Source organism: Manacus candei, unplaced genomic scaffold (genome assembly GCF_025592945.1).
Source record: "Manacus candei isolate 608988 ecotype Guabito, Panama unplaced genomic scaffold, ASM2559294v1 h1tg000047l, whole genome shotgun sequence".
Lineage (NCBI taxonomy): Eukaryota > Metazoa > Chordata > Aves > Passeriformes > Pipridae > Manacus > Manacus candei.
The window spans coordinates 2,203,723-2,274,014 of record NW_026138095.1 but is presented as its reverse complement, the minus strand read 5'-3'; the positions used below and the strand labels follow the sequence as shown (position 1 = coordinate 2,274,014).

Genomic DNA, 70,292 nt, shown 5'->3' with positions numbered 1-70,292 from the left:
TTTTATTTTTTTTCCCGGTATTTCTCAAGTACCTCCCTAAAGTGATGTTTAGCCTGTGCCTGCTGTGCAGAGCACACTCGCTTGCCTGTTTTTCACTTCCTTTTCACATCATTCTTAATGGGCCTTTAAGGACATCTCCGTATTCCCGGGGTGTTATTTATGGCTCTGACATCATCCCTCAAGGTGAACAGCACTTTGCCGTGGAGTATTTACTCTTTCATAGTAAATCTGCCTGCTGCTTTCTATAAAAACAGGAAAACAGCTGCAGCTTTTATAGGTGAGAAGGAAGGTTTCTCCCTCTTCCGAGCGCCCCATCCCGTCACGGGGAAGTTAAAAGGGATCTTGGGGGGGAGGAACACAATGAGTGTGGTCTTTCAGGGCTGGGTCTGGTCTGTAATCCTTCAGCAGAAGGCCCCAGCAGATGTTTTTATTATCATTCATTACTTACAGGAATGTAATACGGGCAAGCACAGCCCAGGAGAGGGGAGGAAAAGGTGCCCTTGGCACATGGGACCGGATTTTTCTTTACAAATATGTTTTTAAATAGTTAAGTGTGTGCACAATGTCTTTGGATTAATTAATGTGGAGTGAGACATTAAGAAATAAAGTCAAATGAAGAAACAGCCAAGTGGCTGCCATGATCTGGAGAGCAGGGAGACCTGCCCTCATTAATATTGACACTAATTGCCCGAGGAGCTTTAAATCCCATTCAGCTTGGCCAAAATACAGGGACCAGTATTTCAACTGCAAACCAGCTGACACATTTGGGAAGGACAAGTTCATCTTTGAGGCATCTTGAATATTGGAGGGAAAGGATGAGAGACCTTGACTTCTGCTCAAACACTTTGGGTAATTTGGGGAAGAATCTCTTAATTAACCCACTGAGATCAGCCTTTGCAGGCACCACTGACACTTTGAGAGCTCCAGCAGGCATGAGAGAGACTAAAGCATTTTGTACCAAGTCCCACCGTGCTGAAGCAGCAGGAAATTCATGTTCTCTACAGGCAGATGCTGAGAGGCTGGAACAGAAAGGGTATGGAAGGGAAAAAATCCAAACTTGGATATCTGGGGAGCTGAACTGGAAGTCTGAGAGAAAAAAACCTTCATTAAAAGATATCAACAAATCACAGGCATTGGGAGTACATTTACATTCACTTCAGAGGCAGAGGAGGGGCAGGAGGTTTATTAGTTTTCTACTTGCCACTCCAAGAACCTGTTTGGTGGAGAGAGTTTGCAAACACCATGTAAAAAGTAGCTCTGGAGTGGTTTCTAACACGTGCATATAATGAGAAACAAAATTAAATTTAATTACTCTTAGGTGGCTCCTTTTCCCCCCTCTTTTGTAACTGCAATTTTAAAAGAAGTTGCTTCTATTCTTTGCACTTGCATCTGGCCTGAACAAAGTGGTATCATGTAGGACATAACACATCCCTCCCTCCAACTGCCTCCAGCCCTTTCTGCACTTAACCCAACAAAGCTCTGGAGCAGCTGGGAAGGTCTGAATGGCTGGGTGGGTCAGATGGAAAATTCTGAATATCATCACCTCTAGGATATGTCTTTGTATTGGCAATTAATGAAAATGAGATAAACCCTTTTGCTCAGCCGTGGGATGCTGATCCATCCAGACCTTTACACCCTCAGAGCAACGGGGAGTAAACCCGGGGGGAAAACAAGAACCAACAGTATCCTGATGGAAAACATCCATCAGATAAAAACTTAAAGCTTGAGTGTTCCTAAATTAAGAACTGGCACCTAATTACCTACAGATGATGAATTGTGCAGGTGCTTCTGTCTCCTTTTCAGTTGATGCCAAACCTCCCAGTTTTACCCCAAATTGTGGATGTGGAGTTTGCCACATCACATGCAGCTCTAACATTATCTTGCAGGACTCCTCAGACTTTTAGGCCCCTGAGTCTTTCTGCCTCGATTTCTCCTCAAAACACAGATAACACAGAATCTCAGGTGTGCCAGAAACATTATTTCTGGAACTTCAAGCAGCTTTCCTTCTGAGCTCTCCACCAGCTCAGGGGGATGTGTGACTGAAAATCCGTTCAAATAAAGACAACTCGTGGAAAAGTTTCCCAAGGCAAATGCTGCCTGTCCTGAGGAGTGGATCTTGCTGATGTGTGCACACTGGATGCTGCCACCACAGCTTCCTCAGAACTTTAGAATTTGCTCTCTCCTCTTTTATTTTTTTTTTCCCCCACTGTCAGCTGGCCAAACATTTAGAATATTTTCCTTTCACAAATGTGTCCTTGTGGGGAAAAGTCCATTAATAACAGAGTAGTTGCATCTTGTCAGGACCAGACTTTAATGGTTGTTTGAATTTTAACTACTATTTGCTAACTATTTCTGTTCAAGCCAACTAAGACCATAATAAAAGCCATTAAATCCCAAGTAACTGGCCTCAGTGTAGCTGCAGGGTATAACACTGAGTATGATTTGAATTTATCCACTGCAAGAAAAGACTTTGACCCTCACAGACTTTTTAGAGATGGAAACTACTCTTTTTTTTTTTTTTTCCAGAAAAGATTGCCTAGAAGAATAAAAGTGCTCTTCTTTGCCCCCAGGGAAGGCCAAGCAGAGTCTGAAGGTAACATGACACACTGTAATCCATTTTCCTTTTTACAGGATGAATGAAGACACTGTAAAATATCTGGCACTGAATTGACAAAATATATGGGACAATGGAACCCAGTGTTTGAATGGGTGGAAAAGTACATTGTGCAGAGGGGCAGAAAATACTGAATGTGGGGAATGGCCAGTGCTGGGTGAGCAGGGCAGGGGGCACAGACTGAACTTGGTGTTTTTTCATCCTTTTCCTCCAGTTATTGCTCTCTGAGTGGCTCAGGGCACATCCAGCATCATCCTGGGAATCCCTGCCCAGTCCCACAGCAGAGGAGCAGCTGGAAGGGAGAGGAGTGGAGGTGGTTGTTCACAGGCAGGTGAAGCCCTGGGTGTGCCACGTCAGAGAACACACCTGAAAAAGGCCAGAACATCTTCCAGAACATCTTCCACGGGTCTAAGGACATGGATTCTGCTCTTTTACCCCCTCAGCAAGGAGAGCACAGACCCTCCTCCAGCACAGCCTTGTCCTGCCCTAACCCGAGGCAGGAGGCTGAGATAAGAGTGGGAACACGTTGTCCATCTCCTGAGCCAGGGGAATAAATAAAATAAATAAAACACAATCCCTTGACAGATTTATCCTCTACATTCTTATCAGGTTTTCTGCAAAGATATGGGGACAAAAATTAGCATTTTCACTTTGTCAGCATTTTCACTTACACAACAAGTCTGATCCTAACCCGCTGAAGGTGATGAGAACTAATAAGTCAAAAATCTGTAAAAGCTAAAGGCAGAAAAGTTAAAGGCATGAATCTGAAGCTGAAGAATTTTTTATCTTTAAACATAGGTGTGAAGTAACAAAGGCAGTCAAATAGTCAGTGGAGGAAAGGAGAAAGGTAGAGCAAAGGTTAAAATAATTAAAATTTCCTGGTTATTTACTTATGGCCCAATCAACATCTACTGAAGAAAAGAGAAAGCCTCAGTGGGCTTTGGAATAGGCTGCTAAGACATTTGCACATCTTAAATGATCACTGGATGTAACCAGTGCACTGGGCCTGGAGTACAGAATGGAGAATTAAAAACAAACAACACATTAGCTCGAATGGGAGCATAACAGAGAGCTCACAAAGCAATTTTCCATGCAAGGCCCTTAACTCACAAAAACAGCCCCAAAAAAAGACCAGTCTAGAACAGAACCCAGCCCTCGCAAGTGATGTTCGAAACAATGCCTGGCGAGAGAGAAGAGCTTTGCACAACGTCCCAAACTCCACAGCTGGAGACACTAATCCCCAAATGTTCCCTGTGCAGGGGATCCCTGCAGGGATGGGGAAGGAATGTATTTCCCTGAAGAACAATAACACGCTGGAAAGGTGTTGCACAGGAATTCTTCACCTCTATGAGCCGGTGGGTGTTGCTGGAGCTGGATGACAGCCCTGACAGCCCGTGAGCTGTCATGTGTCGGGGCAGCATTGGTGCAATAGTGAAGGTGGCCCAGGAAAAAATGTTATTGAGGTAAAAGGGCTCAAAACATCATCCAGAGTAAATAGTTCTCTTGTGTAACCCAAAAGTGAGATTCTTGCTTGCAACGTTCTAAGTCAATCACAGCACAGGCTTTGTTAAATCATGGAATCCCAGAATGGTTTGGGTTGGGAGGGACCTTAAAGATCCAGTCCCACCCCCTGCCATGGGCAGGGACACCTTCCACTATCCCAGGTTGCTCCAAGCCCTGTCCAACCTGGCCTTGGACACTTCCAGGGATGGTGCAGCCACAGCTTCTCTGGGCAACCTGTGCCAGGGCCTCACTACTCTCACTGGGAAGAATTTCTTCCTAATATCCCATGTAACAATGCCCTCTGGCAGTGGGAAGCCATTCCCCTTATCCCATCACTCCAGGCCCTTGTAAACAGCCTCTCTCCATGTTTCGTGTCAACTCCTTCAGGTCCTGGAAGGCCACCATTAGGTCATCCCAAAGCCTTCTCTTCTCCAGGCTGAACAACCCCAATTCTCTCATCCTTTCCTCACAGCAGAGCTGCTCCATCCCTCTGATCATCTTGGTGGCCTCCTCTGGAGTCAATCCAACAGCTCCATGTCCTTGCTGTGCTGGGAACCCTCTGCAGCACCTGGGGGAGCAAGGCAGAGTTGCCTTCCCTTCCCTGGATCATTTGTGTTCAGAGTTGCCCCTCTCTCACCAAAAAGCACAATCTGTGTCATTCCCCAGGGCTGAAAAGCCCACACACCAACACACGTAAAGGCTTCAACTGCTTGTAGGGAGCTCAGATGATCCCTGTGGTTGTTGTCACTCAGGCCCAGGAATGCCTTCAGAGCAGCTAATCACACCAGCAGTGGTTTCACAGAATGATATTGCAGTGCCTGACTTACAAGGCTCATTTGCTTCTCAATATGTTCCTTTTTTTTTTTTTTTATTAGAATCAGCTCAAGGGTTTGCATGGTTTCAGTGCTGCTTAATGGGGATTAGTTTGAAGTGAAAATGTGTTTTCCATTTGTCTGAGAAAGACACAACAGGGAGCAGAGCCCTGGAGATTATGGAGAGCTTTTGGGTGGTTCTAGGAGGCCAAAGGCCAAGCGACTTCAGATTTCAGTGGAGTGTAATAACACCCTGGAAATGCACAGCCTGCTGTGCCTTACTGTGCAATTATGGGATGGAAATTGTAGTGTGTGTCTGACCTGTGGATTATTTGCTGTGTATCATTAATGCAGGTACAACATGATCATTAAGCACCAGGTGCCTCTGGAGCCACCAGCAGAACGCTCTCCATCCCCATTCCCTCTGCTCCCGGAGGATGCAGAGCCCCTCCCTCAGTTTAACAAGAGTTTAACCACAGACTAGTAAATAATGGAGGTGGTAAAGCTGATTCCCCGATTCCTGGATAACGAGTGAGTCATTTCACCCACCTGAGGGTATTTATTCAGTTAATTAGTGGCACAAAGGATTCCTGCTGCAGGGCTCAACGAGGCTACGCTGTGCATTGTTTCTCTATTCAGCGATGCCTGTGACATATGGTAGATTTAAATCTTTGTGCTCGTTAATTGACTTGTCAACAGAGGAACACACCGGCTTGTTTCGTCCTATTTTATTTATTCCCTTAGAGGTGGTTGCTAAAACAAACGTTTTCCTGGCCTGCAGGGCATTGATCTCTGCGTGTTGCTGGAGGCACAGGAAGGATGCTGAGCAGCCCAGGCTCTCTGCCTGCGAGCACCTCTAACGCCGCAGAGACATTCTGCAGAACAGAGAGGAACGTTTTGCTGGAGAACCTTCCCACCTCGTCATCCTGACAGAAAGGTTTTGTATCCCCTGGGGGAGTGCAGCATCCCTGTGATCCTCAAGCATCCCTTGGATGTTTGCACTTGGAGAGCCAGGCTGTTTTACCCGCGGGGTGAGGGACACAACTATTTTCTTCCGCTGCTTCTCTCCTCCCTCCCAGCTCTTAGTGAGCTGTGTTTCTTGGGGTAGGTTTGAGTGCTGTTGGTGACCTTGTGAAAACACCGTCTTCATTATTAAAACCAGGCCAGAAACACCCCTGGGCACAGTGAAATGCCTCACCTGCAATTCTTCAAATAGTTTCCACTGCCATTAATTCTTCGAGGCGCACGAGGCCTCGCACGTGTCTGTTCACTAAATAGATATCATCTGGAGGTGGCTGAATGGATCATTTTGGCACCAAATAGCCTGGATATAGAACACCTAGAAGTGTTATGGGTGGATTTATCAGTGCACCCAGTGGTTTCCTGGGATAGCTCATCCAGCTTCAAACAGGAAAGGGAATGCTCCCAAAAGTTCATTGGTGCTGGAGGTCAAGCTTCAGCTCAGCTCGTTACAGAGACAGATGTTAAATTCACATTAGGAGTTTTATTTTGAGAAAGTTTAAGAGGTTTTGGGATCTGTGGTTTTGGCCTAACCCAGTCTTTAATCAAAAATGACATCCCTGGGCAGGAGCCTTGAGCTCTCTCGTGCCTCTCCCAAATCCGCACTTGAGATGTCCAGGAGCTCTTTCACTCCCCATGAGGAAGCTCAGGTCACATTTATTCCCACAGTACAGGTGAATAATCTCCTCCAGTTCCCAAGAAAACCGTTTTCCCCACCCACATTCCATTTTTTTCCCCCCCTGACTTTTACAGCCCCATAGGTGTGTTTAGTTTCGATAAGAAAAGCACTTTGATTATGGTTGTCCAGACGAACGTTAAGTTCCAATGAAAAATCAAAATGAGGACTTTTCTGGTTTGTCAGCTGTGCCTTCTACTAAGGCAGCAGTTACTATAAATTATTTTATAAATGTGCTCTGGCAGACAACGTTTTTGTTGGTTTTAATTACCTTTATTAGAAATACAGTGACTGAAGTGATGTTTTATTTAGAAAACAGCTTCAAGAAATTCTTGTACACTCATTCCACGGCACATCAGGGGGTTTGTGTCCTCCACCTGAAGGTCTGAAAAAGTACTAATATATTGTTTATGCAAAACATGTGGATATCAAAATAGATAGAAATCTGGCCTGTAGAAATACTGTGCCAGGTATCCCTGACCAACGTGGCTCTGTGCTCTCACCTACTGAAATTTCCTGGAAAAGTTCCTCAGTTCCTTGCACGGAGAAATTCCCTACAGAGAATGGCACCAAAAGGGGACTGTGAATAAAAAAAAGCTTGTGAAGAGGTGGCCTCAGTGCTGTGCTGTCCACCAGCCACCTCCTGCCAGAGGAAAGTTACTGGGCTGTGCTGTTTCCTCGTTTTATAAAAGTCAAACCTGCAGATAACAGCCAATTTAACAAGCTCTCGTTCCAGTCACAACTGAAAATCTGACTATCGTGGTGTGTTGTGCAAACAGCATTTATGAATGCCTGCAGAAATGAATTTGGCTACTAAATGTTACCTTTTCAAAGCAGGTAAACACAATTTGCATTTTTATATGCAGGGGAGCAGCACAGTTGGCCAAGTCATGTGAAACCTGGGGCTGACCCCAGGCTTCAGGCCCTGCTTTTTTGGTTGAACATTGCTCTGCACAGGAGAGGAATTTACTGATATATATAACATTTTCCATCCACTAGATATGCCAAATAATTAGAAAAACAAGTTCAAAGAAGGCAGGTGAAAGAAAAAGGAAACATTTCAATGACTGTTTGTAAAGACATGAGAGTATTTAGTGTTTAGCAGGGAAATATTTCTGCAGCTGCTGTTTCTTAGGCCTCAAGAGTCTGCAAAGAGAAATAACAGAGGCCACACCTCTCAGAACATTTGAAATGAGCTTCACCAAAGGACCAGAAATGCAGAGAGTGGTCCTGGCTTGGCAGGGGAGCTGATGGATCAGCAAGGAGGACGTTCCTGGGGCTGCCAAGAGGCTCTTGTGGGGGTTTCGAGCTATTTTTGCCTTTTAAACAACCATTTGATGAACAATTCCACTATTTCACAGTTGTCAGTGGACAAGAAGAAAGAGCTTCCTGCGGAGTGAAATGTTTCCTCCAAGGTGAAGAATCAATTTGAGACAAATACCAGTGTCACATTCCAGGGCTTCAGCCCTTATTGTGCTTGGCTTCCTCCCCCCAGCCCTGCCATTGGCCCACACCAGGACACGACCAGCCTGCTCCCTCTAATAAAATTTTATTGTGCTGCTTTTCGAAATAACAATTCCCATCCTGGCACTTGGAAAGCCAGGAAGGCACACAGGGAAGAAAACACACATGCCTGCAGCTCAGAGAGGCTACTGGAATAGCTGCAGAAAAGGATCTGATAGTGCAGCACAGTTTGTCATTCCACTTCCATTCCATTAATTGTTTGTTGTTTGTTTGTTTGTTTTTAATGAAGAACTATTACCCCAAAATAAACTGTTTCCATAAGAAAGCACAAAGATTAAATTGGAAATAAAGTATCATTAAGTCTTGTTATCTGTACAGTCAAGCCAACTTTTTTTTTTGTTTGGTTTGGTTTGGGTTTTTGTTTTGTTTTTTTTTGTTTGTTTGGTTGGTTGGTTGGTTGGGGTTTTTTTGTTTGTTTGTTTTTGGTGTGTTTTTTTTTTATTTTCAACGACCTTCTCAAATTCTTTTTTCTGTCAGTTGTGCCCTTTTAAACCCCAGAAACACGGGAGGGTATGTGCAAGCTCCCAGGAAATACCAGGAGCTGCAGGCCAGTGGTGCTGTGCATCAGAAGGGTCTGCCTTTTCACCCTGGAAATGCTGCGAAGCCAAGAAAGTGAGGGATCATGTTTTCACTTCACTTAAAAACAACAAAAAGCTGCTACATCTTCTTTCTGATCTCCTCTCCCTTTCTCTCACATCCTTAGGAGCCCAGTGAGACATCAGTTGAGAATGGGAGAAAACCTTTTGAAGGGGATGGTGAACAAACTCTTTAATATTAAACAAAAATTTAAAAAAGTGAAAAAAGCATCTCCACGTGATTCCCTCTGTTTGCAGCGAGGTGAGCTCCTCCTGCTTTTGTTACACCCTGAGCAGTGGCACTTGAGGTCTGTAATTTTGTGATTTCTTCTCCTGGATAATGGGAAGGAACCCAAGGTGTCCTTGGCTGTTGGAGGAGTTGAGGAGGCACAGATCCCACGTGCAGAGCAGCTCCAGCCTCCACAGGCCCCTTTGGCACATGGAAAAAGGTGGGTCCCTGCCAGGCACAGCCCATCCCACACACCCCAAAGTTCGGGCCACAGAAACTCTCCCGGCATCCGAAGGTGGGCGTGGGGACAAACCAACCCCATGGGGGCTGGCACTGCCCTTGTGCTGCTCCCCCTGGACTCTGCCTGCCTGGAGCCCTCTGCCAAGGCTGGCAAGAGCTCTGGCTGAAAAGGGAAAGATGGAAAAGCAAAGCACAGCCTGGTGCCACGGAGCCCCGAGGGGGCTGTGCAGTCCCTGCCTCGTTCCCCAGCTGTTTGCTCCGGGCCCTGGGGAGTTATAAATCCTGGGAGCAGGAGAGCAGAACAGAGGGACAGACATTCTGTAAATGGAGCCCTGAGCAATGTCCTCATTTCAGCCCCAGTGAAGGCAATAATGGCCCAGAATCCACCTCCATCATGTGCAGGTTATTACAGCAGAATAATGAAAGCATGCCTGGATTTTCACAAGTTAGAGCCATAAAGAGGAGGGAAATTATACATCTGCTCTGCCTTCCAGTCAGTTCTTCTGGCTTTTATTGTAACTTTGCTCAGAGAAGAGAAGGAAGGAGAAATATTGGCCATCCCTGGGTAAAGAAATAAAATGAGAGGGGGAAAAAGACTTGAGTCTAACTTCAGTCAGTAATAATAATCATGTAAACAAGGCATGATCTGTTCCAGTGGCTTGCAGTCATAGACTGGAATAAAGGAATAAAGGAATTAACAATAGAAACACTGTTGACTATCAAGCATTATTTGCCAGTGCAAGCAATATTTCTTCATTATTACTGAGGATTTCATTACTACTGAGGACTTCATTACTACTGTTAGTAATTGTTATTATTATTACTGATAGTAATTATTATGTATTAAATTATCAGGTATTACAGATATTATTACATAAATAATGGACTATAATTATGTATTAAATTATTATGTCCTAAATTATTACTGTTAGTCATTCTAACAGAAAGTTTGGAGCATGCAAGTAGTTAATAGCAAATGGGAGGTGTCATAAAGTCATGGAATATCCTGAATTGGAACAGACCCACGAGGATCATCAAAGTCCAGCTCCTGGCCCTGCACAGGACACCCCAACAATCCCACCAAGTGCCTGAGAGGTGTATTATGGTCTAGAAAGAAAAAAAAATGATGTAAATATATATAAATATTTGCACTGTCACAGGGGCATTTAATGGTTCTGAATGTGGATTTGATCCATCTACAGGCAGAGGGGATGTTGTATTATCTGCAGAATGTTGTATTATCTGCTCCAAGATGGTCTTGTTTTCACTTTTACCTCATGGGTGTTGTCACCTCCTGCTTTGCAGAGCTCCAGCCTTGTCTTTGCTACAAACACGAGGCTTCACTAAGGTAATTAAGCTCTTGGAGAGTCATGCATATTTTAATTATTACCTGTTTTCCTGTTTTCTTGTCAAAGGCTTGCCCTGAACTCCACGTGGGCCCCGGAGTAAGGGTCAACACATCCCTTCAGAACCCCAAATAGGAGGACAACATGGATTTATTTTGAGCTTTACACCTTTTAGATGGGCACAAATCAAGGTGTATAATGGTGAAAAAATTCCCTCCACGTGTTGGGAAATCGAACTAAGATATTAAGTGACAAAAAGTCACTTTTCTCACAAGAGAAAATGATGCAAGGATTTGTTTAGCCCCTGTGCAAGGCACAAATGCCCCTTGCCTGTGCAAAAGCAGAGGAATGATTGGTTTTCCACCAGCCAGGGCTGTGAATTTTAGCTCTGTTCCCTCGTGGATTCTGACGTTCTCAGGTTCCAGCTTACACAACAGCAGAGTCTAAATGCAGACCAGTTTTTCATCCATGAAATGGGAGTTGAATAACACTTGACCAAAGTAGACAAAACAAGAAGATACCTAGACTAAGTGGAAACATCAAGATTCGAAAATTACCTGATAGGAAAAGGGAGGGGAGGGGGATCAAAGACGTCCCAGGGAATGAAAAATTCCTTTGCAGTGCTTCCTGTTCTCTCTGTTATGCTAACCAAGGTAGGATTAGGTTTCAGCTGCCAAAAGAAATAACATTTGTAGATTTTTTTTTTTTTTTTTTTTGGTCTGGGGAAGTGGGATAGAAAGATTTAAGACAGCTTTTTCCAAACTATTTGCTTCTTGTCAAGCAGTCAAGTCTAGTTATTGTTATTAATTTGAATTACAGAAGTACCAGAGTGTGACTGGAATTCCATTGCATGAGGGGTGTACAAATCTCCAGGAGGAGCCTGGTCTCACCTCAAAGGGTGAACAGATAAAGGGCATTTTGAACTGTGTTGTGCAGCTGTGGGAGTTGTCCTCCTCTCTGCTGAGTCCCTGAGCTGCTGGAGGGCAATTCTGGAGAGCAGAGATGACATTAAAAGAGGTGAACCTGCCTTCTTGTGTCTAAATACCAGGTAGGGTCTGATGGATTCAGAAAAATCAAGATTAATGTGATTTAGCATAACTGACTCCCGTGGATAGCAGGCTCTGTGAGCTGGAGGAACCTCACACCACCTTGCACCAGCTCATTCCTCTGTTTACTCCTCACTGTTTGCTCTTGGTTTGCTTTTCTCTTACAGGTCATTTCCTATTTAAGGTTCAGAAATCCTCCGTGCAGGGAGCACGTCCTGCCCTGCTCCTGAGCCATACCTAGAAATTCAAATGGCTTTAATTCACCTCTAAGTGCCCACATTAGTCTTCAAGTGCCTGAATAAACAGCCTGAGCACAAAGTGAAGAGTGAAAAGGAGGAGCTAATGCACTTTCTGAAAGGTCACCACACTTCTGTGGGGGGATGAAGGCTGAACTTCACCCTCCCCTTTTTCCAGGTATCTGCCTGTAATTCTGCCTGCCCTGTGACTTCCATGGAAAAGGAAATGGCTCTGGAAGTCTTTACCTTAAGGTCACGCTAATCTAGAAACAAAAGGCTTTCTGTAGGGGGAAAAGAAAAAAAGTCTGAATAAATAAAACAATATAAGTATAAACTTGAACCTGTTTATTCTAAAGTTGTCTATCTGTGGGTAATTCCAAATCCGGGGCCGCGTGTAAATATTTGAAGTACCATTTGAATGATGAAGGGCTTTTATTACCTGGGAGAATTTCCTGCTTCTCGTGTTTTCAGTCCTAACCTGGATGTGCACAGGGGACTCCAGGTTTGTGCTGAGGGGAGACAGGGAAAGGGCTGGGGAGCATTCCACTCATCTCCCTGTTTCTCGAGATTCCAGCAGTTTGCTGAGCAGCCCCTCGGAGTTTGCTCACAAGAACAAACTGGAGTAAATGTTTAACTTGAGCCTTTGGAGTTTACAGCTTGTTCCTTTCTTGATTATTAACCCAGCCCCTGTTTTTCTTTACAGTTGCACAGCTGCTGGACACGGGAGACAAAGGACCCTTGAGAGAACTTCCCTGTGGCGGCACAGGAGAGGTAAAGTACCTTTTGTGTCCTTTCCATACCCGTGCAGGGGAGAGCAGGGGCTCATTCCTGTGCTCTGTCAGGGCACGACAACCTGCCCACAGCAATCCACCTTTGATTGTGTTTTTCTAAATTAAATCACTAGGTACATCCAGCTGATTTCATCCTCATTGGACTCAAACTGAAGGAGTGTTTTTATCCCCAGTGCCAGAGTGTGCACAGGGAGTTTATTTGGTCATTCACATACCAGAACACACACTCTGCTTTCCACCACCTTTTTCTCCACAGCAATAGCCTTGTCTTTGCACCTATTTTCCCCTTCCTAATAGTTTTTCTGTACTGCTCAAGTCTGCAAAGGTCTGTGTCATCTTCACAAGTCCTTTCTCTGAGCTTGCACAAACCAACTGTACCATTTTGTTTTTCATTCTTCCTGCACCCTTGGGTTTTTTTAACCTGCTCTTGGGTAAAGTGAATTCTAGAAGAAAACTCCTTGGTGAGGCAGGTGCCTCCAGCAGAGTACAGAAGGGACAGGGGCATTTATCTGAGTTGTTCTGGTTACTGTGTCAATACTGTGTGAATATTTGTTTTAAAATACTGTTGTATATGTGTGTGCTATGTGGTGGCTTTATTTACAGAGAGAAGGATTCACTTGCTCAAACCTTTTTTTTTTCATTTGCTGTGATATAAATTTACATGGAAAATAATGTAGTTGAATTTTAGGCAAAGTAGTTCACCAAAGGAAATTTGAGTGAAGATCAAGAGTGGAGGTTAAAACAAGGCCTTAAAGATTTCCAAAAAGTAGCTGTTCACTGTAACTACAAATTAACTAAATGTTGCATATTTTTGGGAACAGTAACATTTTAATAGAAATGAGTTTTACAAACTTTGGTAAAAGAAGAACCAAATTGTTCCTGTTTCCAGCTGCTCAGAAATCCATTTTACTCCAGGAGTAAATATGTTAGGACAGGTCTGATCTCCACCTAAGCAAAAAACATCTCAGCCCTGATGCATTTTTTAAGAGCATCCTCCTCTCTGTACTTCTGCCTCTGTGGTGCCTTGGGAGAGAGACTCTGATATTCAAATATTGGTGGAATAAATTAGGGTGTATTGGAGGAATGTCAACACAGACCCAAGTCACCACGAAAATCTAAATCATAACACAGAAAAAATAACTGAGGAGCTGCAGGATTTCAAGAGATGGAAATCTTGGTAAGGAAATAGGTGGGAAGTCAGTTGGGAAGCTCTGAACCTGTTTCTACAATGGCCAAAGGCAGATGTTGCAATTTACTCAAAGATTAAGAGATAAACAAGCAAAGAAAACAGATCAAAACACAAACCTGTTCTCTAAAAGAATGGGAGAATTGGCAAGTGGATAAAGAAACTTGTACCTGCCCAAAGGTGACCTGGGTCAGCACAGGAGGAATTTGCCTTCTTTTTTTATCAAGAGTTTAATGTTTGTTTCCTGAGCACTTTTTTTTCCCCAATCTGGCAGTTCTGCAAAGCATATATTGGACTTTAAACACATTTGCCTGCCTTGTTCTGGGTGCTACGAAGTGCAAGTGCAGAGGAAAGGGGAAGGAGGGCTTTGAAGGGGTTTTTTCTAGTGCAATTCTAGGAGCCATTTCCAAAACCACTCTGGTGATAATAAAGGATAGGATACATTGGATTTCACCTTTCTGTGCTTCAGAGATGTACAAACAGAGAGCAGCCCCATTTTCCAGCCCCGTGGCCTCATCCAGGCTCGGTGCCATTGTCATGACAGTAAACAGATTAGACTTTCTTGGGGGGAAAAAAAGTGCTAATCAGTAACTGCTTTTTATGCCTCACTCCAACTTCTCATCTCCTGTAAAACTCCAGAGCAAAAGACTCTGTTGGCTCCCAGCAATGTGTGGTACCAAGTGTCAAAATGCCCTGGTGATCACAGAAATAACAATTGCACTGTCCCATGATATGATCAGGCTTTCTTTTTCAGAATCTAATGATGTTAAAATAAATGGAATTATGTTGCTTTTCCTTTTTTTAAGTCAGTAAATTCCAAAAGAGGATTTGCCCCATTTTTACAATGTGCTTAAGGACTTAGAGAGCACGATCCAATGCAGATTTACCAGGGGCATGAGGGGCTGGCACAAGGCAGCCTCTGCTTAAAGCTGCTCACTGCCTCTTCCTTCTGCTGCAGGAGAGGTTTTTCCATCTTAATCATGATTCTTGAGGGTTCTTTTATTGCCCAGAAAAAAGTGATAAACTCTTGACTATAAACAGCAAAGAAAACTGTCATTATGGACAGGACCTAGAAAACATGAATTGGAGAAAATATCTCACCAACATCTCTAGTGGAAGGTTTTCCCTTCTTTTTGTTGGCATGGTCAGTGAGAATATTTCCAGTGAGTTCAGGGGATGTTCCATGGAATCCCAGTGTCTCTCTGACTCTCCCCCTCTGCTGGTAATTCTGTCCCTGCTGTGCTGTAAGAGCTGCTCAGGATCCCTGAGCTCTGCAAAAAAAACTGTTTGGGAATCATGTAGCAAGTGCCATCCCTTGAGTCCAAGGATGAAAACTCTGGGGTGGTGGAAAGCAGGAAAATTAATGGCTGTTAGGGAAGGGCAGGGAGATCAGGCTGCTGGGTTTTCTTTGACATAATCCTATGAACAGAAGCAGTTTTTTGAGAAGAGGAGAAAGAAAAACTAATATTTTACTGAAAATACTTTTTAGATAATCTTTTCTGTTACCTCAAAGAAAAGAAAAGCACCTTTTCTCTCTGTATTCTTTCAGTGCTGATGAAAGGGCTCAGTAAGAGCATTCAGAGGAGGATTTGCTAGTTGGGGCCTTGGGCACATTTTCAAAATTCAGACACTTTCACCTTGTCTTTTATTCCCAGCTCCAGTTCCGAAAATCCTCTTAGGTTAATTTGTTTTCCAGCACGAAACCATATGAAACTTAAACCGCCAGAAAGGCTTTTTTCCCCTCTTTTCTCCCTGCCCCTGGCGACAGGCTGAGCTCACCCGCTCGGTGCGGGGGATGTCGGTGGTTTCCCTTCCAGCGCCGCCGGAGCCTCCGTGGTGCTGAAGGGACAGCGCCGGGTGTTCCCACTCGTTTTACACAAAGGGAGGAGATGCCCAAGCGCTTCCACAGCGTTTTCTGGAAGAAAACTTGTCCAAAGCAGTGTTCCTGCCCCAAGGCTTGTTTTACTATAGATTCAAAGCGTCGCTGAGGTTGGGAAAGACCTTCAAGGTCGTCGATTCCAGCATGACTCCAGCATCTCCAAGGCCACCCCACGTGTTCCCAGGTGCCACACCCAAACTGCTTTTTAATCTCTCCAGGGATGGGGACTCCGCTGGGCAGCCTGTGCCAGGGCTGGGTAATGTGTTTTTTTGGGGGAAAATTCCTCCTAATATCCAGTCTAAACCTCCTCTGGATGACTCGAGGCTGTTTCCTTCTGTCCTATCAGTTGTTACTTGGGAGAAGAGGTGGATCCCCACCTCTCTCCACCCTCCTGTCAGGGAGTTGTAGAGAGTCAGAAGGTCCCCCCAGAGCCTCCTTTTCTCCAGGATGAGCCCCCTGAGCTCCTCAGCCCCATCTCATAGCACTTGTGCTCCAGACCCTTCCCCATCTCTGCTGCTCTTCTTTGGAGTCCAGCACCTCAGTGTCTATGGAAAATGCCCACAGTGCTCCACAGAACTGAGGTTCTCCTTCCTTGCAGAAAATACTGAGATTTGAAGTCTCCCAGCAGTGCCCAGTGCCCCCAGCAATGGGCTGTTGAGCTGCTTTACCAACACAGAGCACAGACTTGGTGTCCAGCCTGAATTGCCCGGAGCTTAATGAGGTGGGACACACGTTCCTCCCGGTGCTGAACTGCTGCAGGGGGGTGTTGGGTGTTGTTGAACAGCTGCTGGATTCTGCCCTGCAGGGAAACCTCTTTCAGGGTTGTATTTTGGGTTGTAAAGTTCACAGCTCTGCCCAGGGAACAGCAAAGCCACAGGGCTGGGCTGAATTATTCCGAATGTTCAGTCACACAGGACAATAACCATAAAACAAGGGGTCATGGGCTGGCTGGGCCCGGGGGGTGTGCAGGGACAGAAAGCACAGGTCACCCTGAGGGCAGGAGCAGCAATACCTGAGTGCTCAGAGCCCATTAACAGTTACCCTCTGGCCCGTGGGACTGGCTGGATCCAGGCAGCTCAAAAATAATGCAACACTAGTGGAGAGACTGTACTCATGCAATGGGAGGTTCTGGGAGAGGTTTCCTGACTCACTAAGGAATCTGGTACAAATGTGAGTGAAAATTCAGATTTTTTTCTTCTTCCAATACTTCGGAAAAAAAAAACTTTCTGACTCTCAGTGACACCTTTAGGGTCAAGGGGCCAGCTCTGTGGTTAGCAAGGGCTGGGCTATTTCTATTTATCAAGGATCCCATTTGAATTCCCCTGCCAAGGACTGAATATTTAGGATTTCCATGGCAACACATTTCTGAGCCCATATTACAGTCAGACTGATGCTGTCAACTGATCCAGGGATGCAGGAGGTAGGGGCTGAATTTATTCAAGCAATCACATTCTCTTTTCCAAGGCTAATGCACATGAATACTGAGGCAGCAAACTGAATTGACAGGGATTCCATCCCGATGAACATGTATAATGTTCCAGCCTTGGAGAGCAGCATTTAATTGATGAGAGGGATTATATTTACATAGCAATTATAACAAAGCCAAGGTTGGCCTTATGTGAAAGACTATTTGCTGTAATGTCTTGGTGCTTGGTTGTCCAGGAAAGCTGTTCCTTTATGGGCAAGGGGGAAAAAAAAAAAAAGAGAACAGATGCACTCAGCCCTTTCTTTTCATACTCTGCAAATATTCCAAGAAGCCAGCTGAGGAGTCACAATGTGGTTGCCTTGGCTACATACATTAATTTACTCCATTATAACATAGATGCTGATTGTTTAACCCCCAAAGTATTAATAGTTAGTCCCTGCTGTCCTCAGATGGCTGTTCAGGGGCCGATGGAAATGAGTAAGGGCTCATTCTAAATCCCACATAAGTCAATGGGCATCTCTCTGCCCATTTAATTCAGGGCTGGAATTAGCCATCCCCGCTGCACTGCCCCTAAATATTGATTTTTTGTCCTCAAGACACCTTTGCAAGGTGAGGCAATGCCACTGACTCAGGTCACAGATGGAAAGCTGGGGCCGGAAAGGCGACCTCAGAATCACCCAAAAGTCCTGACCCTCATTGTCCCTTCAGTCTGGATTTCTTTCCATGGAAAAGTGCATGCCCAAGTTTTGCTCCAGCATGGAAGAGGATTCAGGAGAAGGAAAGCAGCTGGACCTCAGAGCACTTCCCACCCTGTAGTTCTGTGCAGCCAGAGACCAACAGGGGTATCCAGGTCTTTTCTTACAGGGTCTGGCATGGAGCTCAGTTCTGCTGGTGGATCTGGGAACAAGAGGGTGGTGAGGAGCCCAGACCATCCCTGATTTATGGCAAGGCAAGGAGAAATCTGCCTGACACTGATGTTGGGTGCTCAGAGTTCCTGTAGCACCGAGAGGAACCAAGAGCTGTGATCAGAAGCCCGACACAAATTCCACGCTCACCTTTCTTGGCTGCCATACAGGGGGCCAGGTCCTGGCATTCTTAAATTCCCAGATGGCCAGAAGTCCTTGTCCTTCTCTTGAACTCTGCCAACAGACACTGGTTTAGGTCCATCTTGGTTAGTACAGGAGGAGGATCTCCCCTACCTAAGGATACACTGTGCCAGAGACAGGGAAATATGCTGGGGTGTCTTGAGTCTTTTACCACAAAAAAGAGCTTTTTTCTCTTAATCCAAGCTTTCACTGCTCTTAGTCTGTGTGACATAGAAATTTTCTCCTTAACAGGCATTAGAATTAACTTGTTGACATCATAACAGAGCAGATAATAGATGGCTGAACTGCTCTGATATTTATCTTCAGGTCAACAGCTCTTGAGACTCCAGAGGCAAATTAGAAAAAAAGCATAGGCTCTTTATTAGTAGAACTTAATTTAACTGTATTTAAACTTCATTAAGGAGTAAAAAAAAATGACCTTTCTTAATGCACTCTTGCTTTATAAAGTTTGAAATGAGAATATTAGATTAGTTTGATCCTGGTTCTTATTATGCACACACAGTAGAGGAGAATGCAAAAATTCCCTCCTTCAGTTAGGTCCTCTTGGATGTCAAATCAAAGACCAGGTGCTCCACAACCCATTTCCTTTCTTCAGTGTTTTATGTTTCCTAGCCCTGTAACTCTCCCCAGGAAACCAGCAGAAATCTTAATTTCTTAACCCCCCCCCCCTCTCTGCCTAAAGTAACAGCTCTGGTCATTTAAACCATCCAGCACATGTTCCTCCACTGTCTGCACCTCATGCTGTCCATAAATGGGGATGTGGTAAGAAAAAACCATGGAGGAGAGGAAAGGAAATGACATTAACCTTTTCCATCTGATAAATAAGGGCTCTATTCAGCTGCAATAATCCACATCCTTCCCTAGAGATCCAGTTAATGTAATACCTGAGGGCTCAGTTCAGTTAAAATGATTTCCACACTGGCCAGCTGATTTCTTGGTGAATTATTCAGTCCCCAGACCGAACCCTTCTCCCTGGGCAACAGCACATGGAAAAGGACTGGAGCCCTCCTGTTGCTCCCGAGAGCCTGAAGGACCTCTCAGAGGGTCTGTGACACCCACATGGTTTATCTGTGCCCCCCAAGAGGAATTTTGGCGTTGATTTTCATGGGACCACCGGCCTGTAAGTGCTGAAGATCCCACACCTTGCCCCATTTGCTTCTCTTCTCTGCAGGGCTTTCTCCCTGCCCTGTCAAACCCTCAGCACCTGCATTTTACAGGCAATAAAAAAAACCAGTTTGGACTTGGAATGGGTGGAAATTCAGAGCAACGGACTCAGTGAGAAAGGCAGCCTGGGTTGTGCCTGTGGCTGCTGGGTTTGAGGTGAGGATGTGGATCAGGGTGGCCTGGGGGATCCACACCCCCCAAAAATAACCACTGGAGCTGAACTGTGGGGGTTTTGTTTCCCTTTCTCCCTTTGTAGTGCAGAGGTGGCTCCAGTGGGAGTGGGATCTGCCCAGCTGGTGACAAGGGAGGTTTGAGTGCATTGAGGGAGATGTTTCCAAGGCAGGCCAGGGAATCAGGACATGCAGATCCACTTGCAAATCCACGGGAAACACTGGAGTGACATGAAAATCTCAGCTTTATCTTACCTGTATTGATCCACAGTCGATTGAAAGCCATGGGAATCTTGTCATTAGTATCAAGACATTTTGGACTAAGTTCCTACATTATGAGACACATTCCTTCCTCCCTCTTTTTTTTTTTTTTTTTTTTTTTAGATTTTAGGGAGTGTACCTAATTGAGCACAATAAACCAGAGTTGTATGCAATTTTGCAACCTTTCTGATGGTGTAATGAGCTCTGCTCCGAGGGTTCATTACTGGGCTGCCTCGAAACTTGCTGGTTAAACAGGAAAAACAAGAAATCTGACCTCATTGTAGTGTTTAATTGAAGTGCATTTATTGACTGGTTTTAAGATCTTGTAGCAACTGTGTTTGCTGGGAACTGAGGGCCAGTTTAGCTCCTGGGGCAGACACAGCCTTGACACACAAACCCATCCTGCTCCAGGCTTGGACTGGGACTGGGCAGGAAGCTAAAGTTGGAGATTGGCATATTCCTCTGGCATATTCCCCCCCATGGGCTGACTCTCCTGTGGGGTCCTGGAGAAGGGGAGAAGCTGAGGAAGGTGGTCATGAGGGAGAATGTGCCACAGGTGAAGCAAGAGCATCGTGCTGGGCATGGTTTTGATGTTCTCTTTTGGTGCTGGGGCAGGTAACGTGAGTCAATAAAGAAAATAAACCCCTTTGAGTCTAAAAGATCTTAAAGATTTGGCCACTGTGGATGTCCAGGCTCTTAATTTCGAGGAGGGAGGACTGAGAAGACTGCTATAAATCAATGCCAAAGCAAACTGCAGCTGGATCTCTCTGCCAGTGAATCTCCCTTTCATAGGGTGACCCTGAGACTGGTGTGTGCTTAATGCTCTGCATTCTCCTCCCCATCCCATCTGCAGCAGAAATCAAGGCAGAAACCTGATGTGTGTAACCTTAAGAACAGTTTCTCACATCAGACTCCCTGGGCAGGCAGGGGGGTGCAGCTCCGGTTCATTATCACTGGATTTTGGGACTGGCCTGAGCCAGTTTTCTCTGGATTCAGGTAACTCGTTCCACTGGAGCATTCACGTTATCTCTCTGGAGATCTTAAGTAGGGAGCTGAACACGATTGAGAGCAGTTGCCTGATAAAAGAGGCTGAAAGCAAATGCATTCTGCAGGAGACAGGGAATGGAGATCAGTCCTGGGATAGATGGACATGGCCCTCCCCTGGCAGAGGAGATAAAGCTGAGCTTGCAAGAGGTGGAACTGGACATTTTTAGATATGATGTCACACTGATTTTGTGTGATACCTGCTGAATTCACCTCTGATCTAGCTCACTGTAATTTTAATTTAAACTGGCTGGGTGTTTTTTCCAAAAGTTTTGGAACACTTTTGGCTTTGAGGAGCTGTTACAGGGGGGGTTGGAACTCCAGCCCTGTGAACCTTCATTGTTACAGCCCAGCTGCAAGTCTGACCCAGAGGAGACAGGATTCTATCCAAGGAGTCTGGGATGCAAATTTATGCAGATGACAGCAATTAGTCTACTGTATATTTGTATTTGTTTGCTTGAAACAGCGGGTGAGGGAGAGGCAGCTACTCTGCAGAGAACATGGAAATTGCAGATTTGTGCCCAAACTGCCAACTTAAGAAAAGCAGCAGAGAATGAAAGACTTGCCTGTCAATTCTGTTGGTAGATTGCAGGGAAGTGGGAGGGTAGAAGACATTTCAGGACCAGCCACCAACCTCTTGGCTCCTCTTTCTTGACATTTATTAACAAATCCTTGTTTCAGGAGTGCCCAGAAGCAAAGCCAGGAGGGCACGGGCAGGAGCAGCAGCCGTGCACAGAATTAGGAACAGGGAAAGTTCATTTGTCACAGCCCTGATCTGAAAACCCTCTTTGAAAAGCCCAGGATGAGATCTCTGCATCTCTGACAGGGTCCATTCAAACACTTGGTAGCAGAGCAGTTCCCAGGAATGTCCAGGTGGGCAGGAACACCCGTGGAAGTGGAAGCACACATGGACAATGTGCTCTGTGCTGCATCCACCTCTTTTCCCCCTGACCTCGTCTCTGTGGCCAGAGTGGTCTGCTAAAAACCTCCCCCAGCTCTGGGATTCCTCTCACACCTCAGGTGACAGGGACAGAAGGTGACCTGCTCTGTGTGCAACCAGCTCAGAGGATGGAGCAGAACAGGAGTTTAAAATCACCTGCTTTCTGCTGGGAGTGCAGGTTGGCAGCACCTGAGGGCTCCTGGGGGGAAAATGAGGACTTCAGACATCTGGTGACTCTTATTACACACAGTGGTGATGGGATGTAGGGGTAAAATCCAAAGCCCAAAGATGTTTGTGCTGCCTGCAAAAAGCCCTTTCCACCTGTGCAAAAATCCTCTTGTCAAGGCTGCCTTAAAGGGGCTGTTGGATCAGTTATCAGGGAAATGGGAAAAATTCAGGGTCAGGTTAGTTCCTGGTGGAAATCCTTTGGTTGCTTCATACCTATTGCAAAGTAGACCTTGAGCCTTTTGGAGAAAAACAGTTGGAAAAGTGCTGGGCTCCCAAAAGTAGCATATTTCTCACCTCAGTTCTGATGTGCTGAAAGGATGGGATTTTCTGTGAACTTTTCCCAGTCTTGCTTTTTTTTTTTTTCTTTTTTTTCCTTCTCTTTGAGAGGGGGAGGAGTTGTGCCTAAAAAAAACAAACCCAACCTGTCCTCCTCAGCTCTGCCAACCTGTCAGTCCAGCCATGCAAGAGAGAGAGACAGAGAAAAGGAAAGGAGGGAGTGAAGCAGAGATTCTTTCAGACTTCAGTAGGCACTAAGGTAAAGGCCATTTCTCACTTCCTTAATTGCACTTTTCTCTGTGTCTGTTGTGTGTAAACAGAAATTCTGTTACCTTAGAGAGCTTTAAACTAGCTCAACGACCTGTGTGGGAATCAACTGCTTACCTTGTTTAACTGGAAGGGTGTTTTGCATGTAACCTGGCAGCTTGTTATAGTTGTTGTTTGCAAACACGGTTTCTGGGTCTGAAATTCAGAAGGAGAGTTGGTGTTCATTTGAATATTAAAAAGAGGCAGAGCTCTGGTGCTTGTTTGGGGAGGATATTAAGCTGTGTGATTTCAGGGCTGAAGCCTCTAATTACTGCAGATCGGGGGAAGAACTTGTTAGAGGAGGCAATTCCTTCCAAAGCTGCCAATTGCAGCTCTCACACCTTTTCCTGGAGGATTTGGTGTCAGCCACTGGTGGGGATGGGACGTGGGACCACAGAGACTGTGGGGCTGATCCAGCCTGGCAGTTCCTCTTCTCCTTTCTGTGCATTTCTGGAGGGGTTTTAGCAACTTGTCATTAGCAGGGGAGGTGCAAAGGCAAGGTGCAGCAAACCTGCCCTCCCGAATTCCTGAGTCAGGAGGGCAGAGCAGCACTTTGAGCTCATCCCAGGGAAATTGAGGGTTGCAGACTGTGAGAAAGGCTGGCTGAAATGAGGGTGAGTCAGAAGAATCGCTGTGCCCCAGAGCCTGCCTTGGGAGCCTGCTCTGAGCAACCAATTTGTTGGAACAAGTGCGGTAGAGAGAGTGTGGGAGTGAAGGCCTAAAACACAAGAATAGGCACAGTTCTGCTAGATCTGAGTGTCTGCATGAGGACCTGTGTGAATGTGCACAAAGAATGTGCTGAGAGATTCTGACCCTTGGTGTGCCACGAAAATCCCCCAACAAAGGTGAGAGAGGAAGAATCCTGTTCATCCATCTCAGAAATCCCCCTGTTTCTGCGTTTCCAAATCCTGAGCAAACATTTGAAGCTGCTCTGAAAACTCTGTAATACCTCTGTGAGTCGGCTGAGGCTCTGGGAAGGTTGTGTAGGAGGCAGAGTGGTGGACAGGATTTCCTTCCCTTGTCGTATATTCGGGGTTTTCACTCCTGCAGCCAAGGTGTGCCTGTTAAAGATGACCTGTCTGGGAACACCAACCTGCCAGACAGGACAAGCTGAAAGATGGCAGAGAAAGACAATACAGCTGTCATGTTGCTCCCTGAATGGGTTGGAATGTGTTTGCCAGGGGTTTGGTTACACAATCCTGCATCCTTCTTGCTGTCAAACTTCCTCAAACGCTGGTGCCTGTGCTGTGGTTTTGGATCAAAGCTCTGCTCCCGTGGCAGGGACCTGGGAAGAGGACAGAGAGGATCCAGACTAGAGAGGGGTGCTCTGTGAGGGGGTCTGTCCAGACAAAAAAGTTGGCAATGTCCTGGTGTTCCATCACTTCCCTTTCCTCTGGGGCTGTGGTCATTGGGAGCGTCGTGCTGGTGTTCCCTATGACCCCTGACTCATTCCCTGAGGGAGTGGTGGCACAGAGTGAGACTCTAAGCTTTTAATACACAGAAGAAATTCTGTTGCAGACAGTGGGTTTTGTAGTATTATTATGAGCTTTCCTGCTAGAGCCAGAGTGGAGACGGAAGTGCTTTTCCAAAAGATGGAGAAAAGGAAGTGAATACTCCAGTTTTGGTGGGGACAAACCTTCCTACTCCTGGTTACAGTAACAGAAATCAGTCACTGAAGGAAGGAAAGGAGGAAAATCCTGTAACTTTCATGATCTGCAGACTTCATTGACTAACCTCACAGCACTCCTGTATCTTTTTGCTTTCTCTTCTCTTCTCTTCTCTTCTCTTCTCTTCTCTTCTCTTCTCTTCTCTTCTCTTCTCTTCTCTTCTCTTCTCTTCTCTTCTCTTCTCTTCTCTTCTCTTCTCTCTTCTCTTCTCTTCTCTTCTCTTCTCTTCTCTTCTCTTCTCTTCTCTTCTCTTCTCTTCTCTTCTCTTCTCTTCTCTTCTCTTCTCTTCTCTTCTCTTCTCTTCTCTTCTCTTCTCTTCTCTTCTCTTCTCTTCTCTTCTCTTCTCTTCTCTTCTCTTCTCTTCTTTTTTCTCTTCTGCAACAGGAGGGAAGGGATGTCAGAAATGCAAGTTCTTACCAAGATCTCTCTGTGTGTCACTCTGGAGGCAGCAAGAGCAGGGATTGGTGTATTGATCATTTCTCCAGGAAACTGTTTCTGAAGAAAAAAAACTTTTGCAAAGGGCATGTTACCAGAGAAAAAAAGGTTAAAATCTGAGAAGCCCTTCTGCCAGAAGAGGTTCTGAATAGCTCTGGGAAAGTTCAGTTGGAAAATACTTCACCCTCAGAAAGTTTCTGCTAATTCACCATGCTCAGTGTTCTCTGGTGACTGAGATCCTCTAGAGTGGATGATGATTTGCCCTCTTTCTTTTATTAGTCACCATTATTCTCACCACAAGCTTTTGGTGAAAAGCTTGGTAACAGAACACCCCTTTCCAGGAACTTGTTGTGCAATTTAACAGCCTTATGATAAATACAAAGGAGGAAAACAAACAAATACAACCTCAGACTTCTGTTTGCTATTTAAATTGGGTTAAGGGTGTGATCTGATTCTTCATCTTTTCATCCAGTGTAAAAGCAGACTAGTTGTCCATCCTGTCTGCACATGCTGTAACTCAAGAAGTCACTGTGCTGCGTTTCACAGGGAACTGTTCATTTTTGTTGTCTGGTTCCTCTTTTTAAAGTAGTTAAATTCCTGTTTTGAGAGTGCAGACAGGGTAGAATAATCCTCAGCTACTCAAATGTTATTTGTGGTGACACATTGGGTTGGAGAATTGGAGGAGTGGAGAGTGTTTCAGCCCTTAATTTCCTGTGGAAAGATTCAGCTAAGGAGCCATTGAATTTTGGGTTTCTCTGTGCAGTCGTGGTAGGGGAGAGTAGGTCTATACTTCCCTGAGAAGATCTAAGAATTGACATTTGATAAAAATCAAGTCTGGGAAACAAAGTGAAAAGGGGCAATTTCAGTGAACAGCCATTTTTCAGACAAGTTTTCCTGCACCTCAAGGGAAAACCAAGACAGGGATTTACTGAGCAGTGTGAAATGAAGATAATGCACATTTTCTGACTGGCTTTGTCCCACTCAGAGACAGCTCAGAGTGAGACAAATCCCAACAATGGAGGTGATGTTCACTTCATAAAAGGAGATGCCATAAAACACAGGCTACTTTCCACCAGAAATCTCAGTGGAAAAATTCAAGTATTTCTATTTCCACTCGCAAGCCTTAAGCAGCTGTTTGACTATTAATGAAAATCCTTTTAGTTTTCCACAACTGAGAGAGAACTCTTTCCAGGAGTGGCCTGTGGTGAGATTTCTAGTGCACTCCTGCTTTGGATAGACTAAGAATATGAATCTTTTCATGGTATTTTGTTGCCACAGCTACTTATTCTGCAAAGAAATGAGGCAATTGGTGTCTTATGCAAAAAAACCCCAGTAACCCTCAAACAGCTTCTGTTATTCAGGTCTCAGAAAGATTTGATTTAGACTTTTTCAATGGGAGCAAGTAATTAGTGCTTTGCTTTATCTCCACGAGTCTGTTCAAAGGGAGTTAAGTGATTGGTGCAGCAGAGTTTTGGATGGAGGTGCAGTTGCCCTGGCAACAATCGGGATTGAAATCAGAACCTTTTGAGCAGCCAGTGGAATGTGGTTCCACTTGGATGACAATAGGTCAGAGCATTTTAATGGGTAAAAATGTAATCCAGTACAATAGGATTTATTGCCACTGTGACATCAGATTGACACTATTCCTGCGAGTTCTTTAGCTTGTGACAGACTTTCAACTGAAATCTGTTTAGTGGAAAAACTTGTAAAATGCCATTAATCATTTTGTTTTCCAAATCAACCAGAGCCTGTGTGTCTCAGGGGGGGTTAGAGGGAATATCTTCCAAGTGAGTGAAATTCAACCTCTCTGCACAAAGCCCTAATGAGTGGCTGTTCTGGACACAATAAATGGTTCTAAGAACTAAAGGCTTGTTTCTGCAGGGTGCTGAGTGCACTAGTCCAAGTCCATTGGAGAACTTCCTCACTTGCTTAATTTTATACTAACAAAATAGTTTCCAGTGATTTCCAGGATGGTTATTCATGCTCTTAAACCTGATTGTATTTGCTGACAGACAAGACCTTGCAGGATTAAGTCCTAAACTAACACTGGAAGAAAAGATTCCCTGTTCAGTGTGGCAAGGGCACGGGACAACATTTCATCCCTTCTGCTGACACTTTTCCAACTGCTGCAATAATGATCCCTTTATTCCAAAGGACCCCAGAGTTCTGTCTGAGCTAAGAAAATGCAGCCACAGCTCGGGGCAACAATGCATAGGAGCAGGACAGGAGGGTATGTTGCCTGAAGCTTTAAGGAAATGGCAGTCTAGGGCACCAAAATCTGCTCCTCCACCCTGAAGCCAAAAGCACAGAAGGCTTGGGGTGTCACCAGGGACCTCTGTCACACATAGAAACCCAGAGTCACCTATTCTGGTAACACAACAGCAGAAATGGCCCTTAACACTCATTACAGGTGGGTGCCCTGTGAACCTTTCACCAATTTTCCTGTCAAACAGACGCAGGTCACTCTCATTCATTTGGTTTTAATACGAAAAGCAGATTTTTCTCAATGGTGTGGCTGGTGCCATGCACATCCTTTCATTGTTGCTTTTACAACAATAAAGCTCCAAGCCCGTAACTGTTCCTCTCCTGGCAATTAGCTGTGGAGAACAATCGAGCCAGACAATGACACGACCTGCTTCTTGTCTTCCTCAATGGGAAATGGGCTCTGAGTTCTGTGAGGACGTTCATAAACAGCCAAGGCAGGGAGTGACCTCAGAGCCGCGTTTTACACGGGAGAACAAAGAGATCCCGGGCCCTGATTTGAAAAACACCCCGAGAACCAAACCAGTGGTGCAATATCATAATTCCCAACCCGCGTCAGGGCTTTGCTGGAAGCCACTCACAGCCCCTGAACACAAACACAGCCCCTCTCTGGCTGTCAGACCTCGCACACCGTGTTTGTAACTTCGGGATGTAACTTCACCTCTGCAGCGTCCACGAGGGCTGGACATCCATCCCCGCTCCTTCCCGTGGACATTCCCGCTCTCTGAGCTCCTTCCCATTGTTACAGCACTCCTGGCTCCCTGCCAGCACCTTTGAGGTCTCCTTTTTGCTCTCCTCTACCTGCACTTTCTCCCCCGAGCCTCAGCAGCGCCGCGGTTGCCCCCAAACTAAAGACACCCGAGTGGTGGGGCTTGTTTTCCATGTTTGTTTTTTTTTTTTTCTGTGGGAAACACCGCTCTGTGCTTTTCACAGGCTTCATCTCCCAGGGATCTGTTCCTTAGGGGTGCCCATGGCTTAGCACCATACGGAATGTTCCCGAGGAGGGAGGAATGCCACCGGGCCGAGCTCGTGATCCGGGGCTGGTCAGGCCTTTGCTGGTGATTTGAGGGTGAGTTAATCACCTTGGACTTTTTGAACAACTCTGGCTCAGTGGCTTTAAAAGCGACGCTTTAACTCGGTTTTGATCAGTAAAAACAGAACTGAAAATGACCCAGGGAAAATGCAGGATAAAACATCTCCCACTCAGGCTGTGTATATTGCTTTTGAGCTTAATTTTAATTTTGTTGACCAATCATTTATACAACTCCCAGCTAATTTGGAGTGGATCAGGGGGCAGTGGAGGTAAATTTCAAAGCAGAGTGACATTCTCTTTAGTCATGCTCTTGTCTCTGACGACAGCACCCCTGTAAAGTTAATGTGTAATAAATGAGACTGTTATTTCATGGGTCTGTAGCACCTACGAGGCAAAAGAGCAAAGCTGTTTCTCAAAACATGGCAATTGCTTTGGCAATAAAAATCAACCCTACTGCAGCCTAGATATCTTCGTTTCTGGAGTGTTGACATTTGTAATGTAGCAGATTTTTATTTGATGTATTTTTGTTAACACGGCCTCGATAAGATCTGCTGCTTGTTCGCAGTGTTTGCCTTCGAGAAGTGAAACAGGAAAAACACGGCTGACTGAGCAGGTTCTTGACAAACATCTTGGAACGAGCTGAACCTCCCTAAGTAGCTCCTTCACTCAGTAGTGCTGAGTGAAAATATTCCACACAAAGGGCAACCACAGAGGCCCAGGTCACAGACCATGAGGGAAACACAGACACCCTCTCTGCAGGTCACTGGAAGACAAAAATCCTATTTGAAAAAATTCCTTAAATTCAGTTTTTTAATTAAGGACAACATTTACATTTATATATATATATATATATATATATATATATATATATATAATATTTATATCTATATATATTATATGTGTGTATTTGTGGGTTTTTTTAAATACTTATATATCTTTATATATTTGTGTGAGGTTTTTTTTTTTTTTAAATAAGTGCTGCTATTTTTGGAAACAGATTGATGTTTTGAACGAAAAAAATAATGTATTAATTACCCCTGAGGCAGCTGAGGGATTTGCTGATAAATTCATTATGGTGGGACTGAGACACCAGCCTGTTGCATTCCTCCAGTGTTTCATGGCAAAGCCTTCAACAAGTATTTTTCCTCTCTGGCTCCAGCCTCAGGAAGATTTGCAACAGGCTTATATTAATTCTTATTAGGCTTATATTAATTCTTATTAGTGCTTCCAGTTAAACAAAATATGTGCATGACTGTTTTTCTTAGATTTAACCCCAGTATCTCAGCTCTCAGGATGTCCTTATCCCACGTGCCTGAGCTGGGATTCCTCTCAAGCCCTTCAGAAGCTGAAGGACCTACCTGTGATTGAAGGGTCCATTCCATGGGGACCCCGGGGGAGAAGTTTGGGATTTACTGACAAACCAGGTTTGACATACAGAGATTGAAACACGGGTACAAAAATAAAGAAAATAGGAAATTGCATTAAAAACAGTAGTAGTTGTCAACACAAATGAAAGAAAGGGCAAGGTTTAAGGGTTTTCAGCATCATGAAAAGTCTCTTTTTAAACTGTGTGAGGCAGATTGTGAAAGCCATTTCCAGTGTCTCTGCAATTAATGGCACATGCACAGGAAAGCAAGAACACAGCAAGGAAAAAAACTACCTTCAGTTACCTCTGAGAACTCAGAATATGCCCAAAAGACAACTCTGAGTGAGAAGTCATGGAAAAATAGTAGGATTAGATGTGAGAAATGCTGATAGAGAGGTGATAGATTGCTCCAAAAGAATGGGCTCTTGGTAATCACTCAGGGTGTCAAATATTGGTGAAAATACAGAGAAGGATCTTAAGAATGAAGCACTAAACCTGTCTGATTTTGGATAGAGTGGAGAGGGGAAGTTTGTAAATGGAGTCATAGATGATGAATAAAGCTCCCCCCATTAAATATTCGATCTGGGCCACCACTGAAGAGCAGGCACTGGCATTAATTAAACTCAACTTTGATTTAGGATGAATGTTCCCGTTTTTAGAGGAAAGATTAACTTGTCTAGTGATGTTTTTTAAAGGTGAGGGAGAAGAGACAAGGTTTTAAAGGAGATTCTTCCTGTCATCATATATCTTAAAATCGAATTGCTGTGCCCAGATACTCCCTCAGGTGATCAGGAATAAGCTGTGGAACAGCTCCAGGAGCCCAGACATGAAGTTATGCAACCCACACACTGAGGTAAAAAATAATACCCCTAAGTATACATCCCAAACTCCCAGATACACGTGATTTTCCACTTCCACATCATTTCAATCATCTGACTTGCAAAACACCAAGATCCTGTAAATTAGAGCTCTGAACTTGGAAGGGGGGTGACAGCTGGAAGCAGGAGTGGTCGGCACCACGCTGAGTGTGAGGGCTGAGGAAACAACTCCTGGGTTCCAGAGGAACCACGTGGAGCTGTGCTGGGACAGCTGAGGAGGGTGGATGCACAGAGGTTCAACCATCTGCTCCTCAAGGAGTTGAAAGTCACCTGTGACAGGGTGACCCCACTCCCGAATTTCCTACAGAACCCGGCGGAGTCGAGGAGCCACGTGGAAACAAAGCATTCTGCCAAATCTACCACCAGAAAAAAAAATGAAAAAAAAAAAAAAAAGAGAAAGAAAAGGAGGTTTCACAAAGCCCTTGTTTCTTAGAAAGTGTTGCTGCAGTTCCAGCAGGCCAGGCCAATTCCAGAGGGCAGCGATGGATTCCACCCGCGGTGATACGGAGAAACCCGCCGGCCGCCTCTGATCCGAGGCAGGGAACCAGAGACAGCCCCTGTGCTCGGTTCAGCGGGGTTTGGATCAGCCCTCGGATCTCTGAAACCCTTTAATACATTTCACAGGCTTTTTTAAGAAGTGGTGACATGCACAGCCCAGCAAACGTGGGAGCGTGTTGGGGTTTGGATGGAAACTCGGGATGCGGGGCAGGACTCGGGGCCTTGGCAGAGCAGCTCCAGCTACAGGATGTGCTTGAGCAGGAGGGAGAGAAAATCAGATTGTGGTGGATCAGAGGTGGATTTCTGCTGCATCTATATTCACAAATGAAAGGAAAGTCACACAAAGCTGCTCAGAAAAGCAGATTGTGATTCTTGACCCCGGGACTGATGGATAAATTAACTTCTTGAAGGGCAGGGTTTGATTGCCTGATTTATCTGAGTGTCAGTCACAGCATTTTCTGCTGCCTTTCCTAAGGAAAAAAAAGCACTGATACACTTTTTGATTTGACATGTAGCTAATACTTATCTCAAAGTCTTTTTAATATCAGTTTAGAAATCTGAGTCAGCAGCTTTTTTGAGGACTTCCTAAAAATTAGATCATAGTGGACATGATTAATTTTATTTACATGATTTTTTTAACTTTTATTTTTACTTCTCCCTTCCATTTCCTCAAAGAAGTAATGCAAAATGTTTTCTCTGTTAGACCTTATGTTAGTTTTGAAAATGTGAAGCCTTTGGTGATTTAATTGTCATTTGGGATATTTCGTTATGTGGGATGAGACAGTTTCTGAGTTTTATAGTGGAATTCCTGCTGGGGTCAGGAGGTAAAGTTGAGATCAGTAGTAACTTGGAGGTGTTCCTGTCTGCCCTGGGTAGCAGAAGTCAATAAGTGGAGTCAGGCTGCATCTTAGGGACGTTTCTACAAGGGTTGGGGAAGGAAAAAAATAAATCAGAATCCTCAGGCTTCCTCCTCACAGCTTCTTTCTGTCATCTGTCAAACAGAGCTCACACATTCACTTGGGATTCAGTTTTATCCCATTCCTTACATGAAATACAGGAGCCAAGGCACCTGATCCAGCACAAGGCTGCCCATTGTGGGAGCTGCAGCCTGTGGAATGGGCAGGATTAAACCCTGCACAGGTAATTTTAGAGCTTCTCTGGTCTCTGCAGCCCCTTTGGTTACAGGCACACGACCTGTCCCCCTCTCAGGGGTCTGTGCTGGGTGTGCAGGACCAGGGAGCTCTGCAGGGCTAAATCTGACCCCACAGGTACTGCCCTGTGTCTGCACCTCATTCCACAGGCACACCTGGGCACACCTGAGCACAGAACATGCTTAAACACAGAACATATCTGAGCACAGAACATACCTGAGCACAGGACACACCTGAGCACAGGACACACCTGAACACACCTGAACACAGAACATACCTGAGCACAGAACACACCTGAACACGGAACACACCTGAGCACAGAACATACCTGAACACAGAACATACCTGCACAGGCTGTGACTCCACGTTCCTGTGTCACACTGCCCTTCCCTGGGTGTTTGGTTTACAGGGCGCTCCAGAAAACAGGAAAAAGAGGAGTACAGTCCCTGCCTCAGGAAGCAGAGTTGCACAAAGTGACGTAAAGGAAACTGTCCCCGAGACTGGAAGAACCCTTTTAGAATCTCAGCTCCTGCCTGCCCCCGAATTCCTACCTCATTAATAACCTGCTGTGTTTGGGGAAGAGATATAACAGCAAATAACGGGGCTGAGGGTGTTGGCCCTGTTAGATCAAAGTGCTCAGCATTATCTAATCTGATTCTGTCATTGTTCATGACCTGCACTTACCCGCTGCTGAATTCATTGTTATATTACATCATGTCTATTAAGAGCTGCAACAAACTGTTCTCCTGTTCTTTGCCAAGGAGATCTGTTGGAAAAGTTCCTCGAGGAACGTTGCTGTGGCTCTGTGGGCTGCATGTAATCCCTGAGGGGCAAGGTGGGATGAAATCCCACTGCACACATCTGCAGAGTTCTGGGAATGGACCTTTGCTCTGTGTCAGTGAGGTCAGTGAAGACATCATGGGAAGAGAAGCAGGAGGAGGAATTTCAGGCAGGAGGAGATGCCAGTGGCCCTGTGTGGATCCAGCTGCCCTGTTCAGGTGTGGGCTGTGCTGGATGCAGGGCAGGGTCACCTCTGGGGGTGCTCCTGCACCCACCCACCACCACCCCAGGAGGGGCTGAGGTAGGAATTGCCCAGCCCATGCTCTGTGTGGTCACCCTGGTGCAGGAGCTACTGAGAGCTGAGGGTTAAAAAGAGGAAAAGACTTCTGAGAGTGAACAGTTTCAGGTTTCCCTCCTGCCAAATTGTCTGGGACAAAGAATGGCATCGAGGCCCGAAATCAGGAGCCTCAAGTTGCCAGCACTTTCCATTTCTTATGGTATTTCAGTGTTTCCATGGCTTGTTCCTGCTGAAACCATGCAGTGCTTGCAGTGCAAATAAATTAAAATAGACATTTGCAGCTTTCTATAGGTTTTGGAAAGTGCTCTGATTGGTATGCAGGGGACTGGTTCCCTTTGAACCTGTCCTGTGTCTCCAAAACAGGCCACCAGCCTTCATCAGGGAGCAACTTCTCTAACTTTAAGGGGAGAAACTTCTTTCATTTCTTTTTTATTGGTTTTTTTTTAAGGAGATCTGGTTTCACTTAGATGAATTAAATGTCGATGTATCTGTTGCTGTGAGTTGTTCCAGTGTAGATCACAGCACTATTGCATGACTTTAAAGTCTGTGCAAAGCTCTGCTGCTCTGTGCTGTCTGTGTCTGCCTTTTAAAATGTTCAATAAACCCTTTGATATTGATACTTTAGGTCTTATCTCTTTATGGAGGCATTGAGGAAGAACTCTAAGAAATAAACACTCTTTTTTTTCCAGCTTTGAGATCAGCCTGTTATACTCATAGAATGCTTTGGGTTGGAAAGGACCTTAAAGACCACCTAGTTCCAACCCCAAGGTTTTCTTTTATTTCTGTATCTCCAACCTTTTCTTCTGCTGTTGAAAGGACTTTATAGACAAAATGCTGGAGAGGGCAGGTGTTACCTGTGAGGTGATGTCTGCAGAGCTATGTGTTACAGCTTCTCAGGGTGAAGTGTAGCCCCTGCAACCTGACCTCAGCCATCCAGGGTGAAGTGATGGGAACAACAACGCTTTTACTTGGAGGGGAAAGTTGAGCTGTTTCAAAGTTTCACTCCAGTGGCTTCAAAGTCACCCCTGTGCTGTAGGAAAGGTCTGTGCCTGGAGCTCCCAGTGGGATGTGCTCCAGTCTGTACAGCCAGCACAGCTGAGAGTGCTCTGGGTCGTGCTCTGTATGGGAACCCCTCTCCTACATCCCTGCTCCCCGGAGGTCTGGCTCTGGGGTCAGTTTGGGGGATTTTGGATTCCCCCCTTCCCTTGCAGAGATGCCCTCTGGTGACCTGGGAGGGTCTGAGCCGACATGGCAAACATTAAATATGTTGGCTTCACCCTCAGAGTAGGGTTAGGTCAGATATGGGGAAGAAATCCTTCCCTGGGAGGGTGGGGAGGCCCTGGCACAGGTTGCCCAGAGAAGCTGTGGCTGGTCCATCCCTGGAAGTGTCCAAGGCCAGGTTGGATGGGGCTTGGAGCAGTGGAAAGTGTCCCTGCCCAGGGCAGGGGTGGAAGGAGATGAGCTTTAAGGTCCTTCCAATCCAAACCATTCTGGGATTCTATAAAAAACCTCACTTGTAACATAAATTGCTTATCAGGCTCTCAGACCTGACCTGTTGGAGACAAATAATATCAGACACTTCCTGACACTGTGAACATCACTGCTCTTTTTTCTATTGCCAGAGGAGGCAAGTGAAAGCCTTGACATCATAAAGACAAGATCTTGTGGGCCAAGGGTGATCAGACTCACCAGCCAAGAAGGCAGGAGACTTACAAGCAGATTTTATATGTCCTGGAGCAACCCTGTGAGCAAACACCTCCCTGGGGTGATTATACAGGAGAGACCAAAGGGGGAATCCTCATATGTGCCAGCTCTGCTCTGGGTGGTGCAGATCAGAAGCAGAAAGGCTGGCTGTAAGTATTAGAAGAAATGTCCCTTTGCAAGTGAAAGGAAGGAAGGAAGGAAAGAAAGAAAGAAAGAAGGAAGAGTTTCAATGTTGTCCTACAGTAGATTTATTTAGATTTTGTGGGTGGTGGGTTGTTGGTTTTTTTTTTTTTAAGGGACAAGTATTTGGGTCAATTCCAAAGCAACTCAGAATTGTCACATTTCTGGTCTCTGAGCTGAAAGTCTTCCAGGGTTACACAACAATGACTAAAGCTGGAAACCTTTCAGACCATTTCCAAAACGCAGGAGGAAACTGAGGTGATTGCTAAACCAACCCTAGAGAGAGAGAGAGAGAGAGAGAGAGAGAGACATCCACTTCCATGTGTGTGGGGTTGGAGGGAGCACCCAATTTCACGTGGAGGTTTCCAGTTGTTTTCTTTTTGATTTAATCTCAGAACAGAATTATTCTGGAACCGAGATCTTCACATTGTTTTGCTTAATGTTTTACAAACAGGCTGTTGACTGAAGTTGTCACCGAACAAGAATTCACTCCTATTGTTTACATAATGGGAAAACAGAGTCATAAAAGGGGTGTAGCAGCAGCTTGTTAGGTATTAGGCTAAGGTGCAACAGGGATTATCCTCACAAAACTCTGAGCCCTAAACTCAAAATGCCAGGATTAAACTGACACGTTACATTTAGTGAAAGTCTTTGAAAGGCTAAACTTGATGTTTCAGGCTTTTAAGTGACTCGTTCTGAGCTGACAACCAGGAGTTCAGGTTGTTCTGGTACAGCTGTTCTGTTCAAGAGGAACTAGAGGAAAACATGAATATGATAAAAAGGGGCTGCTCCTGCTGCTGTTTGCTTCGTGCAGCTCCTCACTGGGTGTAAGCAGGTGTTGGGTTTGCTCCTGTTTCTGCCACTGTGATGCTTTATGAGCTTTGAAATACAGGGATTTCCTTCCCCTCCTCCTCCCAGTTGGAATTGGGGTGGAATTTTTAAAGAATACAAGTTTGGAGGGATCAATATGCAGACCCCATGAACACAGGTCTCCAGAGCAGTTCTGTGTCTCCCTGAGCATATTTCAGAATCCAATACATTAAGATCATGGCTTTGGCTTAGATAATTAAGAATAAATGACTTTCTGAACTCTGAGTCTGATACATATATATTTTAAAAGAACTTCTGAACCCTCTCTGCCATTTACCCTGAAGAAATCTTTGAGATTTCTCTGTTTCTGTCTCCCTGCTGCCCAGTCTGGCTTCCCTGCTCCATTTTTATCTCTGATAAGCTTCTATTTGGAGGGGGGGGATACATTTATAAGGATGGTTAGGAAATGTACTGCAAATTTCAGCGGTGCTGAAATGCAAGGGGAGGCTCATGATGTGTACAAACACGCCCAGAAATACAAGAAAAAACTCACAGAAAGTAAAAGCAAGACAAACCAAGGGGAGGGTTGATGTGTCAGCGTTAGAGGAAGGTGAAAATGCTTCTTGGCAACATCTGAGAACCATTTGCAGACTGATCCAGGAGCTCCAGTGAGTAGAGAATGCTTTTAAATCCTCCCCCACCCCCTTTGTTAATCTTTACCAGCTAGTCAGACCTTTAATGTAATTGTGTGGCTTTCTTAGGGATGAGGGAAATATTTCCCTTTTGAAAAATAAGGTGTTGGAAAGGTTGAAGGTTGAAGGTCTAAGGTTGAGGTTCCTAAGTCTGGTTGTAAGTCTGTGGTCCTTGGTGATGATAATGGTCTTCAGACTGTTCTGCAGAGGTCAGTGTGTGTCAGCAGAGTGAGAGAGGAACATTCCCCTCTCCTCTGGAACAGGGAAATCACGTGCCTGTTTAATGGTGTGAAGGACAAACCATAACAGCGACTCACATAATTACAAACATTGAAGGGTGGGTGTTTGGGCTTCAGTGTCCTGAGCAACACCAGGCAATGCAAAAGACTCATTAATTATGATGCATGATTATTATTGCACTTGAGAGCTTTTAGGAGGTAGCCTGGAAAGGTTCTGACTTGGTTTACCTTTCAGTCTTACCTTTACCCAAAATACTGGGCATTATTTTTTCGATGTTTTTGAGAGGCTGTGGAGGTTTTTTCCTTAAACCTTTGGAGCACATGTGGGATTTTAGGTTGTCTGGGGCACTGTGCAATGTCAAATGGCTCTGAGCAATCCAGTTTTCAACATGACAGTGAAAGACTAACTCAGATCCTGGGAGCAATGTATGTCTGTCAACACTGTTCTGCACTGGTTCCTTTTGACTCCATCCAACCTCAGGGCTGGATTATGTGGGTTTGGTTTAGGCAGCTCTGCATCGTGTTCTCTTTCTTTTTGCAGACATAATTTTGATTGTTTTGCAAAATCCAACCACCTACATGGCTTTTTATACCAGCCAAAAACTCACCACAGACATCCATGAGCATATACATGTCACTGCAACCTGTTCCTGGGAGAGACCCTAAATAGAGTTCCTAAAGCAAGGTGCCCCACAAAGTTGTCTCCTGTGTGTGACAGAGGAGCATAAATTCAGAGTGGCCTTTGCCACACTGTCAAATATGTCACAATCATGATTTTTGCCAGCACCACCAAAATCTAAACACCATTTTTGAAACAGGATGATTTTCTACTGGCAACCCCAGGGAGAGGGGAATCCACTCAGGAGTCTCTGGTTCGTGAAGTTTAGTCCCTTTTAGAGTTCCAGGATGTTTGGGAGTGTTTTTAAGGAACTTTAGTTTGAATCAGTCAATAAGAAAACCAGTGCAATCAGAGAATATCCCGAGCTGGGAGGGACCCACAAGGATCATCCAGTCCCAATCCTGGCCCACCAAAATGGGATTGTCCAAATGCTCCTGGAGCTCTGGCAGCCTCGAGGCTGTGACCATTCCCTGGGGAGCCTGTTCAGTGCCCAACCACCCTCTGGGGGAAGAACCTTGTCCTGAGATCCAACCTAAACCTTCCCTCAGGTCCTGCCCCTGGTCACCAGAGAGTGCTGCTCCTCCACTGCTCCTCACCAGGATGTTTTTTATTTAAGATTACATTGGCTCCTGAGTACAATTTGCTTCATTTTCACACCTCACATTATGAGGCCCTTAAAACAAAAAACAAACAAACAAAAAAAAACCAAACCAAAAAACACCAACCCAAACAACTCAGCAATTTCCAGTTGTTGTTTGTTGTTAAATATGACATATAAAATGTTAGGTCAAGCGTCTTCAACACACCAGGCTACAGTGTTTGTTTAAAGCTATGAGTAAAGCAAGTCATATGAATGTTTCCAAAGACTGTATTCCAAGAAGTATTTTTGGAAACATTAATGTTGTGTTTTTTAATGAAGGCCACATTCTGAGGCTACGACACCATATGTCACATTCATTTCTGGGCTGGAAAAAAAAAAAAGAAAAAAAAAAGAGAGAGAGAAAAAGAAAAGAAAAAAGAAATGGAAACTATGTTTGGCTTTTAAGTGTTTTTGGACTGGTGTCTCTGCATGCTTGTCATTGTTCCTTGGATGAGAGGAGAGTTCTTGGTCTGTTAATCTAGTCCATCCAATATATATTACACTCCATGGGCCTGACTCTCCTCTGCCTAGAAGTGTGTGCAGTCATTTATACTCAGCAAAGTGAACGAAGACCTGAGGGGAAAAAAACTGCCACTAGGAAAGTTGGTTTTCCTTAAATTCATTTTCCATGAACGTTTTGGCTTCATTGGAAACCTGTGTCTGAAGCTTGACTTTTCAGGCTTCGAAACCAACTTGAAAATGGGAAAGGTACTTGTCGTTTTTCCATTGAAAACTTGCAACTTTTGGAAGAATAATGACAGAGTTTCCACAAAAATATTAATTTTTTTTTCTTCAGAAATATCAGTGAGAGGCATGAAACTTGTAAAAAAAAATTTGAATTGTTCTGCTGTGTCCCTATCACTTCTGACTGGTCAGTGTTTAGGTTGGGATGTGGTGGAATGAGCTGGAGATCTGCAGGAAAAGGGTTTGCCTTTCTCAGTGCTGTATCCTATGAATAATTCACAAGCGTCCTGTAAATGATTTTTTTCAGCTAAATCTTTCCTTTTTTTAAACTGGATTCCAGGTGATGAGGTCTCAATTTCTAACATAACTTTTTGTTATTAGCCACTAAACATATGGCCCAGAACTGCTCGAGTTCATGTGGTTGCAATCTGCAACAACATCCATTTCTTCTCTGCTCTGACAGAGGAATCTCCTAATTCCCATCACTTCCGAAATTTATGTCACCCCCAACTTTTATTAACACACTGCATGTTTGCTTAGAACACATTAATCAAAATTTAAATATTTTTGGCAGCTGGATGTTTTTTTGTTTGCCTTAGGGAACTATTGGAGAGGGTTTCCAGGACCCCAGAGAGGTTTCTTTTTTCATTTGAAATGTAAATGATTTTTTACAAATTGAACAAATATGTCTCTGTAGCACCAGCCCAATAAAGTTCACATTTATGACCAGGTTTTTCTGGGCAATACTGAAATAAAAATAATGACGAGTGATTGCGTGTTTGATTCATTTTCTGCTTGAAAACCATTAGCACTGAACTTGCCTGCCCATGTTACTGAAGTCTTACATCTAAATGAGAGGTTTCTCCCAGGCATTTCTGCCAGTGGAGGAAAACAAGCAAAATTACAACAGGCAATTAACTGCCTCAAATATTTGGCCAACTTTAAGAGGGTTTGTGGTTCCTGTGATTTTTCAGGAGAGCCCATCCTGATTTGAAGGTTACTTCATGGGATCATTAGAAGAAATTCTCATAGTGGGGTCACTAGAAAAGTTTTTGATTTCAAAATCAATTAGGATTGATAAGGACATTTCTAACTACTTGACTTTCTTGCTGCCTCATATTTCCAGGTCTGTTTTTGAGAGCTGTTGTGTAATGAATGTCAGAGTCTGTACTCTTAAAAGAATTGCTTGTGATGGCTGTGGAGTGAATGTGCTTGGATTTGGGGTTATGCAGTTCTGCCCCAGGAAACTGAGGCAAAATGAACTTTCTCTTTTGTTTCATAGGTTTCCAATGAACAAAGAAAACAAATAACCCCAAGTGTGTCCTGTCAACTGATGCCACGAGGCAGAAATGAGGAAGATGACAGACCAGAGTGGTTCCTACAGGCCCGTGAGCATCCAGGGAAATAAGGTCAGCTATCGAGGCACTTGTCAAGAAAGGCCTGAAAAGGGGGTGAAGAGGCTGCAGAAGAGGTTCCTCCACAAGGATGGCAGCTGCAATGTCTACTTCAAGCACATCTTCGGGGAGTGGGAGAGCTACGTGGCGGACATCTTCACCACGCTGGTGGACATCAAGTGGCGCCACATGTTCGTGATATTCTCCCTGTCCTACGTGCTCTCGTGGCTGTTCTTCGGGCTGGTGTTCTGGCTCATAGCCATCCAGCACGGGGACTTGTTCAGCGACGAGGGGACCACGCCCTGTGTCGCGAGCGTGCACAGCTTCACGGGGGCGTTCCTGTTCTCGCTGGAGACGCAGACCACCATCGGGTACGGGTCCCGCTGCGTCACCGAGGAGTGCTCGGCCGCCATCCTCGTGGTGATCCTGCAGTCGGTGCTGAGCTGCATCATCAACACCTTCATCATCGGGGCGGCCCTGGCCAAGATGGCCACGGCTCGGAAGAGGGCTCAGACCATCCGTTTCAGCTACTACGCCGTGGTCGGCCTGAGGGACGACAAGTTTTGCCTCATGTGGCGCATCGGCGACTTCCGGCCCAACCACATGGTGGAGGGGTCCGTGAGGGCTCAGCTGCTGCGCTACAAGGAGGACAAGGAGGGCAGGATGACCATGGAGTACAGGGACCTGAAGCTGCTGAACGACCAGATCATCCTTGTCACCCCGGTGACGGTTGTCCACGAAATCAACAGTGAGAGCCCCTTGTACGGCCTGGACAGGAAGGCCCTGGCCAAGGACAACTTTGAGATCTTGGTCACGTTCGTCTACACGGGCGACTCCACGGGAACCTCCCACCAGTCCCGGAGCTCGTACATGCCCGGGGAGATCCTCTGGGGCCACAGGTTTAACGATGTCCTGCACGTGAAGAAGAAATACTACAAGGTGGATTGCTTGCAGTTTGAGGAGACCACCGAGGTTTATGCCCCTCACTGCAGTGCCATGCAGCTGGATCGGAAGGAGCAGGAGTGGAACCGAGCCGAGAAGACACGGCAGAAAGAAGCAGAGTCATCAGCACTGGAGATCAAGACATTTAGCACCACCCAAAAGTCATTCAGTGCTGTTGCCCTTGTCACCAGCTGTGAAGAGCCAGAAGACCCAGTGAAAACTGTCACACCTTCTGCAGAGGTTTCTTACCGAAAAGCAGCCGTGACCCTGAGCAGGCTCTCCATAGAGTCCCAAATCTAGCTCTGACTGCAATTAAAGTCACTCCCAACAGATCCTCCCACGGTAGAATGCAAACAATGAACTCATGTGCACAAGTATTAACGTCACAGACCTCGCTGACAGCATGCCCACAGTGCTGAGCTGTGAGGAGGAGCTTCTCACTGGTCTGGGGGGTATCAGTGACAGAACAGCTCCCAGTTGGGTTTTTAGGGAGCTGCTGCACTTGAGCAAACTCACTGTAAACTTCACTACCCTGCAGGGTTTGACTTACCCAGAGACAGATAATGATCTTGGCAGGGAGCAAAAACAATGCACTGTGCCCTCGAGGTCAGATTTTTTAAAGCTGCCTAATTTGTTTGGAAAGCCAGTTCCCAGTCTCTCTAAGAGGCTCTGAAACTCCACCATCCCAACAAACCATTCCTCTCCAGCAGTTCAGACAAAACCCACATCCCAGGGTTCTGCTGGGGAATCTGTGGGGCTGTTCTTCACAGGAGGGAGTGAACTGGGAAGAATAACTGACCCCAGTGTTACTGGGTGGCTTTGGAAACCTGCCTGTGCCCTGCCTAGTCCTGTGGGATCCGCAGTGGGATCCTGGAGAGCTTTTCCACGAGCCATTCCCAGAAGTGCTGATCTCTCAGCATCTTGAGGGTCGTGGGGTATCAGCTGGCTCGGGGCTGTGGGGAGGCTCTGGGACGTGGCTCTGGTGGCTCAGAGGGTTGGCCAAGCTGCCTCACGTGCACTGATCAGAAATCAAAAGAAAACCTCCAGCCTGAAACCAGCAAAATCACATTGAGCCTCAAGGAGAGGATCGTGTGTTTAGAGTGAGCTGTGCAATATTTGATATCAAAGCATCTTTCATTTCATTTTGCTTTTCTTTTTAGTATATTGTGCTTCTTGGAAAAGGCAAAAATCAATCTGGAGAGCAAACAGGGTGATTTTGTCAAAATGAGATATGTTTATCTCCAATTGCTGTGTAAAAATGATCCTTCACAGAGAAATTCAACACACTCATCTGTCAGCTCAATTTGGAAAAAAAGGAGAGTTGATGCTCTGAAGTTGGCTGTAACATGGAAGTTCCATGCTCTGTAATTGTTTAATAAGCAATATCTCATGGTGCTTTCTCCACCTGATGATTACAGTTAATTTGCATTATGTTTAATTTTCATACTAATGTAAAATAATTATTTTACCACCACTGAGTTGGTGGGGTTTGTCTCACCTGACCTCAGCTGCAAAGAAATCCAGTGTTTACCTGCTGGTCGAGGCTCCCTGTGGTTACTGGAACTCCTCTGTCCTCACAGGGGAGCTCATCCCACCTTACTCTGGCTTTTTAGGGAGCTGCAGGCATTCCCACTTATCCTGGAAAAGTTCATCCCTCTCCATTTGTTGCTGAAGGAGATGAGATGACTGTTGTGGAAATGCTGGCTAAGTTTAGGCTGCTAAAATTAGGTCTGACGAGTCATTCACATCATTCTGACTAATTAATTGGGTTTTTATGAGCTCTTCACATTTAATGAAGAAAAAATAGAATACTGAGTCTTTTTTCCTGAAATTTACTCCATGTAGTAACATTGCTTTATTATTTTAATGTATCTTGCATTTCTCTTTTGCTGGCACATCATCCCTTCAGGTAAAACTGAAACCTGGAGGGATTTGGTTATTCCAAAGATCATTATTTCACGTGCTGATTCACCAGCAGCATCCATCTACAACAGCAGTAGAAAACATCTTCTTCAATCCTGGATTTGAGCACTGGCAGACATTGGGGAAATAGTCTAAAAAAAAATGGGAAGGAATGTAGGAAAATGTATGAGGGTCTCAGTACTTATGTGGTGTTGGAAAAAAAAAACAACCCCATCCGGATTGTATAAAATAGAATATAACCTACAAGACATGGGAAATAATCCTTCCACACTCCTCTGGTCTTGGCTGGGTTGATTTATTCCATGTTGGGCACCACATTTTGGGAAAGACATGGAGCAATTTGAAGAGAATCTGGAGATGTAGAAAACAGGTTGTTAAGGAAGCAGGGAAATGACTTAAAGTGTTTCAGTCCTAAAGGGAGTTGGGAAACACACAGTTCTCAAACACAGAATTGCAGTTTGAGAGAGGGACAATCTGGTGCATGGTGGGTAGGGCAGGAAAACATGGGATTAAACTGGAGACAAAAGGATTGGAGTTAATGAGGAAATGGTGTCACAGAGGAGGTGAAGCAGTGACAGAGCTCTGGGGTGTGTGACCTCTGTGGTGGCTCTCGGGAACCTGATGGAGAAAACACTGCCAGGACTGAGGTAGGAAGCATCCAGGTGCATCCAGAGCTGATCAGTGGGTTGGGAGCTGTGGTGAAACACCAGAATCCTCCCCCTCTTCCACAGGGTGCTCCTTGGAGCTTCCAAAAGCCAATACCTTGGGTTGAAGTTCAGCAGCTTCTTCCCAGCCACCCAGAGGCAGGAACTGGCAGTCCTGGCTGGAAGTTGCTCTCCCCGTTCCCGACTTTTCCACAAAATTCACCAGATGAAGCAAAATCTTAACAACAAAGAGCAAACACAAACCACTTTGCATTGGACTCCTGACTCATGATTATAAACTGCATTGGGTTATTTTCCCTTGGAAAGGAGCACTATTGTTCCGGGTCAAGATTAATTTATGTCAAGGGGAATATAATAGGAGATTATTATATAATTTATTTTTCCAGCCTTGCTTACCACCATTCATTAAGGCCTCTGGCATCTCCTTCCCCATTATCATGTATCATTTAGTGCATATTTTTTGTGAAGTTGGTTTTCAGATGTGGGACATAATATTTATCCCCTTGTTTATCCCTTGTTTCTTACACACTGTGCAGGAGGTCTGAACTCACTTCAGGAAATGAGGGGTACTTTTCAGGGCACGAGAAGTGTTTGTGTAGGAAATAAAAATTGCTTGTAAGCTTTTTTTTTTTAGCTCTTAAATCTTTGTTGGTTTGAGCTGGGAACCTGCAAACAAAAAGAGTTGGTGTCTGTGGTGGGGAGAGGAGGCCCAAAGTAGGGAAGGAAGAAGCATCTGACAACGGAGTCACTTCCAGGCAGACAAGAGGAAGTGGGACAGAAATGGAACCAGAACGAAACAAGGAGAAGTTGCAGTTTTTATCTGGGCTGAAAAACGTGGATCCATGTTTCCATGGGGCTTAAAGTCACAACACAGGGGCTGCTTCCAAAATTTAAAGCTTTTTATGGGGTGAGTCCTGGTGACTCAGGAAATGCTGGGGGGAATTGGATGAACATCAGGCAAAACAAGTATGAAGTTGAGTAGCTCTGTTTTGGGCTCATGTTGTTCCCTAGAAAGCCAGGGGGTCTTGAAATTGTGATATTCACACTTAAGCAATATTTTCTTCATTCAAAACAAGACAAAGTCACCTTGAACTGTCACAAATGCGCAAGAATTTCCCACCCAGATGTGGGATAGAATCATGGAATGATTTGGGTTGGAAGGGACCTTAAAGATCACCCAGTGCCACCCCCTGCCATGGGCAGGGACACTTTCCACGAGCCCAGGTTGCTCCAAGCCCTGTCCAGCCTGGTCTTGGACACTTCCAGGGATCCAGGGGCAGCCACAGCTTCTCTGGGCAACCTATGCCAGGGCCTCCCCACCCTCCCAGGGAAGAATCCCTTCCAAATATCTAATCTAAAAGTCCCTGTTTTAATTTAAAACCATTCCTCTTTCTCCTATCACTGTGTAAAAAGTCACTCTCCCTCTTTTTCATCATCCCACTTTAGGCTCTGGAAGGGGCTCTGGGGTCTCCTGGGAGCTCCCTGGCACAGCCTGTCCCAGCGGAGCGCTCTGTGCCCAGTACTGACCCAGCCCGGGATGTTCATCTCCGTGTCCTCCATCCAGGACGGTCCCGATCCCGATCCCGATCCCCATCCCGATCCCGGTCCCCATCCCCATCCCGATCCCGATCCCGATCCCGATCCCGATCCCGATCCCGGTCCCGATCCCGATCCCGATCCCGATCCCGATCCCGGTCCCGATCCCGATCCCGATCCCCATCCCGATCCCAATCCCGATCCCGATCCCGATCCCCATCCCGATCCCGATCCCGATCCCGATCCCCATCCCGATCCCCATCCCCATCCCGATCCCGATCCCGGTCCCGATCCCGATCCCCATCCCGATCCCAATCCCGATCCCGATCCCGATCCCCATCCCGATCCCGATCCCCATCCCGATCCCGATCCCAATCCCGATCCCGATCCCGATCTCCATCCCGGTCCCGATCCCGATTCCGATCCCTGTCCCGATCCCCATCCCGATCCCAATCCCGATCCCGATCCCGATCCCGATCCCGATCCCGATCCCGATCCCTCTCCGGCAGCACTCGGGCCCTCGGCCGCCACCTCGCGGCTCTGGGTGGAACTGCGGCGGGCGCGGAGCGCTCCCGGAGCATCCGCGGGGACACATCGGCGACATCGGCGACATCGGCCCCAAAGAACCCCCGCCCTCAGCCCCCCGCCGCCCTTCCTCTGCTCCAGCACTTCCTCAGGGTCAGTTCTGCAGCGCTGCTCAGCCAGCACCCCCGAAGTGGCACAACGTGCTGTCCCATCAATGAACCCTCCAGCCATTCAGAAATAGCACCCCCCAAAAAAGCAGTGTTATAACCAGAGAACCTGTTTTCAGTGAATTCCTGGCACTGCCTGACCACCCCCAGCAAACCTGCACCCTCTGGTTTCAGATTCTGCAGTTGCCCTCTCAGGTTCAATACAGTAGATCAACCCAGAAAGGGCATTATTGTGTTATAAAATTGATTGGACGTGTCCCCCATCCAGCTGATTTATTCTATATCGTTCCTCTTTATATATAGAAGCAAAAGCTGAGAGGTGGCTCTATTTGCCAGCTTAGGTATATATAGCCAGGCCAACCTGGCTCCACTCCACTAGGAACCTTTCAAATAGGGCAATGAGCTATTTGTGGCCAAAGGGACTGACCTGGGGAGGTATCAGTGACAAGAGGCAAAGAACTGCTTGTTTGTGTGGCCCAAGGAACATGTGTGAGTGTAGCAAGGCAATGCTGACGTTTATTATGTAAAACTACACACACAGAAGGGCTCCAAAATAGAAATGCCTTAATAATTATCTCATCTCCAGTGCCATGTCCACTTCTGGATGCACATTTTCCATCGAGCGGCTTCCTGCGTTCTCTCACGCACGGGAGTAGCTCCAATGGAACATCTGCTGCACCATCCATATCATCCTCCTCCTCCACAGCCCTTCTCCAGGCAGCGGCTGGAGGAAGCTCCACAACTGTCAGGCAGCTGCTCTGCTCTGACTACTGGGCATTGCATTTGTTCCTCGTGTTTCCCCATCTTTGATCACGAGCCTCTCAGACTTGCCTGACAGGGGAGGGGCTATTTTTGGCCTGATGTTCATGCAGCTCAATCCCTGCTTGGCCCAGGTGCCAAAATGAGCTGCTGGCCTTCATGTGACCGTGGTGCAAACCCACAGTAAGGAGGAGACTGTCCCAAAGCCTCGCCAGTGCCACTACCCTGCACTGAAATGTCTGTACTGGGTGTCTCCAGCAGGAATTTTGACTGATAATACCTGATTGTAACAGCCATGCCCCGAGTGGGGTGTGAAAAACAGGAATTATGCATCAATGGGTAAGTTTCTTTTCAGATCTCCAACTGGAAATCAAAAAGAGCCTGGTGGGTGCACACAAGGGAAAACCTTCCTTGCCCACACAGGCCAAGGGCCTTACTCATGGGGACCCCACCAATTTCAATGGGGTGGTGTCCAGAGTGACCCGTGGTAGGATGTGAAGTGGGAAACCACATTTGGTAAGTGTTTATTGCAGTTCCTGGAATTACTCACTGTATATGCTGATTAAACCCTCCTCTCTTCAGTGATCACTTTTTCCACTCTGCTACAGGGTCTTTTTTCTCTTCCCTCCCATTTTATCCTTGCTTTTGGAGAAGTACCAAGTAAAGCAGTCGAATATAGTCCTTTACAGTCACACACACCTTGACACGCCACAAGCCATTTCCCAACTCCCTCCAGCAAACCTGTGGCTGATAGCACAGGAGACCCAGAACCACAGAATTCCTCTGATACAGACCAAAGATGTGGGAGGATGGATGTGAGAACCTTACACTCCAGTCCTGGGGATCTGGGCTGGGAAGCTCCAGCGGGGAAAATCACGGCAGAGTGGAAGCGTCGCATGTGAATCGACGTCTGCACATGTGGATGTGGGACTGAAATAGCTCCCATCCCTCTCCTTATGTTAATAAAAGGGGATGGTTCCTGCCAATTCCGGCTCGAGTTTCATCCCCCTGAAATATGTGCACTTTCCCCAGCTGTATATTTGGCCTGGGGTAATTAGCACAGTGCTAATTTTACCTGAGCTGATGAAAGCGCTGGAACAGCCTCGCCATATAAAGGGAGGATCCACAAGCTGATTCAGCCTTCTGGGGCCCTTTTTGGGCAAAGAAACTCATGACTTTGACTTGGAGATTTGCTTCTCAGGGAGGCTTCTTCTTCCCAGAGTTATCTGACACACAGCTGAGGGTAGGGAAGAGCAAGGTCAAGGATACTCATGTGCTGGAAACTAAAAGCGCTGAGCACTGAAGTGTTGCCTCGGAGTAAATTACCTTATGCACATTAAATTACCCAACTAGATCTGCTTCTTCTCTTTGCTCTCCTGTGAGAGAAGCCACTTCCAGACACCAAAAGCACAAAGATGCTTGGAAGTCTTTTATTTCTTTCTGGGCCTTCCAAAAAGATTCAAAGTCAATTGACATTTCAGATGAAGATTCAGAACAGACACTTATTCTCTCCAAGTCAGTTCAGCTTGAAAAAATTACAGTGAAGTATGGTCAGAGGAAAAGCAATTTGCCAGGGCTTGAAGAGTGTGAATAATGCAAAGCAAACAGCTCTCTGCATCGTTCACTTGTGTTTTCAAGTGTGCTCTCCTGCACTGTGCACCCATCCTGCCTTCTCCAGAGGTCCTGGGCACCAGCATCACAGGTGGGGATTAAGGAAAGCTGAGCTGGTTGGTGATTTCTGACTTCTGTAAACTTGGAGGGTTGATTTATGGTGTGTGGGGGTTGTTGTTTTTTTTGTTGTTGTTTTTTTTTTTTTTAACAGAAGAGCCAGAACTGATTGGCACTGCTGGCACTCGATCCCAAGCTCTGGGGTCACCCCATCAGGAAAGAGGAACAAAGCCAGCCCGCTGTGCTCTGCTCTGGGCTGTTCTGTAGAGGGTTTTTTGTGCCACTTTTGCTGTCAGAGAGCACAAGCACCTTCCAGTACTGTCACAGTGACACGACAAGCCCCTGCTCATTCTCTGCCTCCCTTTGTCTGTCCTGCTGGCTCTCTGCCCCTTTACCCTTTGCCACTGATTGTCTCTCCATGTGATCTCTGCCCTTTGTCAAATCAAGACAGTCCCAGCCTGGGTGCTGGGTGTCCCCTCTCCTGTCACCCACAGCCCCAGGAGGTGTTTGGCTCCCAGGTTAGGAGTGTGCTCAGATTAAAAGGAAACACATATCAAAGTGCAGCTCTGAATGAAGGTTTTCTGCTCTGAGGTCTCTGAGGAGGGATGTGGGGCCTTCTTGGAGTCAGCCTGTCTTCTTTGTGAGCCAGGGACCCACAGAGTGTTTCTGCCCGTCTGCTGGATGTGCTGCCTCGTGCCAGCCCAGTCTGCAGGCAGGGAAGGGACCCAGGCACCCTGTTCCCATGTGGGGAGCCCTGGGCAACCTCTTACACCCAGGGACATCCTCCTCCAGCGATGCCAGCACAGCACCACGATGCCACCAGGTCTCACAGCCACCGAGGGAGCAGCAACTTTGACATTTAGGGACTTTCCATGTTGATTATTTAATACTTGATGGCAAACAGCACAATCTTTTCCCCTCCAGGCCCTGTCACAAGGTTGCTTAATAGGGTTTGGGCATTAGCTCAAATAATATCAGGGGATCAAAGCCAACTTCTGAAGTATTAGGGAGATTACAGGGAAACTCGTGGCTCACGCTGAGGTGCAACATTTCCTAGCACAAAACAGGGGAGACCCTCCTTCTGAGCCATCCCTTCCTTTTGGCATCTGGATGAGGCTGTACCAGAGCACAGGACGTACAGTTTGGCCCAAATTTCCATGCAGGATGCCCAAGGGTGGGTGAGGAATCCTTCCCCTGCGTGTACATGAAAGGCAGAATTTAGCCTGGAGGTACAAAATGGCATCAGAAAAGCAGATAAGCAGCACAAGATCGTGATAGCCAAAGAGAGGAAGCTGTGGCATTTACTTGCTGAGGATTATTTCCCCTCTGATGACGGATTTTTCAAGTGACAGGGGTGATTTAGCGGGTGGGCCTTGGAGGGTTGGTCCAAGTAATCAGTCAAAAACAATATCAGGAAGTTTAACTTACAATTTTGAGCTCGGTTTGGTTTTACTCCCCTGCTAAATTTTAGTTTGGAGGGACGTTTAGGAAGGTGCCAACTAATTTAATTTGTGTCCCTCCTTCCCAGCCCCGCAGGAGTTCCCAGCAGGGCTGTGCTGCCAGAGATCTGCTCCCTGTGTCCTGGCCAGGCTGTCCTTGCTCCTTGGCTTCCTGACCAGGGAAGGGCAGGCACAGGGCAGGAGAGATGCTGGGATGGCTCTGAAAGCTCTCAAGGCTCTCCCAAAAAGGTGGGAGTTTTCAGCACCAGCTTCAACAGCTCCAGGACCCTCCCTGGTGCACCTGCAGACCTGGCTCAGGAATTCAAGTGTTCACCAAGGTTTGAAAAATCCAGCAAAAAACACCCACCCACCCACCAGTCCCCTCTCAGGGAGGGGTCTCCTGCACTGCCATCAGGCTGGAAGTTCCCACTGGATGTAAATAGGCCCAGCACTGGCTCCTCAGGAAACTTCAGCTTGTTTTCTGCTGTGGTTTTCCTTCCACAATGGCCAATGATCTAACTCTCTGTTTTTAGCACAGTTTATTTGCTTTCCAGGAGAGAAAATAAACTCTGATATTGTCACTTACGCTGCGGCCACAGACTCCAGGCAAATTCTGAGGTTCTGGTGCAAACTGATAGAAAGCACCAAGGACATTTGATCTCAGCTAATAGAGCAAAATCAAAAGTGTGAGAAAAGGAACAGAGCGGTCATTTGTGTGATGTTAACACAAATCAGACACTTTCAAGTTTATAAATGCAGTTTTCACTGGAGTGGGTACACTGATGGGGAATAAATTACAGTGATAACAAATGCTCAGCAGCAGAAATGCAAGATGCACACTGCAGTGTAGGAAAAGCAGGGCTTTAACAGAGGCTCTCTGAGTCCCTTCTGGGTGTAGTGTTTGCTGTTGGAAGCAGGTTTCCCCCTGTACCCACATATTTCACATCATCCTCTCTCTCAGGAACTACCAAACATCACCTGACAGGGTGAAGCTGCCCAGTTTGAATCCCTTTGGAGAACCAAGCTGTGAATGCAAACAGGTCAGTAGGAGAGATGCACAAAAGGCACCTAATTCGCCATAATTTTGCTTGGAAAAGACAAAACCTTTCTGGCTCTTTCTGCTGCAACTGACTTTTTATTTTTTCTTCCTTGCCACTCCCTTTCCCACTGGAAACTTTCCATGTTTCTGCCCATGGTGGCACACTCAGGTCCCTGCTTTCTCCCTCCTCTTACAGCCAAACACAAGCCTGTTCTCATCACCCCTCCTCTTCCTCCTCCTGCACACCACTCCAGAAGGCAGGTCACCACCTAGTATTGCCAAGCAGAGGTTGTTGTGCCAGGAATGTTGGTGGCAGGATCCTGAAGGGGCAGAGAAGCTTTTCCCCCTTTCATCTCTTCCCACCCTCATACCTTGAACAACCCTTTGTAAGGATCAACTCACCAAACTCAGCCCAGCCCATGGAAGGAGGTTGAGGTTTCCTTGCTGGCCCAGGGGAGGGACCCAGCCCCTGTCTCTGAGCACTGTGGGCTCTGCAGGTGGAGGCTTGGATGTTGGCTTTGGAGCAAGGAGATGACTTGACTTGGCTGAACAATCCCAATTCTCTTATCCTTTTCTCCTGAGAGAATTGGGATTGTTCATGCTGGAAAAGGGAAGCTTCAGGGTGACCTAATTGCAGCCTTCCAGGACCTGAAAGGAGCCTGCAAGAAACATGGAGAGGGACTATTTCCAAGGGCCTGGAGAGACAGGACAAGGGGGAATGGCTTCAGGGAATGGCTTCACAGTGACAGAGAGTAGGGTTAGACTGGATGTTAGGAAGAAATTCTTCCCTGTGAGGGCCCTGGCACAGGTTGCCCAGAGAAGCTGTGGCTGCCCCTGGATCCCTGGAAGTGTCCAAGGCCAGGCTGGATGGAGCTTGCAGCAACCTGGGCTAGTGGAAGGTGTCCCTGCCATGGCAGGGGGTGGAACAAGATGAGCTTTAAGGTCCCTTCCAACCCAAACCACTCTGATATTTTTTAATTCTCCTCCTGTGCCTGTGCCAGCCCACAGTAGGTAACCACTGAAAAACTGATGAACACCCTCTCCCTTGGGAACCCCTTGCTCACCTACAACATCCAGAACCCGAAGTTTTCAAGCCAGAGAAACACAAAGATATCCTTACCCTGTTCTGTTCAGCTGAGCAGGAGCCTATCCTGATTTTAGGAAACCTGGCAGCCCAATAGCACCAGGAACTGGAGCTGTGAGGAAGAGAATGAAAGCGCAGTCACACAGTTTCGTGTGTGTAAGCTGCTGGCTCTTAACCCTTTTCCTTCCAGGAATTGTCAGCTTCCCCATGCCAGCTCCATAAGCATGTTCTCACCACTCTGGTAAGTTTTATTAACCATTAACTCCCTTTCCCCTGAGACAACCAAAGAATGGGAGCTATGGGAGATCATTAGATAACTTTGAGATTAATAGGAAAGTATTAATCTTATGAATATGTAATTGCTCGGTCACTTTTATCACTTACATGAATACCATTAATCCAAATATACATTCCCCACCTCTGCCTCTGAGGCCAAACTGCCACAGCTGATTTCTGGTTGGGCAAGGCAAAATATACAATATTACCATGTCACAAACAATGCCAGATGTCCCCGACATTTATTGCATTTTTGGAAGATTATTCTCAATCATCAACTCTGAAAACTATCCCTAAATGTTACTAGAACTGTCTGGATACAGCCAGGCTTCGAGCAAACATGGAATGTGCAAGGTGTACATTAAATATCAGATTAAGATTTCCTAATCATTTTAAGGCCTTAGACCCTGCAGGTGCTGAGAGAACTCACTTTTACCAACAGGTGTCTGTCATGTTTTATTGGGTCAGAAAGTTTAGCTGGAAATGAAAGATCCTTTGAATCAGGCACCTCAGTTTGTTGAGAATGGAGCCACATGGAACACGGTGTTGGAAATAGGGTTTTTTTGGTAGAACTCTTTGGGTTGCTGTTGGATTGGTAGTTAGATGAAGTCCCTGCTAGTGATGGATTGCTGTTTGCAGTTCAGTATTTCAAGAGGTCCTCACCTTGCTACCCACGTCCCCCATCTGCAGCAGCAAAGACTGAAAGCACACACTTATTTTATTTTTTTATTTTATTTTTTTTTCAAAATACAGGCACTGGCTGGTGATTTGTCCTTAGAATGAGACCAAATGAGACAGCCTGAAACCTTAAACAGAGATTTTGGACACAAAATGTATGGTTAAGAAAAATAATGTGAATGGGGTGTGAGTTCCACTCGTCTCAGATATATAAAGCAATTCAATTTCCTCTTCCATATTTCATCCCTCCTATGAACAAACACATTTTTCTCCAGTATAACTGTCTCGCTGGCTGCACATCTGTATATCCCATTTGCTTGCAAAGTACAAAATGTATTTATTTGCTCTCTCAAGCCTTATCAAACATGTAACCGTCTCTCTGTGGAATTTTCATTGGATTTACCCGTTCCTTCTCTTACCAGCGTGGTTCATTTTTCCTTGGAGATCCCAGCATCAGACCTATAAAGACCCAGTTAATGTCTAAACCCCAGGGGTTTGCTGTGAATGGGGAAACCACCTTTTCCTGATGAATTTTTTCCAGTTGACCTAATGGTGAGAGAAGAAAGGCAAACTTATGCCAGTTTACATGCATGGAAATGGTGAGACCAGAAAAAAAAAAAAAAAAAGAAAGCCCAACGTGTTATTTATGGCATTTCTTCCCATCTTGTGGAAATGGACTGCTTTGATTCCACCAGACCATGTTTTCTTTGCAAGCACAATACAATCAAGCTATTTTCAGCTGGCAATAAAATCCTTGAGAACCAAAGCAGATTTGGCCACTTGGAGAGATGAAGACTAAATGCAATCTGATAATTAGGTCATTTCAGCGCCAAGACAGAAAAAGCAATTTAATAACATCTCCCGTGGAGTGAGACGGGGGCTAAAGCCTCTGCTCCCAGCTGGCAGGGGCTGTGCCTGCAACACAACTCTCCATTTGCTTCCTTGGGGCATCTGCAGCTCTCTGCAAGTTGAGGTGGTGAGAACCACACCAGAAAAAGGGGGTGAAAAGCCTCTGCTTTCACTGGCACAGCCCGGGATCTGCCTATGGAAAGCATCCTGCTCTGCCACTGGCTCCTTTTCTTACCCCTCCTGGTATGAAATAGGGATGTTCTGCCTTCCCAGAGCCCTTCCTATCCCTTGGTGCTGTTTCTTCTGCACATAAAGGGTCTTGTCTTGAAAACTCCTCAGCCCATGGCCATTTCACACCACCCTCCTAATATTTCAGTCAGAAGGCACTGAGAGATTTCTGAGGCAGGGCTAGGTCAAATTAGAAAACCAGTCATGGAGAGAAGGAAAACAAATCCTTGCTCAGCCTTGAGGGTTAAGTTTTCAGCTGCCTCTCACCCTCTTTGTCCTGCCTTGTTGCAACAGGAAAGGGTTTTTTAGAAACTTTTCTTGTAACTTCAACTTCCCCGTTTGGGGGTCTGGGAGGACTTCTCTTGCTGAAGTCCATGCAGATGGTTCTGTTCTGGTTTTCATTGCCTGTATGACAGATTAGAATCGATATTTCATTGTAAGAAGAGCTTTCTGAGCAGAGCTGCTCTGACTTTGGAGAGCTGAAAAACGGTTCTGTATGTGCTCTACCCTTACTCATACCAGTGGATCTGAGATCTCTGGGTCCAGTAGCTCTGTAGTCTTTATCACTCAGTTTGCATGAGTAAAGGCTGAGTAAGAGTCTACAAAGTCAGGCTGCAATCCATAAATATCTTATGGATATTGTACAGAGAATTGCTGGACTCAGTGCCCAGCTCACAGCGTGAGCTCTCAGAAGAGCATCTCTTCCCAAGAGTGGATTGCAGCTCTACCTTATTTCATTTCCATATAGATGGGCACATTCTCCTTCCAAGTGAGTCAAATTGTTGCTGTTTTAGCTGTCCATAGGAAGCACACTGAGTAACAAGGGATATTTCTGTCCGATCCAGGGACAGAGCAGTGCAGGATTTGTGCCTGTCTCTCCAATCTGGTGGATTTAATGATCTTTGCTTTACTGAATGAACAAGATAATTGCACTCATTGCCTCTTATAGATTTTTTTTTTCCAGATTCATCATTCATAAGACTGCTAGAGGACTTTCCTTCCACTTCAAAACGAACAGAGCCACCCAAGAACAACTCACAAGCAGCACGATTGCCCAACGTGCCCGATTGCTCAATGTACAGAAACACTTGTCTCTTCTTCCCCCTCCCTCTCGCGTTAAGTTTGTGCATCCTGAACACACAAACCGGGCACTTCTGAACCGGCTGCACTTGGCCATTGTGTTTATTGCTGCAACAATGTGGCACTTCCTCATTCGGAGTGTGGGGAACTCAAACGCTGTCAGTGCCAGGAGAGGCAGTTGGTGGGATGGGGCAGTGCGTGAGGAGCGTGTTCTTAAAACATCTACACCATGAGAGAGGAAAGTACCTTCACTGAAGGTTTAAAGACAGCTCATGTCGGAGTTGTAAACTTAGGAAACAAGTGAGGAGGAGAGTTTAAGCAACAAGGAGCGACTGCAGGCACTGGCATTGCTGTGGAAAGTAAGGAATCATATTTACAGCCTGTTCTGGTCATGGTAAGAGGCTCCTCGGAGGAGAGTGGCCGATCCACTTGGACCAGTCTATCCCTCAGCAGCTCCAGGCAGACCTGCCTGCTGATTCACAGTGCCACAAGCATCCCCAGTACCCAGTTCTGGGTGCTGCAGAGGCTGCTGTCGCAGTCCTGGGTGCAAATCGAGGTGTTTATGCCAGTTTCTGAAGCTTTGTGTGCTCTGCCCCCTTTGCACTCAGCAGTCACCTTGGCTCTTAGTTTTGCAGCACATGACAGGGCTCCCTGCTGGATTTCAGCTGTTGGCACTTGGGAACTCAGCTCTCCGGGGGCAGCAGGAGCCTGTTCTGCAGTAGACACCTGCCTTGGAACCTAACACCCCTGCACTGTCCATCAGGGCTTGGCAAACTTCAGGCTGTGCTTACAAGGCTGTTTTTGTTCCTGCAAGGCTCCCAGCCAGACCCTTCACCCTTATTTTTCTGTATCTTAGGCCAAGTTCACTGTAGGGAGGACAAGCTATTAAAAATCATTTTGATTTCTGCATATTTCCACCCTGGCCAGCCCGACCGAGCTGCCACAGGTGAGCCAGGGAACAAAGACATGGATCCCACACACTGTAGCCAGGCTGATACTGCTCTTGCTTCCAGCCGTGCTCTAAAAGATCTTAGTCCAGGGATCAAAGCTCTTGTTTTGGAAGGGACATTTGATTTGAGTTAAAAAGAAGGATTTTCAGCCTAGGAGCTGTGCTGTGTTTGCCTGGCTTCTCATCCCTGTTAGTGTCAGGACTTTGGGACGGGATAACCTGCGTCTCTGCATTTCCCTTCACTAAAATGAAAAAAAAAGGAGCAAAAGGGACGAAACTATTCTGCCTCCGGGAATTTTTTCTCACTGCTTCGAGACATCAGCCTGAGACATGGAAACGGGAGCGAGCAGGCGCCCAGATAGCACACGAGACCTTCCCAAGTTGCGTGTGAAGTCCCGCAAAAGCCTTTCTCGCAGCGTTGGGAGGGTGAGGGGGGTACCCGGGGCAGGTGCTCGGTGCCCGCGGGCGCTCCCGGAGCGTTCCGGTGCCGGGAAACGGAGCGACGGCGCTGCCTCCCCGCACAGCCCTCCCCGCACCCACCGCGGCTGCTCCGGGACCCTCCGCGCCGGGGACACGGGCACCGGGAGACCGGCAGCCTTCTCCCGGGATCCGGGGACCAGGAGACCGGCCACCACCGGGGATCCGGGGACCGGCCGCCTCCTTCTGGGACCCTCGGTAGAGGGAACTCGGGGTCTCGCCGCCTTCTCCCGGGACCCTCCGCGCGGGAGACCCAGAGACCGGCCGCCCTCTCCCGGGATCCAACGCATCAAGGACCCGGGGTCTCGCCGCCTTCTCCCGGGATCCTCCGCACCGGGGATCCGGGAACCAGGAGACCTGTCGCCTTCTCCCGGGCTCCTCCACACGGGAGACCCGGGGACCAGAGACAGGCTGCCTGCTCCTGGAAACCCGGGGAGCGGCCGCCTTCTCCCGAGCTCCTATGCACTGGAGAGCCGGGGACCAGGAGACCTGTCGCCTTCTCCCGGGACCCTCCGCAGCGGGGACCCGGAGACGGGCTGCGTTCTCCCGGGACTCCCCGCACCGGGAAGCCGGACCCCTGCTGCCTTCTCCCGGGACCCTGTGGACGGGGCACGGGGGTCTCGCCGCTCCTCCGGAGCATCCCCGCTCCCGATCCCGCTCCCGATCCCGCCGATCCCTCTCCCGGGCTCCCCCCGCGGCCACGCCCCCCCGACCACTCCCTCCTCGTTCCATTGGCCTTCGGGGCGGGGGGGGCGTGTCCGGCGGGGCCGCTATTAAACATCCCATGGCCGCCCGCAAAAAGGGGCCGCGGGCGGGCGGGAGCGCAGAGCGGGCGGGCGGCGGGCACCGGGCCGGCTTCGGCGTCCCCCAGCTGCTGGATCTTACACCCCTGCCCTCCACACGCACCTCCCTCGCGGGCCGCGGCAGGTAAGAAGCGCCTTCTCCATCCTTTCGGGTCGCCCACCCGCCCCCCCCCTCAGCCCCGTCCTCCCGGAGCGCAGCCCCCCGAGGGGGAGGCGATCGGCGATGCTGTGTCGCGACACCGCGAGATAAAGCTCCCCTTGTGTGCCCCGGCTTGGAGGGGGAACTCCTGCATTTCTCACGCCCCCATCCCCGAGCTATTCTCAGTGCCTGGAATAATTCGATAGGTATGGCTGGAGCGCCCGAGCATCTGCTTCCAGCATCTGTTTGTGCTTATAACTTTCCATGCACCAGCTGCTCCCCCCATCCCCCCCGGGATATTTTATCCTGGGGAAGGGCTGGAAGTTCGCATGACAACTCCGTGTCGCTCAAGGCGCGCCGCTCCATCCCTTTCCCTTCTTCTCGCCTGTTGTTCCTGCACAAGAGGCAGGGCAGAAGCAGCGAGTCCCAGCGCTCAGATGCGTGGTTTTGAGTGTCCGGAGTGCTTTAGAGGGGTGTGAAATGAACCTGTAGCTTCATTCATTGGCAGCATGGAAACGGCGGGGTTTCTTTATTTCAGAGCAGCCTGCTAAAATATAATAAAAAAAAAAGATAGGAAGAAGGAAAAAAAACCCGCAGGCTGTGAAGAGCTGTATTGTTTCAGCTTAGTTCCTGACAGCTACAGGAAAAAATACTGATAAGCAAAGGCAGATGGGTTCGAGGGTTCGGTGCCCGGGGCGGGGGCAGGAGGGGACCCGCAGGTGTCCGGGTTAAGCGGGACCCGCAGCTCTGTCCCCGCAGCTCTGTCCCCGCAGCTCTGTCCCCGCAGCTCTGTCCCCGCAGCTCTGTCCCCGCAGCTGTCCCCGCCGCCTCCGCGCCCCGCGGGCTGCCCGCACTTGTCTCTGTGCCTCAGCCTTACCTTTACACTTGTTTGCTTTTCCATCCTCGCAGCCGGTGCACCACGTACACCCCCTGGTGATGGCTGTTCCACTCGTAGTTATTTTGTCATCGGCTACAAATACCCCGAGCGCGTCTCCTTGGCAGGACAGCAGATGCAAACGCCACTTGTCCTCTTTCTCCTATTTCTTCGCACCCATTTCCCTGCATAATCTGATCATTTTTTTTATTTATTTTATTATTTTTTTTTTATTTTTTCCCCCACTGCCTGTCCGTGAAGGACAGACCTTTCTCCTGGAAGCAGCTCACCACTCCGTGTAACTTGAGTCCTCCCCAGACCAGCGGAGAAGTTCTGGGGAATGACTTTTAAGGAGAAAGGTTACAGGGGTGGCCGTGCCCGGCAGCCAGGGAGCAGGAATGTGGGAACGGGCTTCGCTGGGGCGAGAAGCTCCTTTGTTCTGTTTTCCGAGGGCAGCAGGGAAGGCACTTGGCTGAGGTGGTGCTGGTGCTCTCTTGGCAACATGTGCCCGGCTCTCTCCGCAGGGCTGTGTGGCGTCAGCCTGGGAATAACCGCTCCAAGCGCTCGTTAGTGCTCCTCTCCACCCCCCCTCTCCTTGCACTTCTGAGTTTTGCCTCAGTCTTTAACCTTCTGCACAAATTCCCTTCGAGCTGCTCGTTGCAGAGTTTAACGTGCGGTGTGAGCTCTTTCCCCAGGGAAGGGCTGCAGGGGGGTGCTGAGGGAAAAGCGAGGTTTGGGCTCCTCATCGTGGCATTTCCCCAAATGCTGGCTCAGAAATGCTGCAGATGCAGCACAGCCCCGTTTTTCCCGGCTCCTCCAAGCATCCCCTCGCAGCGGAGCAAGCCAGGGCTCTCCCATCCCATCCCATCTCATCCCTTCCCAGTAATGCTGTGTCAGTGCCAGTGCTGGTAATTACAAGCTGCGTTGCTTGTTCTCCCTTCCAGGAGGAAAGGTAACCTGGATTAATAATAATAATAATAACACACCTAGTGATGATTGAATTTCCAGCTGCATGTGTGTGTCTGGCTGCACTGGGCTCAGTTACACAAATGCTGGGCTGAGTTGGTGGGCACTGGGTTGGCTCTTTTTGCCTGGGGAGGTTTGAGGGGCTGGTCCCACACTGGCATTTTTGGTGCCACCAGCAGCTGATGCCGGGGTGGGGAGGGGGGCAGCAGCCTTGCTCTGCCTTGGAGCAGCAGGTGGATTAGCAAAATGAGAAGTATCATTGGATTTTCATGCTGGTTGTGTCTGGGATTGTGAGGGGGACCTCTGGTGAAGGTCAGGGTGAACACTGGTCAGGTGTGTGGCTGGGCAGCCAGTGCATCCATGGCAGGACCTGCCATGAGCAGGAGTGAGATCAGACCTGCTGCCTGGTCCCTGTGCACGGGGCTGGTCCTGCTCCCATCCCACACATCCCAGCATCCTCCCCACTCCGAGCACTCACAAGGATGAGAGGCAGTTAGTGCTGTAAAAGCAAGAAGACGACTGTGCTGCATGGAACATGCCAGATCTTTGTGGGATAAACTTCCAGCAGTCTGCAAAGGTGTCCCCAGGCACACCCCTGGATTTAGGGATCCTTAGGGCCAAATGGGTGCAGGTCCACCAAGGATACAGCAACCACTGAGCAGCCAGGGAGGAGAAATGCTGTGCAAGGTGCAGTAGGTAGAAGGTGCTCAGCCCTTCGGGGGAGGAATGTGACAATGCAGGATACCTAATTCAGATCCCAAACTTCTAAATGCAGCCAGCTCGCTGCAGGAAGCTCCATTAGGATTTCAGTGATTTGTGGAATTCAAACAAATGTCCTCAGGTCAAGACTTTTGTGGGGGAAGCTGCATAGTCAGACACTTTAGACTTTACAGCTTATCTTTCCCTCCACCACAAGTTTTCCTCTAAAATCCAGGAGACAATGCAGGGGGAAAAAAACCGAACTCCAGACTTCAAAATAAACTGTTTCCTGGGCTGTGTGTTTCCATCAGCTTGGAACAAAACAGACTTTGCCCGTGGAAGTCAAACATGACTGTGATTATAGGATGTGGTTTGTAAGTGATCGATTTGCAGAGCAATGCAATGGCTTTTCAAGAAGTTTTTTTGTGTGGAATGTATTAACAGTAATTTTGCTTCCCTGCTGTGTTCAGGTTTCTAATCAAAGTGTTTTTCAGCCAAAACAAAAATCATTTAAGTGAGCATTAAAAGAATTCTTTTGTATTTTTGAGAATGATATCCTGATGGGAATGAAAAACCCTGAGAACAAAAAGGTGGTGGTGGGGGGGAAAGTGGATCCTTAGGCAGTTGTCTAAGTAAGAATAAATGTACAGAATAAGTAAGAGGGCAGCTACACTGTAAGTGTTCATTGCTGAGAGCTGTGCTCAGAGTGGGCATTACTGAACCTATTGAGAGTTGCCAAAATGTCTTGTAGGAGCTGAAGTCACAGATGACTAATCTTGGCAAGTAGGCATCGGGACACATTCTTGCACAACAAACAGGAGTGAGGAAGAAAGAGGAGGTAAAAGTAAAGCCTGAAGAGGTCCTGGAGGGAAGAGCAGCCTGCAAGGAGCTGAGAGCACGATGATGGTGCTGTTTGTCACCTGCTCTTTTCCTAACAGGTGTTTGCTGAGCTAAAGCCCTTGTAATGTGGCTGGAGGATGTGGGAGGGCTGAGGAACTGTTTGGAATCTCTCAAGTTTTTGGAACGTCTCTGCAGGGCTTTAGGAGCTGCTGTTGGGAAAGGAGAAAACATCTTATCTACAACTGTTGTGGGATTCGAGTCAGAGGAAGAGACAGTACTGAAACCACTGGGGGACAGAGGTCCTGGTGGGAAGGGATTGTGCTCCACAGTGGCTGCAGTTTTGTTGGGTTTTGGACAAACTCAGATGAATTTTGATAACACTAATTTAGGGAGAGCATCGTGATTTAATCCCCTGCTATGGTAAATGGTTCTGAAGTCTCCTCTGCCATGACAAAGGGACAGCAGACATTCCCCAGCACTCGGGTTTAGCCTTGTCTCCTGCATGGGGCACGTGTGGATGGAGCAGTGGCATCAGGGCCTCTCTCCTGCAGCATTTCAGTCCCATTTCCTGATACACAGAACACGACTTAAAGGATGACGCACTTGTTAAAAGCTGAACCTGGGTCTAAGCCAGACCTCCCTGAAACAAGTTTGGTGGCTTCTACCCTCAGGAAGAAGGTTTTGTAGCCTCTCAGCTGAGTCTTAATTGGTGATGTTTAAGGCCCATGGGACACTTGGAGCCGTTACCTGTTGGAGGTGGAGTCGGCTGCCTCGGGCTCCCGAGGGGAAGGAGCTGGTTCTTGCTACTAAAGGTGTTATGAAGACAGCTGGTTCTACTCCACTGTAGCCTTTTGGTAGTTGCATCATTGCAAGGTTTAGTTTGCTTTGTCCAACTTATGCCTGATATGGGTGTAAAACCCGTGGAGATCCCGGTGAGTTTCTGGAGTTAAAGAGGAACCAATGCAGCCCTCATTCCTGCTGTTTGCAGAGAGTACACAGCTCACTCTTCTAGCTTAATTAAAAAAATTAAATGAGATCTAATTTCATGGAAACCTCTGCTATTTGCACTTCCCAGGTTTATTGCTTTTCTCTGTACACGTCACCTTCCCTTTTGCAACTCCCTGGTTTGTCATTGACAAACAGTCTGGGGGACAGGTTGTAAGTCACCACAAACATCTCCAGTATTTGTGTTTGAGCAGATGGATGTTAAAGGGAGTTGTTTGTTTCCCAATACACAGAAAGCACAGTTGCAAATAGCAGAGACATTCTCTGCATGTCCAGCTTTAGAGTGAATATTGCTCAGGGACTTGTGTGACACGATGCCTTCGGGGCTTTCCCTGGGGAGGAGCAGTGACTTCCTCGCAGTGATGATGTGACTCCTGTCCAGGCACAGTTGTGATCACTGAGCATTGCTCAGAGTGTTGTTAAGAAAAAAGAAAACTTCCTGCAGGTCTGCAGGAGGAATTTAACTTGATCCTTTCAGGTTTGATTCCTTGTCCTGTCCCTCCAGGAGCTAACACAGCGTTTCTCTTTCTCTTGCAGACCATGCCCTCTCTATGACGGTTGCTTGCTGAGCTAACTCTGCATACCAGAAGACTGTCCTTGGTTGATCCAGGGGCTCTTGGGGACTCCGGCCTCTCCCCGGTTTTTCCGTGTGTGTGTGTTCCTCTAGAACTTTCAAAACTGTTTCTCCAAAGGGTTTTGCAGAAACTCAGACTGTTTTCTAAAGCAGAAGCACCTCAGTCCACAGCAGTAGTGATGGGCAGCGTGCGAACCAACCGCTACAGCATCGTGTCTTCGGAGGAGGACGGCATGAAGCTGTCCACCATGGCCGTGGCCAACGGCTTTGGGAACGGGAAGGGCAAGGTACACACCAGGCAGCAGTGCAGGAGCCGCTTTGTCAAAAAAGACGGCCACTGCAACGTCCAGTTTATTAACGTGGGGGAGAAGGGACAGCGATACCTGGCAGATATCTTCACCACCTGCGTGGACATCCGCTGGAGGTGGATGCTGGTTATCTTCTGCCTGACCTTCATCCTCTCCTGGCTTTTTTTTGGCTGTGTGTTTTGGTTGATTGCACTGTTGCACGGGGATCTGGAGAACCAAGAGAACAGCAAACCTTGCATCTCTCAAGTGAGCAGCTTCACCGCAGCCTTCCTGTTCTCCATCGAGACCCAGACCACGATCGGCTACGGCTTCAGGTGCGTCACGGACGAGTGCCCCATCGCGGTGTTCATGGTGGTTTTCCAGTCTATAGTGGGCTGCATCATCGATGCCTTCATCATTGGGGCCGTCATGGCAAAGATGGCTAAGCCAAAAAAGAGGAACGAGACTCTGGTGTTCAGCCACAATGCCGTGGTGGCCATGAGAGACGGGAAGCTGTGCCTGATGTGGCGCGTTGGGAACCTGAGGAAAAGCCACTTGGTGGAGGCGCACGTGCGAGCGCAGCTCCTCAAATCCAGGATCACGTCGGAAGGGGAGTACATCCCCTTGGATCAGATAGACATCAACGTGGGGTTTGACAGCGGCATAGACCGGATATTCCTGGTCTCCCCGATCACCATAGTGCACGAAATAGATGAGGACAGTCCTTTGTATGACCTGAGCAAGCAGGACATGGACAATGCTGACTTTGAAATCGTAGTAATATTAGAGGGCATGGTGGAGGCCACCGCCATGACCACCCAGTGCCGCAGCTCCTACCTGGCCAACGAAATCCTCTGGGGCCACCGCTACGAGCCCGTGCTCTTCGAAGAGAAAAACTACTACAAAGTGGACTACTCGAGGTTCCACAAAACATACGAAGTGCCCAACACACCCATCTGCAGTGCCAGAGACTTAGCAGAGAAGAAATACATTCTCTCGAACGCGAACTCCTTTTGCTACGAGAACGAGGTCGCCCTCAGCAGCAAAGAGGAGGACGAGATCGACACGGGGGTGCCTGAGAGCATGAGCACAGACACCCACCCCGACATGGACCACCACAACCAGGCCGGCGTGCCTCTGGAGCCGCGGCCGCTGCGGCGGGAGTCGGAAATATGACCGGCGGACTCTTCCTCTCCCTTTTGGTTGAAAGTTTCAAATAAAAACAAAAAAAACCAACCCACATCTACCGGTCAAAGGCACGTTGTTGACCTGAGAAGTTGGCCCAGAACAGTTTTCAGACAACGGTACTGTTGAAGAGTGTGGTGGGAAGGCAGCAGACCTGAGAAACCCAGGCTGGTTTTAGGGCTGTCCTCAGAGGAGGGACGACAGAAAGCGAACTCTAAACACAAAGCACTAAACATGTCTAAGTATGAACAGAAGGCACATATGTTGTAGAATAAATTATGTATATATTTTTTTACAAAACTTGAACTTGCAGGCAAGCTTTGGTTGGGTTATTATTATTTTTTTTTTTCAACTTTTTCCAGAATGCTTCTCTCTAGGGAACAAGAATGTTTTTAATGGCATAACAAAGGCAAGGATCTGCCTTATTATTATTATTATAATTATTTTTTAAAAAGCTGCTGCTAACTACATGAACACAAATGGTTATTTTTGTTGCAGTGTAGTTTTTATTTTCTCTTGTGTAATTTAAAAAAAAAAAAAAAAAAAGAAAAAAAAGTCAGTGTTGAACTTTTTGGGTTGAAAAGCTCGTGATCAGTTCAGAGAGGCCGATGTTGCCAGAAAGTCTAAACTCCTTTTGAGGCCAGTAGTTTGATAGCTAGAATCAATTTCTCTCTTTCCAATTACATAAGGGGCATTATGTAATATCAGGCCAATCAGTAGCCTCCAGCAAAATTATGATTTTTGGGGGGAGAATTTAATTCTCTGTCTAAAGTGAGACAAAATATACATATACGTAGGAAAAAGTACTAAGTGAAAACTACCTAAGTGGATACCAAAGAAAATGCACAGTTTTGCACAGTGGAGTTTATTTAAAAAAAAAAAAAGGAAAAAAAAAAAAGGAACAGGCTGCTTTAAACAAAAAAAAAATTCAAACCTCAGACACTTTTTTTTGGTTTTGACTTTTTTTTTTTTTTTTTCTTTTTTTTTTCCTTTTTTTTTTCCTTTTTAAGACCTTTATTTTGCACCTTATTCTAAAAGCTTAAGGCTCGGATCTAAAGTGAGCTGGGCCTCCTCTCCTTCCTCCTACTCTTCGATGGGGAAATAAATTCCCTCTTTCCTTGTGAGAAGAAACTCAGCAGCCTGGAGCTGGACCTCGAGCTCCTCAGCTCCGAGTGGGAAACTGTGCCATGGAGCTGCTGGTTGATGCCAGAGGCCGAGGCTGCAGGAGCACGTGTTTGGGCACGGATGAGCCAAGCAGCAGAGGAACCCCCAGGAAGAGGTTTTTGAGGAGGAAGGAAGAGGGGCAAACAGCTTTGACAGCACAGCACTTGGGAAGGGCAGAGGGATTGCAGGATTTTGTACAAAATGCTTCTCTTCAGCAGGGCAGGGGTGTCAAAAAAGTGTATTTTTCTGTCATGTAGAGAGGGACTATTTGGGGAGACGAGGCTGCAAAGGGAGGTCCATCCCCTGCCTCCTCTCCCCAAACGAATGGTCACTGGGTGAGACACCTCACCCAGCTCTGAGCTGATTTGGTCACCCTCAGCCAAGCTCTGGCTCTGGGGGTGTTTTGGCTCCTTCACCCAGAAGGCTTTAAATTCTCTGTGCCTCTAAGATCGAGGAGACAGCAAAGCTGTGCTTGGCCCCTGCTCCCCGGAGAGCGGAGCGGGGCGGTGGGGACGATAATCCCGGTCAACTCTTGCAGTATTGGATCACTGTATGCCATTAAAAAACAGCTTGTTCTAGGTCTAATGTCTTCTGCAAATGGATATCTGTGAAGGCCTCTGGCCCCTTCCAGCCCTGCCTGAAAGAAATGCCTGCAACGAAGTGGTTTCTGATGAGATGGTATCTGCAGCGGGTGGGTTCAAAACTGTGGAGATTCGGGGTTGTAAACGTGGATTTGGCTACTGGAGAGGGCAGATGATGAAGTGCAAGTACTGAGGCTGTTACTGGGGTGGGAGGGTGAGAAAGGAAAGGAAGGGTGAACATAAAAAGGTGATTTGGTTGCAGTTTCTGGGTCAACAGTGGTGGAGACAATGGAGTGCTGCTAGTGCTGCTAATTGTGATGTTCTTGGAAAAGGAAAAAAAAAAACCTAAACCAAAGAGTATTCAGTGAAACAGAGGGTGCATGAAAACACAACGGGAAGGGAGGCTGAGTGGGAGAGAGGGGACCTGTTCTCAGGTCAGCATCCCCCAGGTGCACAGTGCTCCCACTAAATGATACTTGAGATATTCGAGGGAGGGATGAGAGATGGGGGATAGGAAATACAGGATTCGTCTCGTTTCTTTAAAACACAAGAAATTCAGAGAGAAAGAGAGAAAAAAAAAAATCCCCTCCCCCCTTAACATTTCTGGTGCAGAGGTTTTGGGTTTGTTTGTGTTGTTTTGGTTTTGTTTTCATTTTTTTTTCTTCCTGTTTTGTTTTGTTTTTCAAGTCGGTTTTTGCAGAAATATTTTTAAAATGTACATTTTATAAAGTTTATCAAGTATTTTCATATTTAAAGCCAAATGTAAATAGAAGTCTGTAAAGGAGGACAAGGAGAAGACAACGAAAAGGCCACTCAAAGTATCAATTCAGCTCGGCAGTCTCGGCTCACTAGTACTAGATGCTACAGGTTAGCATGATTTTTAGCAAATACTTGCAAGCCTTATAGGACTCCTAATGCTATGAACTTTATTTATTTTCAAGCATGGACTTTTCATTTGAAAACATGTTCTAGTTACTGGCATTTTTCAGAGTTACCAGCTAGTCCTGTCGAGGGGGTGCGTGTTGGGGTAATCCATTACTCTCTGCCGTGTTCTTCTTTTTTTTTTTTTTTTCCCCAACCCTTTGTCTTTGCCGACTGAACCTTCCATTGCAGGCTTGCACTCGGCCTCTGGCTCCGGGGAAGCTGCTAAAAACAGACCTGCAATGTAACTCCATGGTACCACTCCCCCTTTCTCCATCGGCTCCGTGTTTCCCAGCCCGGTGTAGGTCAGGCTATTGTAGCACTTCTACAGCAGCAAATTGGGTTAGTCATTTAAAAAAAAAAAAACTATATTTTTTTAAGGACTAGACAGTGACTGACAGCGTTTCTTCAGTCCCTGTTGATCCTGGGCCAAGCTGATGCTGATTTGGGGGCCCTTTAAACTGACTGAGCTCTACCCACAGACTCCGCCGGGCTCTGGTTTGTCCAGGATCCAGTTGGCTCGCACAGAAGGTTTATACTGTATCTTGCTTAGGGGCTGGGGGGGAATATGTTATTTCTGCCCTTCCCTGAAAATACTTGAATGAGACACATTGTCTAAACCATAATATTGTGTACAGTGACAAAAGCGTTCGGGGGCAGCCGGGGATGGTTCCCCTCCTTCCCCCCTCTCTTCCGTGCGAGTTGGCCTTGGCGAAGCAGCAAAGGGTGGAAATCCTGACTTTATCAGCTGGGGTTGGTGACACTCTCCCAGCCACCAGACACTTTCTGTGGGGTTAGTTTAGCACTCTCTCGTCTCGGGAAAGACAAAGGGTTCAGATATTTAATTTGTTTTCTCTTAGCTCTTCTTTTCTTTCATAATGGATTACAAGGTAAAACTGAGAAGTACTGTAATGTCTTTAAATTATGGCTGCTCACCACCATTGTGAAGTAGAAGGTGCTGCATAGTTGCCACTCCACAGCCAACGAGAAGCTGATTTTGTAAGGACTTTTGGCCTGCAGCTGTTGTAAGGTGAACAATCTTGGCATCTGACAGTTGTCCATGACTATTTTCCTGTTTGCAGCCTTTTTGTATCAAAGTCTTCCTAATGTACTGCACAAATTGTGGATTGTACAGATTTTTATATATTATGTCTTATTTTATTATTTCTAAATAAATAAAAAAAAAATAATTGAGAATGAGCTGGTGTGTGCAGCATGTGTGTAAACAAGGGGGGACGTGGGCCTGGGGGGGTTATGGAGCTGTGGTTGTGGTTGTCTGAGCACAGTCACTGTCTGAAGCACTTTAGGAAGAGAGAGATGGTTCTCTACCTTGACAAAAGGCAGGAGGAGGAAAGGTGATCCCATTGTTACTTCCCAGATGAGAACACAAACACGGTGTAAGGCAACTTGCACCAAAGGAAGATCTGCCCCAGACAGATCAAGGGCTTTTCTTAAGGTCATACCTGGGGCTTCAGAGCTCCAGGTCGTTGGCTACAAGTTGCATTAAATGGTAAAGCAGCTCAAAGTCTGCACAAAGTCCAAAGCAGGGGAAGGGGGGGATCAAAGCCCAGAGCATCAGCGAGCGCATTGAAAGATTGGGCAAGGGATTAAAAAATTAAGCAGGAAACTCATCTTGAAATCCCCGTGTTTCATGTCTGCCTGGAACATCTCCTTATTGAAATGATGTTCCTCAGCTCAGCTCAATTCCAAACACGCTCTGTAATCTCCAGCCAGGCCTCATTTCCCCGGAGCCCCGAGCCTGGTGGCACCAGCACGGGGGGTTTGTGTGACAGGCCAGGGAAGAGCAGGGGGGACAGGCTTTGGGGAACCAGAAAGAGCCGTGATGCCCTTATTTGTGTGGGCTGGAAAAGCTCCTTGCCCGTTTTTGCGTGGCCTCCAGGGCAGATATTGAGGCTGCACAACTGTGACTCAGCTCCAAAGTGCTGATCTAACGGGAATCAAACACCCTGCCACGGCTGAGGGAGCATCTCAGGCCAGTTCTGACCCCTCTGCTGATTTTCCAACCTTTTTATCAGCCCCTAATGCCATTAAATGATGCCTGGGATGGAGCCCTGACCCTGCCTAGCAGGACTCCATTTATAAATTCAAATTTACTTTCCAGATCTAATGGTCTCCTGGAAAGCTTATAATAATAATTGCGGGGCTGGATTTAGAGATACAGATTAGCTGTCACAGCCTGAATCTGCTTATTCTCCCTGCTGAAAAGCATCCTCTGAGGGAGCTGCTCAGGGCTCTGATGTTTCTGCAGGGACAGTGGTCAGGGACCACTCTCAGCCTGTTTTCCCATTCCCTAAATCATTAGCACCCTCTCCTGTCAGTGCCTCTCCCTCCTCTCGCCGGCCACTGGTCCTGCCGAGGGGAGTCAGCACAAATCCAGCAGCAGAGCACAGCTGCACATTTTGGGAGCTAGCGAGGCAGTCCTGAGCTCTCCTCCTTCCCAGACACGCTGGATGCATCCAGGATGTGCTGCAGGCTCCAGGAATGAGCTGCCTGAATCCAGGCAGAGGGAGTAAAAGCCACGGTAGACGCAGAGCAGCAGCAGGACAGAGGCATTGGCACTGCTGTGGGTGCTCGTGCAGGGTCAGAGGAAGATGCAGGAAGCAACTGGTCCCTCTTTTCCCCAGTTTTCTCACCCAACAGGACAGAAAATGGAAGCAATGAGAATTATGGAAAGGTCAAGAGTGTAAAAATGAAATGCAAGTCTTGAAAACGTGTATTTACAGTCTGTAATCCAGCACTAATGTTTTCAGCTTGTTGGAGTGTGCAAATCCAGGTTGTTACACACAAGCCAAGGCATTTTATAGTTTTGGGTGGGCAGGACAGGAAGGGGCTACAAACACACCTGTTTCAGCAATTTAGGCATTTTATATTATTCTTTAAAAATAAAACTGCTGCTCTTGCCTTTTCCTTCCTTACTGGCTTGGATTTCAACCCACAGGTACTGGCAACAGATTTTATTTTTAAAAAATCTGCATTGGGAATCATATAAATGATATTTTGATTAAATTGTGAAATCCCTACTGAATCCCTCTGGTTGGGAAGCAAAAGGGAGTTGTGAACTGTGGCACAGATCACGGAATGGGTGGGAAGGGACTTCTGGAGACCAACTGCCCTTGTTGGATATCTTCCTCCTTTCATGTCCCAGCAGTAACAAACTTCAGGATAACTCAGGAAACAAGGTCAAAACCAAGTCTGAGGTCCTGTCTGCCCAAACTTGACCTTATTGTGGTTATTCCTTGTAACCAGCAGTAGGAGGGAGGATCCCCCAGGTAACCCCTGCTCCCTCCTGCTGCAGGGGGTGTGATCCGTGGGCTCTCGCTTTCCAGGATTGATATTTCCCTAACTTTTTGTAAAGGCAAAACATCCTGCCGTGCACAAAGTATGTTTGATATGCAAATCAGCTCATTAATTACGATTCCTCTCATGGAATGCCTCCTGGCTGTGCCTGTGTTTGATGCAGGAGCAGCAGGGACACAGCCTGGGGCTCACTGGTGCTGCTGCTCCAGCCTGGAAACCAACACTCAGCTCTAAATAAAGAGCAAAGCCAGAGCACTCCGAGGTCACCACCTCAGAAATCTTCTTGATTATTAGGCTTTGAGAAAGACCTGGCTGCTGGTGTTGCCCAAGACAAATGAACTCCGAGATGCTGCTTCCCCTGAACTCATTATTGGAGTTTAATTGATGTGTAATGGGCTGTCCACAGGAAGGGATGGATCCCTATAGTTTAATAGCACAGGATCTGTATGGGTAGGGCTGCATCTCACCCTGGGGCACAGAGACTACCCAGAGAAATCACACTGCTTTGGCTCTGGGTTTGAAGTCTTCTAATATTCTTAAATGGTGCAGTGGCTGTTGTACTGGGAAGGGTGAATGTCACCTTTAACCAAAGCAGCTCCATCCTTACCCCTGGATTTTTGTGTGATCCTTTGCATGCACACAGAGAATGCAAGACAGCCCAGAAAAGCTTTTCTTTTTCCCTTTTCCCATGTTGGTACTTGCACTGACTTCACTTCTGCTGGAA

General features: G+C 46.8%; 2 protein-coding genes and 1 long non-coding RNA gene across 8 annotated transcripts; 2 read left to right on the top strand and 1 right to left on the bottom strand.

The window, feature by feature from the left end:
* Positions 1-12,508: 12,508 nt before the first annotated feature.
* Positions 12,509-44,082, top strand: KCNJ16 (potassium inwardly rectifying channel subfamily J member 16). 4 transcript variants are annotated; one of them, XM_051797739.1, is made up of 3 exons: positions 12,530-12,592; positions 22,452-22,551; positions 39,817-44,082. In XM_051797739.1, the coding sequence occupies exon 3, from the start codon at positions 39,884-39,886 to the stop codon at positions 41,168-41,170; it is 1,287 nt and encodes a 428-aa protein (XP_051653699.1). In that variant the 5' UTR covers positions 12,530-12,592; positions 22,452-22,551; positions 39,817-39,883; the 3' UTR covers positions 41,171-44,082. The 4 variants fall into 4 exon arrangements, with proteins under 4 accessions (XP_051653698.1, XP_051653699.1, XP_051653700.1 ...); XM_051797738.1 differs by lacking the exon at positions 22,452-22,551 and having other exon boundaries at positions 12,509-12,592; XM_051797740.1 differs by lacking the exons at positions 12,530-12,592; positions 22,452-22,551 and adding an exon at positions 13,806-15,861.
* Positions 42,702-47,387, bottom strand: LOC127475702 (uncharacterized). 3 transcript variants are annotated; one of them, XR_007906288.1, is made up of 5 exons: positions 45,796-45,945; positions 44,010-44,124; positions 43,556-43,675; positions 43,038-43,144; positions 42,702-42,924 (listed from the first exon to the last, which is right to left on the bottom strand). It is a non-coding gene; the product is annotated as an uncharacterized LOC127475702 (long non-coding RNA). The 3 variants fall into 3 exon arrangements; XR_007906287.1 differs by lacking the exons at positions 44,010-44,124; positions 45,796-45,945 and adding an exon at positions 47,274-47,387; XR_007906286.1 differs by lacking the exon at positions 44,010-44,124 and having other exon boundaries at positions 45,796-45,933.
* Positions 47,388-57,015: 9,628 nt separating this feature from the next.
* KCNJ2 (potassium inwardly rectifying channel subfamily J member 2) lies at positions 57,016-67,450 on the top strand. Its single transcript, XM_051797742.1, has 2 exons — positions 57,016-57,139; positions 62,076-67,450. The coding sequence occupies exon 2, from the start codon at positions 62,292-62,294 to the stop codon at positions 63,573-63,575; it is 1,284 nt and encodes a 427-aa protein (XP_051653702.1). The 5' UTR covers positions 57,016-57,139; positions 62,076-62,291; the 3' UTR covers positions 63,576-67,450.
* The last annotated feature ends 2,842 nt before the right edge of the window (positions 67,451-70,292 follow it).

Coding starts and splice junctions, on each gene's coding strand:
- KCNJ16 (XM_051797738.1), top strand. CDS start 39,884: ATGAGGAAGATGACAGACCAGAGTGGTTCCTACAGGCCCGTGAGCATC.
- KCNJ2 (XM_051797742.1), top strand. CDS start 62,292: ATGGGCAGCGTGCGAACCAACCGCTACAGCATCGTGTCTTCGGAGGAG.